This window comes from Schistocerca serialis, chromosome 2 (assembly GCF_023864345.2).
Source record: "Schistocerca serialis cubense isolate TAMUIC-IGC-003099 chromosome 2, iqSchSeri2.2, whole genome shotgun sequence".
Classification (NCBI taxonomy): domain Eukaryota; kingdom Metazoa; phylum Arthropoda; class Insecta; order Orthoptera; family Acrididae; genus Schistocerca; species Schistocerca serialis.
The window spans coordinates 446,126,918-446,199,006 of NC_064639.1; the positions used below are offsets into that span (position 1 = coordinate 446,126,918).

The 72,089-nt window shown below is 42.4% G+C and overlaps 1 protein-coding gene across 1 annotated transcript; it reads right to left on the reverse strand.

Annotated features, from left to right (window-relative positions):
* Window positions 1-4,955: 4,955 nt before the first annotated feature.
* LOC126456061 (venom carboxylesterase-6-like) lies at window positions 4,956-51,492 on the reverse strand. The gene is made up of 9 exons (XM_050091816.1): window positions 51,436-51,492; window positions 51,194-51,331; window positions 29,718-29,849; window positions 27,417-27,567; window positions 25,416-25,601; window positions 22,653-22,852; window positions 15,972-16,137; window positions 5,702-5,883; window positions 4,956-4,964 (listed from the first exon to the last, which is right to left on the reverse strand). The coding sequence occupies exons 1-9, from the start codon at window positions 51,490-51,492 to the stop codon at window positions 4,956-4,958; spliced, it is 1,221 nt and encodes a 406-aa protein (XP_049947773.1).
* Window positions 51,493-72,089: the final 20,597 nt, after the last annotated feature.

Consider the following 72,089-nt stretch of genomic DNA (forward strand, 5'->3'; position numbering starts at 1 on the left):
AGGGAAACGGTTTCATGCCGTCACCTCACTTATTAGTTTGATGATATTCACGTCATACGAACTGTAAGGCTCTGATTCCTTTACCCTAGTTACTATTTCAGATCACGGAACAATAGTTTGCCTCGAGAGCTTCGGAGCAGCAGCTGTTTCCTCAGTTCGTTCTTATTTCTCATGACAACCTTATATAACTAGTTGAATCAGTAGTAGACAATTTCACATGCCAAGAGAATTTCAGTTGCGTTACGTATGCCTGTCGGTGACGAAGCATTTCCAAGCACAGTCAGCGCTAGCAAAGGAACCCATGATCGTTAGGTCACAAAACGCAAATAATGTTTATGAAATTCGAAGCCCTACATATTGTCTACCATGCAGCCGCAATATTGAATGGCAACAGGGGCAAGAACTGCGAGCACAGCATGATGCTACAGAGCATAGTTGAACTATTTAGTCGACGAGAAACCCCCAACAGTGCTACGAGTACAATGCTAGTGGTACTGATACAAAGCAGAACGATGTTAATGATAAACACAGCACACATTGTATTATATCTACAACAACAGTTGCCGAAAATGACATTTCGTCAGAAACGAACACAAGGACTTTCACAGAGTGAGGAAGAAGTTGCAGGTGAAATGTTAGCGTTTCTGAAAGGTGAGTCAGTGGAATGTGTGGAGTATTATACCATCAACTTCATGGGAGATGTACATGAGGAGCACAATAATGACGATACGAGCTTAACAGGTGAGTGATATTGAAACAGGTGTCGAGCCCACAGGGAGCCACAAATCCCGTCTACAGTGAAGCATATTAAAGAACAATCGTTGTCCAAGAGCTGGTACTGAACATAATTACGTACACGGAAGATCATCCGCGGCATAATAAAAAAAATGTAAAAAAAGAGAGAGAAAAGATTTCGAATAACTCCGCAGCAATACGAACTTGTAGTGCATAAGAAAAACTATGCATTTATTTCGAATAGATCCACAGCGACATGACTGTGTACTCCATAAGAAAAACTACGGATATTTGAGGGACAATAACGTTCACGCGTTTAAAGGATGCTCGATACAATGTGCAGTATGTCCATGACTGTCACCCTCTACGTTATGCACACAGATTTCAGTTATTTAAAGGGAAGGAGTGGATGTTGAAGTAACTTCAAATAGTACTACAGAAGACGTGATGATGATGATGTGGTCTTCAGTCCCGAGACTGGTCTGATGCAGCTCTCCATGCTACTCTACCCTGTGCAAGCTTCTTCATCTCCTAGTACCTACTGCAACCTACATCCTTCTGAATCTGCTTGGTGTATTCATCTCTTGGTCTCCCTCTACGGTTTTTAACCCCCCACGCTGCCCTCCAATACTAAATTGGTGATCCCTTGATGCCTCGGAACATGTCCTACCGACCGATCCCTTCTTCTAGTCAAGTTGTGCCACAAACTTCTCTTCTCCCCAATCCTATTCAACACCTCCTCATTAGTTATGTGATCTATCCATCTAATCTTCAGCATTCTTCTGTAGCATCACATTTCGAAAGCTTCTATTCTCTTCTTGTCTAAACTATTTATGGTCCATATTTCACTTCCATACAAATACTTTCAGAAACGACTTCCTGACACTTAAATCTATACTCGATGTTAACAAATTTCTCTTCTTCAGAAACGCTTTCCTTGTCATTGCCAGTCTACCTTTTATATCCTCTCTACTTTGACCAGCATCAGTTATTTTGCTCCCCAAATAGCAAAACTCCTTTACTACTTTAAGTGTCTTCTTTCCTAATCTAATACCCTCAACATCACCCGATTAAATTCGACTACATTAAATTATCCTCGTTTTGCTTTTGTTGATGTTTATCTTATATCCTCCCTTCAAGACACTATCCATTCCGTTCAACTGCTCTTCCAAGACCTTTGCTGTGTCTGACAGAATTACAATGTCATCGGCGAACCTCTAAGTTTTTATTTCTTCTCCATCGATTTTAATACCTACTCCGAATTTTTTTTTTGTTTCCTTCACTGCTTGCTCAATATACAGATTGAATATAATCGGGGAGAGGCTACAACCCTGTCTCACTCCCTTTCCAACCACTGCTTCCCTTTCATACCCCTCAACTTTTATAACTGCCATTTGGTTTCTATACAAATTGTAAGTAGCCTTTCGCTCCCTGTATTTTACCCCTGCCACCTTCAGAATTTGAAAGAAAGTATTCCAGTCAACATTGTCAAAAGCTTTCTCTAAGTCTACAAATGCTAGAAACGTAGGTTTGTCATTCCTTAATCTAGCTTCTAAGATAAGCCGTAGGGTCAGTATTGCCTCACGTGTTCCAATATTTCTACGGAATCCAAACCGATCTTCCCCCAAGGTCGGCTTCTACTAGTTTTTCCATTCGTCTGTAAAGAATTCGCGTTAGTATTTTGCAGCCGTGACTTATAAAACTGATATTTCGGTAATTTTCACATCTGTCAACACCTGCTTTCTTTGGGATTGGAATTATTATATCCTTCTTGAAGTCTGAGGGTATTTCGCCTGTCTCATACATCTTGCTCACCAGATGGTAGAGTTTTGTCAGGACTGGCTCTCCCAAGGCCGTCAGTAGTTATAATGGAATGTTGTCTACTCCCGCGGCCTTGTTTCGACTCAGGTCTTTCAGTGCTCTGTCGAACTCTTCACGCAGTATCGCTGAGGCACGCAAGCCTCCCCACCAACGGCAAGGTCCATGGTTCTGGGGGGGGGGGGGGGGGGGGGGGGGACAGAAGACGTAAGATGACGATATTTCAGACAAGGCGTCAACTTGACGGTGCTCAACAAACGGCGAAATCGTCGCGAAAATTTGTAGATGAGATAAAGAAACTTATCCCATCGTACAGAAAGGAATTTGCTTCAACACCGAGCAATCAGGATTTGAAGAGGAAATTCATATGGAAGGAACCCTGGAAATTGGAGATACCAAAAGAGCTCTATCAAGATCAAATAACATCGACGCCTTAACGCATTAATATACAATTATACTGTTGGTCTGGACGGTAAATCAGCTGGAAAGTTTGAGGTTCTCAACCCCCTACGATTCTTTGTTGTGTGCGTATTCTTGCAAGGGCAGTAGGGAATATTTATGTCGTAGCCATCAATAGTGGGAAAACGAGCGTAAAAGAACTATGGTAGGGGCACTGATTTTGGCCAATAGATGGTCCACATAACTTGATTTTACTTGATTCCTGGTCTACGTACGAAAATCGTACTCCTTTAGTGAAAACTATGTCTCCTGGAAAGTGTGTAACATTGCAAATTCATACCATTTGGAACCACTGGATAGATTCAGCCTGTTGATTTTTGTTTCTTCCGTGCATATAAAACGTATTATCGCCGTGTCTGCAGCTACGCCTTAAAGGACAGCCAGTTTCAAGATGAACTCCATGACAGGGTGTTTCCCTTTCGGTTGCAGACCATCAAGTTCTGTCAGGTCTCATCACCCCGTTACACTAATATGATTATATATGGATTCGTTAAGAGTGAATACGTAGCTGAACATCCTGCACACTTTGTAGCTCCTAAGGGTTCCCTTCGATTTTGATGGTGCGAACCTTTTTGATCACTTCGACGCGTCATTTTTCATTCGGTGTTCATGGTGTAAGTTGACAGCTACTTTTGAACATTTCTGGAATGCTGTACATGGCTGTTTTGTGAAGTGTAATGCAGAGATCCCATAGATGATTGATCTTTGCTCCTCCCGGAACTCATTTTCCGTCGCGCTCCTGATGCACGTGGTGAATTACTAGCAGCCAGTATTTTTTCTGTCATAAATGTTAACACGCCACTTTCAAATTGTGACGTAGCCACAAGCGCTGGAACGAAGATGCGGAACGCAAGACAGAAAAGGCGCTGAGGAAACGTCGGCCAGTAGTGCGCGGAATTGAATCCGCGCCGCGCTAAGAGCGAAACGTGGAAGAAGTGAATATAAACGCGCTCCTGCTAGCGTCGGCCGCTCAGATCGACCCAGTCTGCAACGGGCATTAGTGCTACGCTATCAGATTGTCGTGATCCGCATCAAGTGCCTACTTGGACTTTGTGTATAGCAAGAACTTAACTGTTTTCATGTCGCCTCTAGCTAGCGACATTTGCTGTGGTTAATGTTAAGTATTGTCAATTTGCCTTCTATAAATAAAATTACTAATGTTACTTGTTTGAACTGTTTTATAGCATTCCGAGAACGCAACGTCCTTCACGCACGCTTTAGGCAACGAGTGGGCAAGACCCCACACAAATGACCTTCACTAAAGATTGTTTTGCTACCTCACACTCAAGGGATTCTTTGCGAGAGGGAATCTTTATCAGGGCAGTTTCAAATGGGTTGTAAATGTCCAATACTACTAGCGAAGTCACATCTAGTTTTGCAGAATCAAAAAAGTAATTTCAATATTTGTTTTATGTTTTTTGATTTTATAATTTATTTTACACCATAGCAATCTCAAAATCGCTTAGAAACACGTTGGGGAATACTTTCCGGTACAATAATATTCTATCTTACTATTTTTGTGATTTTCTCTCAGTGGCCATTTAATTACTAGCGGGATCTGTTCCACGCGATCTAACACCCTGGAAGTTGTGGCGCTCATTGCGCTAAGTTCCATACGGAATCTGTCAGCGCAGAAATACTCATTTGCTGCTGAATGGTGGTATAGCGGCACGTCCTTGCCTCTACACCTTCTATGCTTCCGCAGATGGTTTCCTGTCCTCAATTTGTTCCTCAGGACGACCTGTAAAACCGTTTTTCTGTATTCTTGTTTAGTGAGAATGTGGCCGAAATAAAACTTAGTGTGCTATAAATTGAATAGCTTTTGACTACACGATTAGTGTCACATGTAGAGCCAGCTATACAAACACAAGAGTGGTGTAGCGTATATTCATAGGGAATATTCAGGGCTCACTTGGAAGTTAAGTAAAGAACAGGTTACGACTTTATGGTACCTGTTTGTATACGAAAGAGTCTGCATACAAGAGATTTGTGTGGTTCATACTAGGATACAGCTAAAGCGTATGGGACCCATATCAGAGATACCGAGTTTGAACAAAGAAATGCGGCGTGAATCATCAGGTGGTGAAGAAGGCGTGGTAACCGCGCCGAAACCTAGGTCAACATCCTGTTTCTATTTTCAATCAAGGCGGATTCTTTATAATCATTGAATTATTCACTATTGCTGACACGCTGCAATGTTAAAAGTTCTCAGTCATAGGCCCTTGTTTCATAAGCGAGAAAGTGTAGCAGAAGTCTGAAATATTGTAGTTGTCACACTCGGAAAATACGCAGTAAATGACACAGAAATATATTGAGACAAATCTTAGAATCGGATGTTAGGCTTGTGTATACCGATATTATGGTGATCGTGAAGACAAAATTAGAATAATAGTGGTCAATACTGAGGAGTACAGGCAGTTGCTGCCTCCACTCTCGATCCATGACTCAAAAGGGTGTAATGTATGGATCAATAGAACGTCTCCTCGGTCACACACTTGTTACTGATTTTCAGAATATAGATATCGGAAAAGTATTGGTAATGAATGGTCCTGATGTTTCCATGTTTAGTTAAACAAGTAAAAAGGACATTCACGCCACGAATATTTCTGTGAAGAAAGAGGGTACTCTGGAATCGCCAGTACTTGGAAATGGAACCCTGATTCGAGAAACTGACGCTGTCGTTACGTACCAGAGCGGTGGTGTAGTTGTCCTTCAGCGTGATGTCGCTGCCGTTGTAGTACCATTTTTTAATTGATTCAGCACCTTCCTGTTGTTCCTCCTTTGTCGGAAGTCGTAGATCGTTCCCCACTATTTCATCAAAGTTGTCGTAGAGATTCTTTATTGCTGCTTCTGTTGATAATTGTCCTCCAGCTGTCGTCAGAAAATAGTGAACATTTTAGAAAATAATCCAAATAATCCAGATAGTAATGTAAATTACTAAAATTCAAATGACGGATATTATGGGTACCATCAGTACGATAGATTCACTTTTAATAATGAGTTTTAGTTATTTTGTCCTTGTTGAACACTTCATTATTTAAGGGAAAATTAGACATTACCAGTAATCTCTATTATCCACTATTTATGGACCTACAGCCAATGTTCGACTGTGTATCTATTGCATCTCATTGACTTGCATTGTAGTAAGCAGGATAACAATGAGAAGATACAACAGGTTTCAGGTACTCGTAAAGTTTTTGTAGAGTACTCACATTGGTTTATACCATCATCTTCGTCGTGAATTAACATTCAAATATGATAAAGGTACCGAAAATGTTTAATTCCAAATGAGCGTGCTTCATATTTAATATGTCATGGATTGGGCACTGTAGCATATTGACCCTCATCTATTAAATTGAGTTTTATAAAGAAACGTTTCTGATCTCGATGTACTGATATCACTACATCGCCATCAGAAATGTTTCTTCATAATACTCAATATTTTCATTCATCTTCTATATAAAACAAACTAGTTTATTTCAACTACTTAGGACTCACCTTTTTCTTAAAAGTAAGACGTCCATATTTAATAATCTTACTTTGACATACAGTGAGTTATTATCCATTACATATACCAGTCATGTATCACTAATTACCTGCATAGCTGCATTACATGTTTCAGCTATTTCATTCCGCTGTGAAGCGTACGATACTTCGGGTGAAGCGTACGATACTTCGGTTATGTGATGTTTGCGCGCTATCCACGTACTACCACATATTTAGTTAAAGTACCTAATTTAAAACCTGCAGTCCGATATGCGTTAAATATGAAGATCGTTTATTCTTGTACCATTTCGCTGCACTGTATTGCATTTTCATATGGTCACGCTTCACCCAACATATTGCTATCCAACAGCGATCTCTGTGCATGACTTCACAAGGACAGGACCAGAAAACAGTAACACATGGGGAGTCAGCTACAGCGGGAAATTTATACAAAACGTATTTCAGTTCAAAATTAGTCATTTCCATTGCCGCTGCATCTCATTAAATATCCCGCCTCAGACTAAGTGTTACGCTACGGGTCCTTTGTTCAGATTAACGCTTGCTGTATTACAGTACACATGTATCTTCCACACAATAATATTTGCATAGTATAATCTATACATCTACGTATTTCGAGATATTTACCTCTCCAAAATAGTCTATCACACCATGTACCGAGGAAGGCGTCCTATATAGTACTTCGACCAAAATGGCAAATTTATTAGTGTCTTCTGGGCCACAAAACGACTAAAAGAACAGAATCCTGTAGTACGGTATATAGAGTTGCGGCTCGCGCTGAGTTAAATTTCCAAGCCTACCAGAGTCATTATTGACATACGCCCTCGCTTAAGGTTCCCTTTTCACATTAACGTTCTGGACATAAGCCCTGCAAACACGTAACTGCTGTGAATCTCTTTGGTGTAATTCGCGATCGTATAATACGGAACAGTAGCACTCTGTTCTAATTCTGTACTTCGAATGTGCACATTGTATCAGCAATCACCAGTCTTGCTGACGCATCGTACCTGAAATTAACGACATTGGGCTAATAAATGAATGATCTCTGTGAAGTAGTGGAACCTCTTGTTAGGCGACGTAATTGTTCATATGAACGATTCCTTCAACGGTTGTATTCAAATTTCCGAACACTTGAAACGCGTAATTGTCTGTTGTCAAAATGGTAGAAATAGATGAACGTGACGATCGTGCGCTTATAAGATTTTAATTATCAACACTTATATTATCAGTCTATCTACGTCCACGCAGAGTATGATATAATACATCAGACAAAGAATCTCTCGATAAACGATTTCAAACGTGAGCGTATGGATACTGTAAGCTTAACACGTTCCGGATACGTTGTTGATGTTTCTCCTGGAGAAAGTAACGATAACTTCATGTAATTCTTGAAGAATTCCTGGCGTAACTGCTACTCCTTTATGTTTTGGGCTTGTAGTGTGATGACCTCAACATACTGTCACAGCATTTCGGCTAACAACCATGTAGCCATCTTCCAGTGTAAAACTCATCTGAAGACGACTGAACGGTAGTCAGCCAGAATATTGTGGCAAGATGCAAATGTAATTCGGCTGCAACACCGAAAATCACAGAACGATAAAATTCATGATATGCTGGCGGAAGACTATCGCAATAAGTTATGTGAAAGAGTTGTAACGTATCTCATAAGAATATATTTACAGGGTGTTCTGAAACTATTGGTTCTAATTCCAGCACTGCTGTGAGGAATCATCTGAGAGCCACCTTCGGGAATCTATGGCTCGGCCGAGGTGGCCCTGTGGCGTGGCCACTCAGGTCACCTCAGTGTCTGGAATTCTTCCACTGGGTCTTATCAAGCATCTGATGCAAAACCGTTGTGGAAACAGAAGACCTTGTTGCTAGAACTGCCGTCACTGCTAGTGCGATTGCGGACGTGCCAGGAATCATCGAATGGACAAGACAGTCAATGGTCCGACCATATACTGCGTGCATAGAGGCCAATGGTCGCTCATTCGAGCATTTCGTGGGAATGTCTCTTCTGTAATTCGCATGCTAAACTACCTTCTGCGTAAACAGTCCCTAGCATTAGAAACTTCTGCCGGCCGCTGTGGCCGAGCGGTTCTAGGCGCTTCAGTCTGGAACCGCGCTGCTGCTACGGTCGTAGGTTCGAATCCTGCCCCGCGCATGGATGTGTATGATGTCATTAGGTTAGTTAGGTTTAAGTAGTTCTAAGTCTAGGAAACTGATGACCTCAGATGTTAATTCCCATAGTGCTTAGAGCCACTTGAACCATTAGAAACTGCCGTCAGGGACCACATGTACCACGACTAAATGTATTTGTTTTGATGTTCTCTACCTCTGGTATCAGTTTGAACGAATAGTTTCGGAACACCCTGTATAATATCTTGATTCAAGTGTTCTACAATTCCTGCTGCGTTTGTTGACTCCAGATGAAAAACGCTCGAGGAAAGGGACTCCGTAATCGTTGATGGATATGTTTAAACGTAAGCTGAAGAACTTGTGCCACTGATGTCTGACGACAGATCAAACATGTACCAGCCATCTCAGGTCAAGGGCAATTTGCCGTCTAATCAAAGGAATGGCGAACGATGGAACAAACATATTGAGATAAATCGACTTTGCGTTGAGGATTAATTTTTGTAAATATTTTCTTCTGCTCTTCACGCCGAAGATTTCATGGGTGCTGGCAATCTGAGAAAAAGTTAGTCATCTCTAGAACATACCAGATTAACACCGTACAAGTTTCTTCAGGTATGCCTCCTGTACCTGAGGCCATTCATAGAGGGTGAGATCTGACAGAACTACCAGTCTGTGGGAATTTTGATATATCAGGATAGTTCCTATTGAATTGAGATCGGGCCAGGCGAGGTACGATAGGATGCGAGAGTTCGTAAAACCAGGATCTTTTATTTACAGCCTTGTGAAGATTGCTGGCGACATCTTAGAAGATGTGGGCGGCCAAAGCAAGCATCTCATTTAGATGAAAAAGAAGGTGCATCAGCAAGTAATCGGGATCATGCATACGACATCCTAAATAAATGAGCCTGTCATGCTAGGAAAACACTCTCAAAACCTCATAGAACCATCCCTAGCGTCAACTGAACACCCCACATACTGTGGGTTAAACAACATCACTGCACTCGATGTCTCGCATCGTCATACAAAATCGTCATACCACACTACACGTATTTAGTGTTCTAATGTCCAGTGTGTATGTTATTTGGCTCACTGAAAATGTTCAGCTTGGTATTATAAGGGTCGATAAAAAGTTTACGTTCGGCAGACTCAGGGTGCAGAATTGGTATGCCAATCAAGCAAAATAACTGAGTGCACTGAGGAAATCACACCACCGATGCAGCAGGTGGAAGATACTCGTTAGGTAAAACACAATGTCCTGCTCTGCAAGAAGTCCGTAATTGCTTGCTGCACATCCCCGTCCAGCAAGCACAGTCGACCCTTCAAGGCACTTTTTAAGGGACAGAAAGTGTGGTAATCGCATGGCGAAAGCTCAGGACTACAGGGCGGGTGGTCAGTGCCTGGCCCTTGAGTTGGCGTAACTTATTCATTACATGTGCGATAAGGGGACGTGCGTTGTCAAGAAGCAGCAGCACCCCGTGTCGCAATTTTGCCGGACGGTTCGCCATCACTGCAAAACTAGCCGCGCGGGGTAGTCATGCGGTCTTGGGCGCCTTGCCACGGTTCGCTTGGCTGCCCCCGACGGAGGTTAGAGTACCACCTTGGACATGGGTGTGTCTGTTGTCATTAGCGTAAGTTAAAGTTAGATTAAATACTGTGTAAGCCTAGGGACCGATGACCTCAGCAGTTTGGTCTTATAGGAATTACCACAAATTTCCAACATAAACTAACTTAAGCTAAGGAAAACACCAGTGGCGTAGCGTGAGGGGAGACTTTGAGACGGTCTCCCCTGTATTCCTGCTTAAAAAAGATGCAATAGTAATTCATAACAAAATATAAATAACTTTCTACTAAGAGCTCTAAATGTGCGAAGACATCAGTTTTGTAGCTCACGCCGCACCCTGAGTATTCGTGTATTTGCGTGCTTGAGACTGGACTGCTCCCAGTCTCTGCCTCCCTTCCCTTACCTGGCTGTGTGCGCCTGCGCGCTTTAGTGGCATTCTCGGCTCCCCTCCACTTTCCCTCTACCACGAAGGCCGGTGCGCTGCACTTACTAGCAGGTGTAGAGACTAGTCTCTGCCGCTTCTATGCTGCACGGAAGTGAACAGTCGCGCGGTTTGTGTTCATAGTCATTCTTGTGTGACTTTAGCGCATATTTTCGTTGTGTCGCCAACATGAGTGAGCCAGCAACTGAACACCTTATAGAATTTTTATTAAAAATGCCTTTTTCTACATTAACGAACGAAAAAAGTCCGAATTGAAGGACAAACGACCTCTTCCTATACTCAGTGTAGTTTTAAGTGAAGCCAAACAAAAACGCACTTTTCAGATAGCCTGGTACGAAAAATATACTTGGCTGACTGCGAATGCAGTTAATAGCAGATCATATTGTCATATATGTTGTGTCTAGACAAGACAGCCTAGACACAATGAGAGGAAGCCGACAGGCACACTCTAATCCAAAGCAGGGTGCGTGAGGTCTAAAACAGGATACGTAATGAATGCTATAAAGAAAAGCACGTAGCTTCTGGAATACTTAACTTTAATCCATCCTTTTGGTACATCTGGAGATTGTGGCGATACAAGTGAGACTCTTTAGATACATGCAATGTTACTGATGGCGCCTTGCTAGGTCGTAGCCATGGACTTAGCTGAAGGCTACTCCAACTATCTGCTCGGCAAAGGAGCGAGGCTTCGTCATTGTAGTCGCTAGCAACGTCGTCCGTACAACTGGGGCGAGTGCTATTCCGTATCTCGAGACCTGCCTTGTGGTGGCGCTCGGTCTGCGATCCCTGACAGTGGCGACACGCGGGTCCGACATGTACTAATGGACTGCGGCCGATTTAAAGCTACCACCTAGCAAGTGTGGTGTCTGGCGGTCACACCACAATATATGTCTTCTGTTTGGTGGTGAAAAGGAATGGTGCAGTGAGGGCATTTTTACAATAAAGAACTTTGACAGGAAAGCACAGAAGCATCAGATATCAAAACGTCACCTGCAGAACAAAGAATCATTTCAGTTATTGGGCAAAAGCAGAATTGAGCACGCCCTTTCTGAAGCCGCGCGTCTGACGGCAACGAAATAAAATGAACGTTGCATCCAACAGGAGAGTATTGGCTCGTCTTATTCAGGCAATTGTATTTCTTTGTAAACAAGAACTAGCCTTTCGCGGCCATCGAGAAGACTAATCCTCCAGCAACTACGGTAACTATCTGGAATTGTGGGATTTACTAGCTCAAGGAGAGCAGTTAATCCGAGACCATCTGTCATCATCTTCAACCTTTAAAGGAACTTCTCCAGATATACAGAATGATGTAATAGAAATGATAACTTTGGAAGTTAATGAGGAAATAAAATCTGAAATTCAGAACTGCAATATCATTTCGATTCAAGCTGATGAAACATTAGACACGTCATGCAAGAGTCAAACGATGATAATATTCCGGTACTGTATTGCAGACCAAATTGAGGAAAGATTCGTTGGATTTTACGATGTTTCTGGAGATAAAACTGCTGAAGGTTTGTCAAAAATTATTCATGCAGTATTGAAAGAATGGAATGTGGAAGGAAAAGTGGTTAGTCAATCAGATGATGGCGCTTCAGTAATGGAGGGCAGAGAAAGAGGACTACAACATTGGTGAAGCAGTTCTGTCTGCATGCGCTGTTTATTCATTGTTACGCACACCACCTGATTTTGATACTGTTACATGCCTCCAAAATCATATGACAAGTACGCATGTTTGCAAGTGATAGTACTAATTCCATTCGTTTTTCAGCAAATCATCAAAACGAACTGTGTTGCTAACTGAGAAAGGATTTAAGCTACCATACGCGAGCAACACTCGCTGAAACTTTCGTTCCAGGCAGTTTCAACGATATCTAGTCATTTCTCAGAGTTATATGGTGCTTTTAATTACATAACTGATGGATCAGACTCTCAATGGGACCCAGAATCTTTGAGCTGTGCTGCGGGAGTGAAACGACGAATGGATGATGCTACGTTTGTGTACTTGCTTTGCTTCTACCGAGGGTGATTTGTTTATGTCGATCATCCCTTTAATGTTCTTCAGTCAAAATCTGTCAGTATAATTGCTTGCCACGACGAAATATGAACTGTTTTGAGAAACTTATGACAATTAAGAACGGAAACATTCGTTGATGAATGCATTTAATGCAACTTGTGTTTGAATGGCAACTTATCATGTGACAGTCAAAAGACTCCTCTCAGGGCATTAACTTACGAGGTAATAGATTTGCAAAGTGTTCAGATGGAAAGAAGATTTAAAGACTTTATCCCAAATTCAGTTTGTTGAACTTCTGAACGAAAAGTGTTTCCCAAACTATCAAAAAGAATTCCCAAAGTTGAAACAGCTTCAGTTATTAGAACAATATCCTTTTTACGAACAAGAACAACTTGAGCATGAATTGTGTAACATATACGCTGATGAGAAAAAACTCTTATCTCCAAGAATCCTCTTAAAGTACATTGTCAACAATGATTTAAACTCTGTGTATGAAGAATCAACGAAGTTCCTGCTTTTGGTTTGACCCTACCCGCAATTATAGCAAGCAGAGAACGAAGCATGAGTACTCTTAAACGAGTGAAAAATTATTTAAGGAATTCAACGTCCAACACCCGGCTGACGTGTTTGAGCACGTTAGCAATAGAAAAGACACTACCTGGAGAGCTATCCAGTGATCAGATCTTTGTAGACCGAGTTATAGACTTATTCGTGTAAAGAAAAGACAGGCGCATTGCACTTGTGTACAAGAAAATATAAGTGCTTCTTCTCTTGCTGCTGGAGATCTACATATTTGTCATCCTTTCTTGAACAAGTTAGTTATTATTATTATTATTATTATTATTTGTGGCCTAGGTAGTGCTAGTAGTAGTAGTAGTTGTTGTTGTTTTATTTGATGCATTTTGTTTCATTTGTTTAAATTATTGTTTATTGTACTATTTTGTCTCCCTATAATAACTGTAGAGTCTCCCCAACCTTTACAATCACGCTACGCCACTGGAAAACACACACACCCATGCCCGAGGGAGGACTCGAACCTTCGGCGGGGAGAGCCGTGCGAACCGTGGCAAGGCGCCTTAGTGAAGGAGACACCAGTTGAATGAGGTTGGCCTCGCAGATCGGTCGGCGTCTTGTGTCGAATCGCGACCGGCAAGCAACTTAGCACATCATTCCACACCGGTCGCTTACGACTGAGATGCTCCCCCATTCTCATTCTTCTTTCTCCGATAACGTTACCGGTGTTTGTTCCTCGGCAGCAAAGAAAAGAATAACGACAGGATGGTTCTGTTTGGTTGCACATGGTAATAACGTCTGCATCGCCCACGATCCGGATTTACGGAACGCTAATCGGAAAGACAAGAGTGCCACACCAACCCCTTTCCTACAGGTCGGTGCTTATATATCCGCTTCGGAGTCGCGCTACACGCTGCAGCAACGCCCCTAAGCGGAAGCTTTTTGATCGCCCCTTACATGTTGTAAGCTGTAGTTACATTTCTATGTATAACAACAAAAATAATTTCCATTTTATCATATTGCTGCTGTTTCTGTACACAAAATTATATAGCGCCTTGTTACATTGGTATTTTACCTAGCACACATGATATGTGAAATGAGAGTCGATATGGAAGATATAGGCCATCCAGTATTGATTAGAATCCTACAGAGATGTGGATAATTTACGCTCAAGTAATATAGAAGTTACAGACGAGATTCCTCTGGAATTTTTAATCCTTAGGGTAAATGGTAACCAAACGACGTTCAAAATGGTTTGTAGAATCTATGAGTCTGACTTTCGGAGAAACGTCATACAATCCCGACGATAGCAGAGGTTTGTAAGTATGATAACTATCGCTAAATCAGCTTAACATCTCACGCATCCAAGTTGTTGACAAGAATAATTTACAACAAAGTGGAAAAAATGAGAACCTGTTAGATGACGAACAGTTTGGCTTTAGAAAAGCCAAAGGTACCAGAGAGAGAGAGAGGGAGAGAGAGAGAGAGAGAGAGTGTTCTGATTCCGCGCTCGATAATTGAAGCAAGACTAAAGAGAAATCAAAATACCTTCACAGGATTTGTCGACCGATTAAAAGCGTTAGACAATGAAGAGTGGTGAAAGATATTCGAAATTCTCGGGAAAATGTTTTTAAGCTATATGGAAAGACGGGTAATATACAATATGCACAAAAATCAAAAGGAAACAATATGGAAGACCAAGAAGTAAGTGATCGGTTCAAAAACGAAGTAAGACACAGGAGCAGTCGCTCACGCACATTTTTCGATCCATACAGGGAAGAAGCAATGATGTAAATGGAAGAAACGTTCATAAGTAGGATTAAAATCCAGGAAATCAGTGATAACGTTCGCTAATGTTATTGCTACCCTCAGTGAAATTCAGGAGGAATTGCGGAAGTGTTGAATGAAATGAAGTGTCTAAAGGCAATTCGCTATGTATTGAGAGTAAACCGACGAAGGTCTAATGAAGAGTAACAGAAATGAGATTAGCTATGAACTCAACATTAAATTTGAGGACGGTAACGCAAACGAAGCGAAATAATTTTACTACTTTAGAAGTATAATAACGCATTACATACGATGCAAGGTGGACTTAAAATGCGGATTAGCACCGGCAAGGAGGGAATTTCTGCCTAAAAAAATTGTACTAATGTCAAACATCGACCTGAATTTAAGGAAAAAATGCCTACGTTATGTCGGGAGCACAGTATTGTTTGGAAGGGAATAACAGACTGTGGGATCCCTGGGAAAGCAGATAATCGAAGCGTTTGAGATGCGGTGCTATAGAAGGATGTTGAATATTGGGATCAATCATAAGACAAGAAATGAGATTCTTCGCAGAAGAGGAGCTTACGGAAAATATCGACAAGCATAATGGAAATGGTGATAGGTGATGTGCTAAGATATTAAGGAAAAGCTTCCATGGAACTTCAGGGAGATGTGTTGGGTAAGGCTGGAGAGAAAGACAGCGACTGGTTTATATACAACAAATGAGCAAATAAGGAAGGACCTCGGGTGTAAGTGCTTCTCTGAGAGAAAGATGGGAAGCGGAGACGTGGCGGGCTGATGAGACCAGCCAGAAGACTGGTTGAAGAAAGAAGAAAGTCGTGCTTTTGGATCAATGGAACTATCTGTCGTGGTTTGCATTAGTCATTGACGCTTGGTGACTGGTGTAAGGACTTTTATATTTCATAGAGCTCCTGATAATGTAACTGACATACAGGGTTCACTACAGTATTCATGCGTATGTCTAGAAAAGAACGAGAAAATTTTAATTCACTTACGCTGTGTGTGTGCAACACGCTCCAGATCCGTGTCGCCAGCCATGAAAGGTACCAGATTGTAGCGCCCCTCAGACACAAGTTTCCAAGGCTGTTCGGTCAGAAACGCTCCATCGTGTTCCGGCTCGGCACTTGGTACCCACACACATTGGAACAAACTCTTGGTATCCTGTCACAGAAAACTTTCATTTTCAGTTATTTCATGTGCAACAATACACTTTAACGTTATACTTATGTCAGGTATCTGCTGCATTCAAAGATGAGAGGCGTCACGTTATGTAAACTATAATGTGCTGTAATTTCTGTTAATTTCTCTTTATGAATAATATACTTTCAGCTATCTCGGATTCTCTTTATTTATCAATTTTTTTGTTTATTTAGCCGTTGCAAAGATATTTTCAAGCTTTCCTTTGAAATAAATACATTTCATAAAGCAGACATTCATACTACTACATAGAATAGATTGACAATACAGGGATAAAGGGGAAAATACTAGTGCTGGTTCGTAGATGGTGGAGGAATAAATGATTTTATCGTCGTTTGATAATGTAAGTAAGTTGTAAACTGGCTCTGTGGAACAAATGTGTCTACACAGCTATTTCAAGAAACAGTGTTGCACGACTAGTATGTCTATAGGTTTTATGGAGCATTTCGCACTTGAATGCGATGTTGAAGTATGCGATACCACTGGCATCACAATCCGAGATGGCGACCACTTCATCTTGAAAAGTGCAAGTATTAGTGCAGGTTTCCTACAGAGAGTACTGATACTTTTAGCATTGTATATGTGGTAACTGGTTATTTCATTGTAATGCATGTTAAAAAAATTTCACACCATTGACATCTTGGCATTTTTAAGTGCTGTGATTGACCAAAGATTTTTAATGGTTGATAAAATGATTTCCCAACATCGCCATTTTTAAATATCCCACCCCATTAAAATTTTTCGCCATCTTGAAAACGTCACATGTCTGCTATTCTTCTGTGATTGCCCTTTTCATAGACATGCATTTTTCTCTAAGTGCCTACTGTGGTAGTCATTATCTCAGTATCTATAACTTGAGACGTCCGTTATCATTCTTCAGTACTTTAGTGTCTCACTTCCTAGCATGTTTATTTTTCTGATGTTTGTCTTTAACTTCAGCATGATCTTCATCATTGGCAAATTGTCAACTAAGTTTATCTCTGCTTTAGGGTACACCTCACAATCTAGTGCCTGATTTTGGAATCTCGGTCTGATCGTGATGTAATCCAGCTGGTATTTTCCTGTGTTTACAGGCCCTTTCCAGGTATATCTCCTTCTCTTGTGATCTTTGAACAGTGTATTCGCAATTAAAAGTTTAAGTTTCCTGCATAACTCCATCAGTCTTTACCCTCCCTCATTGCTACTACCGAGTTCATATTCTCCAGTAATAGGAGAGTAACCACAGACCGAGCCATCGAATAACCACCCGGTTCAGTAATGGAAGAATAGCGTTTAAAGGTGTAGCAAGTAGCTGATGCTTGGTCAAATCAGGAAAAATAAAAAAGGGTGTAATTTACAGGAAAAATGAAGAGTGATTCCTATCAGGTAGATGTGGTACCACGTACTCGAAAAATGACCATAATTAAATACGCAAAACATTGCTTTTCAATACTGGGATCATTAAAACAATAATTCAGTTGGTTTGATGAGCTAGTTTGTTACTGCGAATGACATTTGGGTTTAACACTTTCAGCTGTAAGAATGTACCGTCAGGTACACGTTTATTTTTCCTGTGTTCATGTGACTACGTTGGGGGATCTTCCAGGTACATCAAATATAATGAAGAGGTACACTACGAGATGTCCTTATACCATCGTGGTACGTGGCAAAGTAACACGAATATATGAAGGAGCAAACTCGACATGAGAGCTCACTGTACATGCTTTACAGTAAAGTGTTCCATTGCTGGAGAAACTACTTCATGAAACACGAAGTTAGATCAGAATTTTCGGTCCTGGTCAAGGCCGAAGTCATTGGAGACGTGGTAAAGCTCGCATTTGGAAAGAAAACTGATCGTCTTATTTACACAGCAATCATCCCGGCATTTCCCTCAGTCATTTTATGAAAACCACGGAGAATCCAAATCTGAACCGACGTCCTGAGTGCTTTACCAAAGTACCACTTCTATCGACGCCTTTAGAAGCCAGAGTTCAGTAGCAGTGTCGGCGGTGGGATGCCTATGGCGTCCTACGTACGTTCAATCGTATTAGGTGTAGCGTCTTACCCTCGTCTCGACAGTCCACACTATTTCGTCAGGCATCATTGTGCATCAGACTCACTCAGAAAAGTGAACATATAATTTTGCAATACGTCATCCTCATAAACTGAACCACTCGTACTAACCCCGTCATTGTTGCTAATCTAGTTTCTGCACTTCTCCATGCCAGTTCATACTGTGAAAGTTCATTTAGCTGTGCCTAATTACTGCAACATTCGTCTACTGTTACCCACTTACTGTAGTCGAGCCTTGGTCTACTGCCACATCCCTCCAGAGCTACTGCAGTGTACATCCGTATTTAAACCTGTTTTCTGTAGTTAGGCCTTAGGCTCTCTCTAAAACCGCCTCCCCCTTCCCAAACTTAATTCCCACCATTATCTACTGTACTGTTAGCTGACAATTCAAAATGTAGTTTATCAACTTATCTCTGTTTTTTGTCGATTTGTGATATAAACATCTTTACTCTCCAATTCAGTTCAGTGACTGAAAATATGGTAACCGACCCACTGATGAAGTCTGCAGCATTCTTATGCAGCGTCACATTTCAAAGTATTCTACTTTCTTCCTGTGAGTACCCTTTATTATGGAAGTATCACTTTCAAGTAATTCTAAGCGACTGAAATTTGATGTTCTGGTGTATGTGGAAAATTAAGTGAGCTGATCGGACAAGATACGTTGCCGTTGTCCACAAAACCGGCTAGGAAAGAAATACAACGAAAACGCTAAGGACAGGGTGGTAGGACATTTTTTAAGGAAGGGGGGATAACTTCAGTTGCAGAGCTGTACTAGAACAGTGCTTCCCAAAGTTTCTGAGATCATTACCCATTGGTGTAATCAGATATTAGCTATTAGCGACCCCAGCCCCCTCGCCCTACCATCATCAACCTTAGCACCTAACTAGACTTCAGAATGAAAAAGAGTTTTCAATCAACACTTCCGTTTTTAAAATGACGAAAGATAAATGGTGTATGATTTTTAGGTTTTTTATTAAAACATGAACTAGCAACTCTTGGTGTAACTATATCTCCCCACTTAAAATCAACCAAGTTGAAACCACTCGGCTGCTGGGCTCTATACTTCTAAACTAACAGAAACTGGAAGACTTCGGGCAACCAGTGCTTCGTGCTTTACCGCTGGAACTAACAGTAAGAATAATGTGTAGGTCCTACGACAGTAGTAGCCGTTACTTAATTACTGCTGTGTTGCACTGTCAGATAGTTCGTTTGTGTGTTTTCGAAGTTGATAATGAAGAAATATCTTGTCCACTAAGGGAACTAGCTGCACTACTGACACATTTAAGCATATGTGACGTACGTGTCTCAGTTTCTCTGTCATAGATGTATGGCACGAAATATGTATGTATTGGGTTGATTAAGCGAGAAAGATGTTGTTCGTACGTTCGTTTCACAAGCTGTGATATCGCCACATTGCCACACGTCGTTACTAGTGTTCGTAAAAAATGTAATTATTGCTATTAAACCAATAATAGTCTTATGAAATAGTAATAATTGCAATTATCTTTTAGATATGATTTAATTCCGTGACCGAGACACAGCTGATCGCTTTTCATTTTATCTCTCAGAAAAATTCATTTTACCGCTTAGGCGGTAACCATCCCCAGATTGGGAACCGCTGTACTAGACAGTGCTGTATGGAAAAAATTTATAGGGATGGACAGAGGTCAGAATAAGTACAACAAAGAAATAAATAACCAAAGTTGTTGCGAGTAGATGTTACTCTGAGATTAAGAGATTTGCAGAAGGGAGGAAATAGTGGTGAACTGCATCAAACCAGTAGTAAAACTAATGACCAAAATAGAAAGCAAGAAAAAACAACCCATATTTCAGAAAACTTCATTTTCTTGCAGTCAATCTTCATTTTACATCCTTTTTCAATGTACCATTGTCAGTTAATTTGCAGCCCAAATAATAAAACTCGTGTACTACTTTTGCTGTACCTCAGTACACACGAAATTATGTAGTACGTGCTCCAAATTTAGTTTCTCCCCAAACGAGAAACCTGGCGGTCCCATATAGCTCCTTTTTCCACGATATTGAAAGAACTGTAAAGCGTACGACAGCAGAACAAAGTGATCACGCCTCTTGATTTACCTTCCAGGCCAAGCTACGGCTCACCTGTAAAATAGAGAGAGTTAACCTGATGGTGTTCGACATACTCTTGTGTACCTTTGTCTAAGCTAACTGCATCTGGTGTGTAGACGAACAATCTGTCGAAGCCGACGACCGACAATTTACGGGAGATGAGTAACCCAAAAGCTTTCCCGTAGCCTCCGGGCTGGAAGGGTGGCGACCTACTTGGATGTCTTAACGGAATGAAGGGAAGATAATGATCCTGCCACCAGATGGTAGCTCTCTGTCGATCTTCCACTGACCGTCGCTGAAGTTAGCTTCTTTCAGTATTCTTGCGGGTAATTACGACTCTGGGCCCAACTCGTGTTCCTGTGCCCAGTATTTACACTGACAATGACCTGACCACCTTAAATGACGTCCACAGGTCTTGCTTTAGCTGTACTGCTTCCCTTTTTCTAGAACTCGGATAACGTGTAGAAAACACACACTGTATGCCACCAGAACCATTACACTCAATATCTCGGTTAATGGAGCGATGTGTCACATTAGTTGAGCCAATGGAGTCTTACTCTGGAGGAAAGTACTATCCTTGCCGATTCTGCCATCCAGAACCAGGTTTTCCTTGCTTAGTCCAGCTCATGTAACGGCACCGTTGAATTTCTTCTATATCCTTCCCCCACGTCGAGCCTGTGGTTGGTCTCTAATTATTTCGTCATCGACGGGACATCAAACCTTAACATCCTTGTTCCCTCCAAAACCCTGCATGCATAGACAGGGGTAGGCCCACTACGTTGTCCTGTACTGGCGAACCATATACATTATCTGATCAGGTCTGCGCCCATCGAACGCTTTGCGACGGCTTGAAATCTACAGAGGATGAACTGCACTCTGTTCTTCCACAAGAGCTGAAATCAGGGAAGTAGCGATGTATCACTCTGGGTTTTGGAGCGAACTGGACGTTCTAGCTCATTCCAAAGGTGTTCCATTGTTTCAGTTCTGGAATCTGGGCAGGCCGGTCCACTTCAAGAATGTTAGTGCCAACAAATAATTGCCTCACCGATGCTACTATATGACGAGGTGCATTGTCATACTGATACACGCAAATACTGTCTACCATGTGTTCCTCTACTGTAATGATGTAAAATGTGTTCATATCCTTCAGCATTAACCGTTTTCTTAGGATCAATAAGGTGACCACACTTTCCAGTGGCGTAGCTACTGACACAAATTCAAGCGTCTCTCAGCAATCATTCCAGAAATGTGCAGCTGATAAGGAGCTTCTCGACAATTGTACTCCATTCCTTTTAACTCTCTATGCACAGTCATAGGGCTGGTTGCGAAGTCATTGCGTTGGACTGCTGGTTGCATTTTGAAGCTCACGAATGATTCTTTCTTCTGATTTTACGGACACCCTCCGCAGTGAGGTATGGTGCCTGTCCATCAGTACGTGAGGTTCACCGCGATGTCGCCAAACACGGATGCGACCATCACGATGCTGTAAACACAACCTGGATTCATCCGAAAAAATGACGTTTTGCCATTCGTGCACCCAGGTTCATCATTCAGTACACCATCGCATGCGCTCCTGTCTGTGATGCAGCGTCAAGGAAAACTGCAGCCTTGGTCTCCGAGCTGATAGTCCATGCTGCTGCAAACGTCGTCGAACTCTTCGTGCAGATGGTTGTTGTCTTGCAAAAGTCCCCATCTGTTAACTCATGGATCGAGATGTGGCTGCACGATCCGTTACAGCCATGCGGATAAGATGCCTGTCATGTCGACTGCTAATGATACGAGGCCGTTGGGATCCAGCACGGCGTTCCATGTTACCCTGCTGAACCCACCGATTCCATATTCTGCTAACAGTCATTGGATATCGACCAACGCGAGCAGCAATGTCGCGATACGATAAACCGCAATCGCGATAGGCTACAATCCGACCTTTATCAAAGTCGGAAACGTGATGGTACGCATTTCTCCTCCTTTCACGAGGCATCACAGCGACGTTTCACCAGGCAACGCCGGTCAACTGCTGTTTGTGTATGACTCAATCGGTTGGACACTTTCATCATGTCACCACGTTGTCGGTGTCGCCACCGGCGCCAACCTTGTGTGAATGCTCTGAGAAGCTAATCAATTGCATATCACAGCATCTTCTTCCTGTAGGTTATATTTCGCGTCTGTAGCACGTCACCGTCGTGGTGTAGCAATTTTAATGGCCAGTAGTGTATTTTGCACTGTTTTTCGTAGATCAGAAAAAATTCCTTAATATATGAACATGGATGTATAATACAACTTAAGGAATATTAAGTATCTCAATGAACCAAAAATAATTACTGGAAGCAAAAACATACCTCTTCCGAAAGAGCAGTCTTTTCGTCCAACACGAGTGTGTATGCGTCCACATCTTTTAGGAACTTGAGTAGGTCGTTAGAAGTTTTCCCTGTGTATCCTAAATGTTGAGCAAACCGTATTGCTCTATCTGTTGCATTCCTAGAAAATGCCCACGGATTTAGTGCTGACCCACTCATTGCTATAGCATTCTTGTAAAGACCTGATGAGAAAAGAAAGTTACCAATTACTTCTTGTAATCACACGGAGTAATAAAGCAGACATTCTTTTATTTTAATAAAATAATTTCCTTTGGGTCTAACAGACTATTATGAATAGACACTGAATTTGTTATGTATATTAATATCAGTTACTATACTTCCTATCCAGTTATGCATTTTTGGGTATTATAGTCCCTACATCAAGTGTATTAAGTTAAATTGAATCAACCAAATATTTTAATTTTACATTTTAGAGGTATAATGACTGATGATTTACAAAAAATGAAAATAGTGTATGCATATGACTTTGACTGATGCAATATCATGCTAAAGGCTGCAAACACAAAATAACGTTTATTATTTTGTCGTTACTCTGAAAAGAATGGATATTATTAAACAGTCTGGTGTATTTCGATCGTTTACTGTTTAAAATGAAGAGTGTATCGCTCCGATAAAGAATTAGTTGTGCCAAAGATTCAGTTTAACACGTAATTACAACAATGTTATGATACATTTGTAAGTCAATAAATATATCGTGCATTTATTCGGTTAATATTCTTTTGACAACAATAGGCCATAGTTCAAAAGACACTGCTCTTTTATTTATCAATATCTTTTATGACAGTTGTATAAATGGATAAGATTCAAAAAATAACGCAGTATGTTTCATTCCATTCTTGATATACTTCAAAATCATTTGGCACGTATAAATTATAAATGAAATAATTCTCTTCCTTTGAATTGTTAATGACACAAAACTAATGCCACAGCTAAACGAACTCACATCAGTGATGGCAATATACGTAACGGTGCACCTGAGACGTTAATCACTGTCACAAAACTCGGATGATGTGCTCTAAATTTTAAGCCCCTACTGGCGTGCCATTTTAAATGTTAATTGCCAGTGTTGAGTTTTAGTGAGAGACAACATGCCTATGATACTGACAGTCTCACGATATCAAAAGATGGCTCTGAGCGCTATGGGACTTAACACCTGAGGTCATCAGTCCCCTAGAACTTAGAACTACTTAAACCTGACTAACCTAAGGACATCACACACATCCATGCCCGAGGCAGGATTGGAACCGGCGACCGTAGCAGTCGCGCGGTTCCGGACTGAAGCGCCTAGAACCGCTCGGCCACCACGGCCTGCCCACGATATCCAGAGAACATTCCGTAACATGTCCTAAGACATTCGGACATACAGTGACAACGCAACACCAAGGAGGAGTTGGTAAGCGTGTTTCTACATCAGAAAGATGAAGTCTGCTAAAATTTCGCGCTACTAACGCTGCTATGAGGATCTAATTGAGGCTTGTTATAAATACACATCGTAAAAGCCGTGAGCGTTACCCACCGTTGAGATTGGAGTCGGTGAGATGATTTTAGTCAAGACTGCCTTCAAGGCGAAAAAGAAGCGGTTATCAGTAGCGCATTGAATCTGAACACTGTCTTGTAATAGGGCTACGAGAAGCTGGATCCTTCTCCTGCGATATTGCAGAAAGACTTAGCAGGAATATATCCACTTCCATGATTGCTGGCAGCGGTGGCCACGATAGAGTTCAGTCGAAAGAAGACCGGCTCCAGACGGCCACGCGGCACTACCAGGAGAGAATACTATCTTGTTGGCTTGACACAACGAACTATTACAAATCGGTTACAGCTCCGAAACCGACGCCCTGTAGCGTGATCTTCACTGACACCAAACCGCCGTCGTTCGCGACTTCGGTCGTGCCAAGCCACAGCTCATTGGAGAGCACGGTGGAGGTCTATTGTGTTTCCTTATGAACACTGGTTCTCTTACGGTACCAGTGGTGGCCGTGCGTTCGTTAGGAGACTAGCTGAGGGTCTGCAAACAACTGGTCTGCGTGCTAGACACACTGGACTTACACCTGGAGTTATGATGGGGTGAGATTTCGTATGACAACAGTAGCAATCCCGTGTTATACCATACACCCTTGCTGCAGAACTGGACGTGAGTCTGGTGATTCCACCCGTCGTGCTGCGACTCACGAACAGATTTCCAAAGGGTGTTTTCCAACTGAATAACTCTCGCCCACATACCGCTGCTGTAGCCCAGCATGCTGTACAAAATGTCGACATGTTGCCTTGGCCTGCTCGGTCGCCACGTCCGTCTCCAGTCGAGCACATGTGAGACATCATCGGACGAAAACTGCAGCGTCATCCCAAACGGTATTAAGTTCCACATTGACCGACCAAGTGCTACATGTATGGATCTCCATCCCACAAAACTGACATCCGTCTGCTATACAACACAATGCAAGCGCGTTTGCATCCCTGCATTCAGTATTCTGGCGGTTACACCGGTTATTAATGTACCAGCATTTCATCTTTGCAATGGCTTATCTCACGCTCACCTGTGGTCCTGAAATGTTAATCACTTAAATATGTCACCTATATCAATGTATTCGATAATTTCAATCCTCCACATTAATTATCGTTTGGTGTCGCGATCTTTTTCCGTCAGTTTATATACGCATTTTAAATAACGGTTTCAAGCCCATAACCTATCAAAATAGCAATGATGGACATCAGTTTACATGCCTTTGCTCATGGGAGACAGGATGTGGTAATGAATAGATGCCCCTCCAGCACTTTGTCCGAAGATGGTTACTCTATCTGGATCTCCACCAAACGCCGCTATGTTCCTCTGTACCCAACGCAGAGCCTCTGTCTGGTCCTTAAGACCCATGTTCCCAGGGACCACCTCATCGCCGGTACTCAGGAAACCTACGGCAAAACACCAATACTTGTAGTGAAAGAATAAGCTGAAACAACTGATGTATTTAATGCCGCAGCTTCAGCTAATGATAAGTTTAAAATAGATTTTTATAGAACTAGAAACAGCAGTAACTTGAGTACTTTTTGGAACAGAGTTCTACATAAGGAAATTAAGAAAAAATTTTAATTTTGGAGGTTCGTTGCAACTGCCCTCTTCGCCAGAATATGACAGTCTGATATGAGGTCATTGGTCACGTTTCGCAGAAGCTTGAATTCTACCTTATTTACAAATCTATACAAATCTATACCAATTAACCTAACACATGAATCCGAAAGATATAATTACTCTTTTGACTACAAATAGCGGTCAAATTTAATATTATGGAAGACACTTGAGACGAACAGATGAAAGCTGTACAGTACGTTAAGCCACATCTTTCATAATTTTAACAATCTCATTACTACAATATTAGCTACAGTACGAAATAAGACTGAAGGTAATCTTGGCAGAGATCAGTGTTGCTTTAAGACCTAAGGTAATACATGCATCAGAATGATAACAGCAAGAAACTAATAGAAGTAAGAAGGTTTATATGGCTTGCCTGAAAGAAAGCTTTTAGTGAAGTATGTTAGCAGCAACTTCCCAACATAATGAAAGAAACAAGTATAAAGTATGAAGACAGAGGAGTTGTTTGAAGTTTTTACAAGGAAGAATGCGCAACTGCGATATGCGTGCGTAACGAACAGGTGAAATCTGAAGGGAGGTAATTCAGGGGTCCTCACAATCACCTGATTAAAGTACACACACACACACATCGCTTTACGTCAAACTACAGAAAAATTTAAGAAAACACTAAACAGACATGTTCCGGAGATAATAATATACTCTTGGCGGAGAGTCTGAAACATGCACATCAGATTCTCACTGAGACAAAAACAGACTAAATAAAAACAAAATTAAGTTATTTGTAGGCAAATATGGAATGCTGATAGTTTGAGAAATCATTCCAAAAGTGTGAAAAAAATACTGTCTTGAGAAGTAAGACAGCAATAGTCGGTTACATGCGGAAAAGGGCATTTAGTTGTTCATCATAAATTTAAGGTATTGACATTTTTGAAAAAAAGAAAATTTCTGATCAAATAAACTTAGGGCATGGTAATACATATGGTGAGGACTTTTATATGAGCTGTAATACTGAGTGGAAGCGCAACGGAACAATTTGAACAGCAGTCAACAACACCAAGTAAGGCTCTGAGCGGCAACTAGGAAATACTGAGAATAGAGTGAGTGGACAGAAGTATAAGAAGTGTTGTTTTGAATGAAGGATCTGGCTTATGTAGTACTTAAACCACTAGTATATTAACGACGATGGGTTGTGTATTAAAAGTGAAGACGGAAGGAAGAATGGCTAGAAACAATAGTAATGGATGACACTGGTTGAAGTAAATGAACAGCTGGTTCAAGAAAGACTACTTAGTGATAGCATGTAAGCAAACATCTACCGCAACACGCTGCACGTAAACAGAACACGATAAAAGGAAATGTGTCCAAACGCACTGGTGTGGCCAACTGCAGCTGTCGAAATCGACTTGCATTGCTTCGCGTAAAATAAGAACAGTAATAGCGATAACATATAAAAAAACGTAAAAGGCTAACGTAGCCGTTAAAAGGAAGCACGTTCAGCTTCGTATAACGACAGGTCCTGTATATTCTCAGAGGTGCAAGACTTATTCTGGAACAAGGCTCATTAGTGTTAATTTAAAAGCAAAAATCGCATGATTTCCTAATATCGTAATATTAAACACGAAGGTTAGATTAGTTACCTAGTAGTCCCAGACGATAATTTATGCTGACAATTACGACGTCGTTGTCCACGAAGTAGTTAGGTATAGTTCCGTGACCATATCCTCCTGTAAAGCATCCACCGTGAATCCGAACCATCACCGGTTTCAGAGTTGCATTTTGTAAGGCATCCTGCACAAACATACAAACTAACTTAATTCCATTGTATCATATAGTATCCAAATAAAATGTCACACATACACTCCTGGAAATTGAAATAAGAACACCGTGAATTCATTGTCCCAGGAAGGGGAAACTTTATTGACACATTCCTGGGGTCAGATACATCACATGATCACACTGACAGAACCACAGGCACATAGACACAGGCAACAGAGCATGCACAATGTCGCCACTAGTACAGTGTATATCCACCTTTCGCAGCAATGCAGGCTGCTATTCTCCCATGGAGACGATCGTAGAGATGCTGGATGTAGTCCTGTGGAACGGCTTGCCATGCCATTTCCACCTGGCACCTCAGTTGGACCAGCGTTCGTGCTGGACGTGCAGACCGCGTGAGACGACGCTTCATCCAGTCCCAAACATGCTCAATGGGGGACAGATCCGGAGATCTTGCTGGCCAGGGTAGTTGACTTACACCTTCTAGAGCACGTTAGGTGGCACGGGATACATGCGGACGTGCATTGTCCTGTTGGAACAGCAAGTTCCCTTGCCGGTCTAGGAATGGTAGAACGATGGGTTCGATGACGGTTTGGATGTACCGTGCACTATTCAGTGTCCCCTCGACGATCACCAGTGGTGTACGGCCAGTGTAGGAGATCGCTCCCCACACCATGATGCCGGGTGTTGGCCCTGTGTGCCTCGGTCGTATGCAGTCCTGATTGTGGCGCTCACCTGCACGGCGCCAAACACGCATACGACCATCATTGGCACCAAGGCAGAAGCGACTCTCATCGCTGAAGACGACACGTCTCCATTCGTCCCTCCATTCACGCCTGTCGCGACACCACTGGAGGCGGGCTGCACGATGTTGGGGCGTGAGCGGAAGACGGCCTAACGGTGTGCGGGACCGTAGCCCAGCTTCATGGAGACGGTTGCGAATGGTCCTCGCCTATACCCCAGGAGCAACAGTGTCCCTAATTTGCTGGGAAGTGGCGGTGCGGTCCCCTACGGCACTGCGTAGGATCCTACGGTCTTGGCGTGCATCCGTGCGTCGCTGCGGTCCGGTCCCAGGTCGACGGGCACGTGCACCTTCCGCCGACCACTGGCGACAACATCGATGTACTGTGGAGACCTCACGCCCCACGTGTTGAGCAATTCGGCGGTACGTCCACCCGGCCTCCCGCATGCCCACTATACGCCCTCGCTCAAAGTCCGTCAACTGCACATACGGTTCACGTCCACGCTGTCGCGGCATGCTACCAGTGTTAAAGACTGCGATGGAGCTCCGTATGCCACGGCAAACTGGCTGACACTGACGGCGGCGGTGCACAAATGCTGCGCAGCTAGCGCCATTCGACGGCCAACACCGCGGTTCCTGGTGTGTCCGCTGTGCCGTGCGTGTGATCATTGCTTGTACAGCCCTCTCGCAGTGTCCGGAGCAAGTATGGTGGGTCTGACACACCGGTGTCAATGTGTTCTTTTTTCCATTTCCAGGAGTGTATGTCCTCATTATTACTTTGCTTATAATTTAGTCTTAAAAACCGAAGAAGCTTACATTTTAAAATTTATCGAGAAGGCCTACATTAGTAATCTGATGGGTGACACCCAACAAGCAAAGAATAGTAGGTCTCTCATAAATGAATGACTTCTCACATAATGAAAGTGTCCATAACCTTTACATGTCGTATGAAAACAACTATACAAACGAATACTTAGTAGAATAAATATCCGTTGACACGCTAGAGGGGTCGAATAGGGAAAGAACCTTGGTCGGAAGGTAAATTTCACTATTTATATTCTACCTCCTGCATTCTACATCCCTCAAAAGAAAAGTCAACAGAAATGTGTTGCCCGGTTATGAAGAATGCCCGATTCTTTGAATAGAAAAGTGTTATGGGAAAAGTTAGTAAAATAAATGTAGCTTAAGTGAGAAATTATTTACTTTTTGCATCTCAAACATTTACCGTATATTTACACTTGACTACTTTATTTTCAGTACGCAGATAAAAGCTCCAATCCACTACACCAACATGATTTACTATAGATTTCTTCGTCGCCACAGGCAGAAAATTATGTATATTTACCACAAGTTACGACGTAGACAGTAGCTTGCAGTTATTGTGCTAAATTACTGTACTTAACTGCGATGTAATACCTACCCCTGGTCCATAGACGTTGAGGTACAGACAGTCTTCGTCACCGGACACCTCGTTATCCCTGTACTGTGGGCACTTGGATCCCACCTGCAAGGCGTCCCGAGCACCAGACCACGCTGCTTTTGGCACCGGCGGCTGGCGAAACAGAAATGTAACTATAAATCTAAAGTACATTGTGAGCTGTCAGCCGGAGAACGCGTGAGAAATTTAAGTAAAACAAAAAGGACATGTGACTGAACCCTGTGAAAACGCAAATATGGCGCACAGAATAGGAACAGTACGAGTAGCAATTCTATTTGTAACTGCAAATTTGCCGAATAATTCGTTTCATCATCTCTATGTCGTCTCGTCTGATTAACGATTTACAAGCAGTGACAATATTATGATTCTGTACAAGTGATTAATGTTACTATGCATCGATGTTATAGCTTCCATGAACTGGAAACAACAGCCATCCAGTTGCAGAATATATGTTTACTATACATTCTCCATTGTTTCGACAGTTTTGAAACTGTGTTCTTGAGAAGCTAGTGTGCATGCAATAACACACTATTTATATTCTGTCTAGGACATGTGTGTATTATCACCACTGAAGATACATGATTTAATAGTAGTATCTCCCTACTGTAGAGTCTGGAGACTTTTAAAAGACCCCACAACATTTAAATACGTTTAAATACGAAACGTGGTATCGGCTCGTACAGAGTGTAGGTAGCCACGGCGCCGGCGCATGTCACTACCTACTACTTTAAAACATGTATTTTAATTATGATGAAGTGGACGACACGCAAATGTATTAGACTGAGTCAATGACCCCCACATTTGATGTAGATAATATGTGATTCTACGTACAATATCTGCTGAAGAAAACCTTTTTTTCGAAACTGTCGAAACCATAGTCAAGGTTTAGTAAATAAATTTCTTGCAACCGGTTGACTGTTATTTACAACCCACTGAAACTCTTGCATGCACAGGTGATCAAGCGCAGGCATGTTTAAATCATCCATGTTACGCTAGCAACTGGCACTGAGAGATGACGCTTTGGTTTCTGGAGCACACACTCGATAAAATACGCTCAGAAATCAAATTACAACGTTTTCGAAAGGAAATTACCACATGTCCGAGGTAAAAATATCTCTAGCGTTTCGCCATCGGCGTGTTCCCCGTAAGTGTTAGACGTTATCGACCTCCAGATTTTTCTTCATTCCGGTCATCCGGTCCTAGATTTCTGTCTTCTATAGATTAGTGGAAGTATTTGTCCCATCTTAGCGCTGGTCATCCTCTCCTTCTTCCCAGCGGCTCGCAGTTTAAAGAGGAAGAGATTAGTGTTTAACCTCCTGGCGAAATCGAGGTCGTTAGAGTCGGCGTACCAGTTGGATCAAAGAAGGATGGAGAAGGAAAGTGGCAGTGGCATTTCGAAGGAACCATCCCGGCATTTGCCTTAAACTATTTGGAAAGATGACGTTATGCGTAAATCAGGATGGCCAAACGTGGGTTTTAATAGTCTAACTCCCGAATGCGAGTCCAGTGTGCTAGCCACTGCGTTACCTCGCTCTGTCGCACCTGTCCTTGGCCAATTGCGATTAGGCATTCTCTACACGTGTCCGTACCCCTGAAGCGCTTTATTCTCAATAGTTTTTGCTATGCAATACATTATTTTCATACGGCTCCATACCATCTCATTTCGTATTCTATCATGCCACTGTAAGTCTATAGATCTCATATAGTCTATCTCCACTGTTTTCATTTTCTCTCTAATTTTCCTTGTTTCAGGTCACATTTCAGCTCCATACAGAACTATTGTCCCCGCAATCTGTGAAATCTGCTTTTCTTAGTGCCCTGCCGAATGTAATTACTCCATATTATCCCATGCAAAGCTTCAGTAGCTCTCAACATAGGATTACAGAACCAACTGTTGCAAATAATTGTTTGCTACATTGACCTACGTTTCGGCACCTCTACGGATGTTTTCATCAGGATGAAATTTTGAGAAACCCTATAAAATAATACATAGAAAATTAAGTATGACAACAAGCATTAATCACGATAACAATTATCATGACAGACAAGGGTTACTTACATGAAATTACAGTGCGAGAAACAATTGTCAGAATTAAGAACAGATGTGCTCAAATAAAAAAATAAAATAAAACACGTATCCTTTGGCACGTGTGCCTAGCTAGGAACATCAGATTGATCGGCCCAATGGCTGACATTGCTGCCACGAAAATAACACAAGTTGCGAGCCTGCTTTCGTAGTTCTCTTCACCACTGGTAATTTGGAATTAATATACTCGTCACATGTGACGCAGTTATCTATTATTGATCGAAAGGTTTGTAGCTGCTGCAGGATTTTATTTCCCCTTCTCCTTTGTTATTTTTCACCAAATCGTAATCCATACATATACTCTGTCTTGTCCGTATTTATTCCAAAACCTCATTTGCTACACTCCTCTTTAAGCTTCATCTGCGTGAATTCCATATCATCTTTATTTCGAGCGAATATTGCCTGGTCACCCTCAAATAAAAGAGTGAATGTTATCATTACCAATCTTTATTCCCATGCCTGAGCATTTCTTGTACCAGCCATTGACTGCTTGCTCCAAATAAATACTTCGAGTAAACTGGTATCCAATCATAATCATTACTTTTGTGTTCATGCACAAACTTTTTATCAACGCAAATCCACTTTTCTGTAACATTAAGCCTTGTCTTTCCTTCACATCCTAGCCGAAGACCACTTCGCAGTCACTGAAAGCCGGTATTTCATTTTCTATTTTCTTATTTAGAATACTATAGGACAGCCTAGCTGTCGCTGGGATAACACTTATTCCTCTATAATTGGCGCAAAACTTCCTGTCACTTTTTTTTTGTATATCGAGGAGAGAAATGGCAAATACTTTCCATTTTCTACCGCTTATACTTTCCCAAAGCTTTTCTATGTATGTGTTACTATCAGACTTCTTCCTTACTTGGGAAGTTCCGTTGCTGTATTTCTTGGTCGCGGCGCTTTATTTACTCATGCTTTAGACAGCGCTGCTTTCAAATCCTCCTCCCATATTTGTGTTGTCTTCTTCCCCTTTGTAGGTTTATACTTTTTTCTTTTATTATATAGGTATAGTTCCATAGGATGAAATTGAGGAGCAAATGTTCGTGCTCATGGAGCGTGTCAGCAAGTGAAATTAGAACGGAAAAGTAATAACAGATAAGGTAAAATATTTGTTAATCCTGAAAGGACAACAAGCTGTAAGTTTATATAAACCCAGTCAGCAATTTAACATAGGAATTAACTTAATTTTTCAAGAAACTCCTTGACACAATAGAACGAGTGACCCAAGAGAAAACTCTTCAGTTTGGATTTGAAAGAATGTGGACCATTACTGAGATTTTTAAATTCTTGTGGTAGTTTACTGAAAATCGATACAGCAGAATACTGCACGCCTTTCGGTACAAAAGTCAAGGAGCTGCTATCCAAATGCAGACTGGATTTCTGCCTAGTATTAACTGAGCGAAAGCTGCTAGTTCTTGAGATCAAGCTGATAGTGTTAACAAGAAACGATATTAAAGAAGATATATGTATTGAGAGTCAAACGTCACAACACCCGGACTAATGGACAGGGGTCTACAAGAGGTTTGTGAATTTACACCACTTATTTCCCGAACTGCCCGTTTCTGAGGCAAAAATACCCTTTGAGAGTGGGAAGAGTTACTCCAAAACGCTACACCATACGTCATAAGCGAATGAAAATCTGCAAAGTAGAATACTGTTCAAATTGTAAAAGTGGCAGCATTAAGCCTTTGAACAAGATTCTGGACATGGGCTTTCCGCGACAGTTTGCTGTCTATCTGAACACGTAGAAATTTCAACCATTTAGTGTCACTACTCATATCCCCCTTGTTTGTAATTGTAACATCAGGTTCTGTTGAATTGTGTGTCAGAAACAGTAAAAACTGAACTTATTGTGATTTAGCGTCGGTTTATTTTCTACAAGGAATGAATTTATAACTTGAACTGCACTGTTGGAAACAGTGCCAGTTTTGCAGAGAACATCCTTTACTATAGAGCTATTGTCATTGGCAAACAGAAACAATTTAGAACCAACTGTAATACTAGAGGAGATATAATTTATATAAATAAGGAACAGGAGTGGCCCCAGCACTTATCCCCTGGGCACCACCAATTTAACCGTGCCACGGTCGGACCCTACACCATCGCCATTCTAAGTACCGTGGGAAATGACAGTTTGCTGTCTGTTCTGGAAGTAAGAGGTGAACTAATTGTGAGTTACTCGCCGTATTGGATTATGGTCCAACATCTGGAGCAATATTTAGTGATAAATAGAATCAAACACCTTAGCTAAATAAAAAATAGATTCCTAGTTTCGAAACCTTTTGTTTATCCCATTCAGTATCTCACAGAGAAAATAAAATATAGCATTATCAGTTGTTAAACCACTGCTAAAACGAAACTGAACATTTGACATCAAATTGTGTGTAATGAAATGATCAGGTATTCTTACATACACAGCATTTCTATAATTATAGCAAACACTGATGGCATAAAAATAGGTCTAAAATTTTCCGCGTAATTGCATTCTCCCATTTTACAAAGCCACTTTACTACTGAGTACTTTAATGTTTCAGAAAATTGACCTTTCTGAAAGGAAAAATTACAAATACGAATAAGTACAGGGCTAACACGTGCAGCACAGTACTTCAGTATTCTGCTAGGTACTCTCTCATATCCATGACAGTCCTTGGGCTTCAATGGTCTAATTACTCAATCCATCTCCCCCTTGTCACTATTATGGAGAAATATTTCAGTTATCAGTCTTGGAAAGTCATTTTCGAAGAGAGTTACATGATCCCTCTGGAGAAACTAGGTATTTATGTAATTGACAAGCTATGATCAGAAAGTGATTGTCGAATTTTGTACATACATCTGACTTATCAGTAACAGAAACATTGTTACTGCGAACTGGTTTTTATCCTCGACCTTATCGTGATGACCTGACATTTCTTATGCGACTACCACGTGGTTTTAATTTTATCCTGTGAATTAGCTATTCTATTTGTGTACCACATACTATTTGCTTTCCAGTTAATTTTTTAAGCACCTTACAGTAGTGACTGAAATACTCTACTCTAGCAGGTTTGTGACTAATTCTAACATTTTTATATAATTTCGATTTGGTTCTACATGACATCCTTAACTCACTAGTCAACCATGCAGGCTGCCTTTTGCTGTTAGTAACCTGTTTTTGACATTCAAATGCAAAGAAACTTTGAAATAGCATCAGAAATGTGTTAAGGAAAGCATTATATTTGTCATCTGTGTTATCAGCACCACAAACATCCTACCGCTCTTGTTCCTTTACGTACCTTAGAAAGCACTCTATTGCCGTTAGATTACCTTTTGTACATAGTTTGTCGTTATATATAACATTTATTTTAGTAAAAGAACTTTAAATGTCATATTTGTACACACTGGTCTGAAAGGGCATTCACCGATTTACTAACAGGATACACATCTAATAACGAAGAATAAATGAAAATATGGTCTGCGGTTGTGCTACTGTTTCCCCGAACCCCGGCTGGAAAAATATATAATCTACATCAGATCATATTAATTTCTCGGATCTTCCATCTTTTACTTGTAAAATCATACACAGAATTAAGATTGATGCCAGACGTACGATTATTTCTTGGTACTTCCTCTAAGAACCCTCTCTAGTTTGAGCAGAAATGCTCGAAGTTGAGGCAACTATAGATAACTATAATTAAAAGTTCAGTTTCAGTAAATTCAACTGCTCGTGCACAAATTTAAATGCCTGTTCAGTGCAGTATTCAAGTTGAATACCGTTTTTTACGCACATGTCCACTCGCCCACTCCGCAAACAACTCCTTGAAAAACAGTCAGCTAATCTGTATCGTGCGAAAGAAAGCCTCTGATGTGAAGCATTATTGAAGTGGTGCTCTGATATACCAATAATATCAGAATCAATATCTATAAGCAGTTCACTAACTTTCTCTAATACCAGTCCAACCACATTCCCTACAACAAAGCAGAATATTATACTATCCATTCTTGAGCTGGAATTTTCTTTTATAATGTTCTTACACTCATTGCAATGTCTCATTTTCTAATAACCTTCCATGTTTCGGTAGAGTTCTTATATCTTAATGTTCCACCTGTGTTCCTGCACAGCCTCTCCAAATCTTCTTTCCCCTCCATCCTGACAATCATTTTAATCTGTTGCGTAATCCTGAGATATAAGTCCCTTGACCTCGACGTCTTGTCACTCAACCATTTCATATATGGGTTTTTCTTTTCTTTAAATATTACTTCCACCTTACTGGAAATCTCTTCTACGCATTTCTCCTCGTTCTTATCCTCTCCAAGGGCTTCTCTTGCTGCTTCTGAAACACTTTCTTTCATAATCATGTTCGTGTATAGTTATGGGAGCTTCTATCCTTTCCACGTTATTTTTTTCTGAAGTCTATTTTGATACGGAATTTTGACGCTATGTTGTCTAAGGGAGTTGGTCTTAAACGTCAGGTCCTTATATTAAGTAAGGACCCTACAGGGTCTTCTAATGTGCATTTATGTGTACCTTTGTACTGAAAGTGGGTTTTTTTCCTACAAAATGTTCTCGCTCTTTAAATAGACTGATTAATTTCCTTTCGTTGTCGTTTACTATAGTTTCTTCAAAATGACCTACAATTCCTCCTTTAGATATTCTCACCCTGCTGTTTAAGTCACCTCTCGCTCATTCATTGCTTCCACTACATTCTTGAAATGATTAAACAAGTATTCCTTCTCCTCACTCAACGCACTTTCATTTACTGCATATACTGCAATGATAGTTGTCTCCTGATTATATGCATTGATCTCCACTTTTATATTCCTCTAACTCATTTGTTCTATATTGAACATATATCTCACCCACTTGTTGTGTATTAGTGTCGATATTCGTGCTCTGGGATGTTGGGATTTTGGTGCCCCAATATAATTATAGTAATAGGTCTCAAGAACATCTCCTCTGGAGCCCTTCTTCTAAATTTCGGTTAGAAATATTATATCCAGTTCTGATTTCAGTTAAGACTTTTGTCTGTTTTGATCGCGGACCTTTACGGTTCCAAGTAGCAATAGAAATTGTCCTTTTGCTTAGCCAAAGTGGTCGCCTGTTGATTGTTTGTCTGAGGCCTGTATTGGGGAATGTTGGTAAGCACAACTCTTTCCACAGAATGGGTACAGGTTTACGGCTCCAAACCCCTTCTACGAGGACATGCTTGTCTTTTTTCAGGCTTAACTCCCTCTATATTGACTTTTCTCCCAGATTTTGAAGTTTGGTAGTTTTAGCGCGCCCCAAGTAATTGTTTTCTCTGTATCACCCGGATGTGGAAGGCGTTTCCCTATCCACCATCAGAGTAAGTGCCCAGTGGGGGACTAGCAACAAGACATGGAAGTAAAAACATTAGAAACCCAATCATGCACTATCTGTGTTGTGTTGTTTGACATCCATGTCAGCCAAGTTTCTCCAATTTTACAAGCGACGTGAGATATCGTCGGTGTATTACTTGTCCCAAGGATTCAGAGCCATCAAATAATGCCTGGGCTACATTAAGCTGCATATACAAGAATTCTTCATCCACAGATCACCAACCAAATGCTGGGTGATTTAGAATTCCTATTACACAGCTATAGGTATTGTTAAGGGGACTCAGGCCTGGAAACGCGCCGTCTGGAGGATAAACGACTTCGAAAGAAGGTTAAAAGATATTCTGCAGGACTCAGTCACCTCTCAACGTGAACTACAACGTGTGCTTGAAGTGGCGACCATCAGTTTCGTTACACAAAGTGTATCTCCGAACAGTGTTCGCATACGCAGGGTCCAAAAGCCCTGGAGTATGTTGAATGATCTCGCTGCAGCCATTTCAAGGACAATGCGATCGTCCTTTGAGACCACAGGAGACTCGTAAACAATACTCGTCCTGTAGCCCCGCAGAAAAAAGTCCAGTGTTGTTAAATCTGGCGACTGGGGTGGCCAACGACTTGGAATACAGTGATCTATTCGCCTGTTCTAGAATGTTTGGTGAAGTCGCTAACGGATTTCGTTTGAAAAGCGGGTTGGTGCGCCATCGTGTTGGAATCCCATGTCAGAAAAAACATGGAGTGGCACATCTTCCATATGATACACCAATAGGTATTTCAGGAAGGTCAAGTAAGTCTGGCCCTTCACACACGGTGGTAGAATACACGGGCCAATCAGACGACCATGGAATACACATTAGCACCAGAAGGGTGTTGAGATCCATGGGGAAGACAGTTTTCCTCATCCTAAATGTGCCTGTCACGAGGATTGAGCAGACCTTGGTTCGTGAAATATGTTTCATCCATGGAAAGAATGATCCAAGGAAAGCCTGGAAGGTCAACATAATGGTTTAGGAGCAGTGTGCCGTAATCGGGGGTGGCGCAAACACAGCTAGACACTATGACTGCACGCTCTGAAAGTGGTATAGGTGAAGCTGCTGTCCGCGAGAACTCGCCAGACGCTGCTCTGAGATACATTCACGGAACGTGGATGTTGCGGGTACACGTCAGCGGGTTCTGGTTGACCAGTTGGAGGACTTCCTCCTCCACGACCCCAATCGGCCCAGTTAGTCTGGGAGGTGCCAGTTCCCCGAAGCCGTTGTCCCATTGTTGCTACAATGACATGTGATGGACAGGCACGACCCTGAGACCGTTCGCGATACAAGCGTTGGGCTAATCGACCACTTCTTCCACTTCCCTCGTAGGTGAGCAACACGTCAGTGTACTCGGGAAACGTGTGTATTCTGCCATTCTATAAAGCACCGTCTTTCTCGAACACTCACTGGTAACTAATGTATGTACATGCGATTCAGAGTTTTGAGTTGTTCTTTGATGGCACGTGGCATGACGTCACACAAGACATCACATGACACGAGTCACTAACACCCGTCAATGTGTATTGCTTTCCATCATTCAAAGTCGTATATCTTCCGAACGGCGCATTTCCTGGACATGAGTTTATTACCAGATACTGCTGTCCTGAATCCCGTCCATAACACCTAAGATTGTATAATAGGAATACTTCAATTCTGAATAAACCTGTATATTCGATTTCCCGATCCTTACGTCCACCACTTACTTTACTGACGAATCCATGGTAACTCAAACGTACTTCGCCATATAATTCAGTATTAGTGTTCCTAATTTTTTATTATATAATAGGTTTTGGTCGATCTGTCAACTAGCTTGGCAGATGGTGGGACAATGTGTGGCCTAGGAACGTATCAAGACACTCATGTTCTGTCTGAAAAACTTTGGAGATGGGCCTACGTAAAACTTAACTTTATAGGGCTATAGGTTCGCGGTTGCAGTTACAATTGGTGCCACGTGCGTGTTTTACCTACGCTATTTACTTATTGGAAATTACGTGCCTCAACGAAAGTATCTGAACACCCCTATGTAATGCGGAAGTGACCACTAGATGTCTCGAGTGGCTAACGCTGCAATATGAAAGGAGGTGGCCAATGGGTAACAGCAGAACGGGTACCGATAGGTCAGGAGAACTTAGTAATTTCGAGCGTGTGGTGGCCACTGAATTCCACCTGAGGAACAAGTCCATCAGGACATTCGAACACATAGAAAGCAGCTCAAGTCGACTGTTGGCGATGTGACTGTGAAGTGGTATAGCAAAGGAACAATCACAGATAAATCGAGAAGAGGTAGAAATCTTGTCCTGATGGACAGGGGCCGTCGATCATTGTGGAGGGAAATTGAAAAATCACATGAAAACAGCAGAAGGGCTGTAAAATGATACCAGCAGTCTAGTAAGCCAGTGGGACACCGGTTCCCGTCAGATCACCGAAGTTAAGAACTGTCGGGCTGGGCTTCACTTGGATGGGTGACCATCCAGTCTGCCGAGCGCTGTTGGCAAGCGGGGCGAACTCAGCCCTTGTGAGGCAAACTGAGCAGTTACTTCATTGAGAAGTAGAGGCCACGGTCTCGTAAACTGACACACAGCCGGTAGAGCGGTGTGCTGACCACATGCCCCTTCACATCCGCATCCAGTGACGCCTGTGGCCTGAGGATGAGATGGCGGCCGGTCGGTACTCTTGGGCCTTTCAAGGCCTATTTGACGGAGTTAGTTAGCACAACGACAGTTGTAGGGAACTAAAACGAATGCGGTAAAATGGTCGAGCAGCTCCTCATAAGTCACAAATATCTTGATCAGTGGTGTGTGACGCATGAGGTAGTGTGAAGAGTGACGCTTCCGGACAATGGAATGCAGGAAACGTTTTTTTGGAGCGGTGAATCACTCTGTATCCTGCAGTAATCAGTTGGTAGGGTTTGAGTTTGATGAATACCTGTAGAAGAAACGTATTATCATATGTGGTCGAAACAGTGAAGTATGGAGGAGGTGGTGTTACTGTATGGGCGTGTTTCCGCGGTTGGAGTGTGGTCTGTTTACTCCGCTTAAGGGGTAGAACGTCAAACGGAGCGACTTGCAGCAGGAGAGGCACCACAGGACATTTTAATTTCTACTGTCAATACTTTTACAAATTTCATAAGACTTTGTTGGCATGGCCAGGAAGGATTCAGGTTTCACACTCGTAGCAATGGAAGTTCAAAAAACACCAAAATACTTTCTCACATGAGGAATTGCATCATTTTTTCACTTACTGTTAGCTGTGTTCGTTGAGTCTTCGATTAATTTTGCATAGAGTACAAACCATACTTACAGGTGAATGAAACTCTAGAATTTACTTAATTTATGAAAAAATGAATGAGCTGTTACATTTTAAACTTCATGTTTAGAAAAAAAAACAAATTTTATAGTTAATTATCTCAATTATTACCACAGTTTTTAATAGATTTGTAAAATACTAGAGTTTCATACAAGTGTAGATATGGTTCGTATGATGTACAAAATTTATCCAAGAACCTCTATTACTTATGAAGAAAAATGTATCTATAGCAAAAAATGAAACCAGTAGTAAATGAAAAATGATGAAATTTCATACGTGAAAAAATTATTTTGTTGCCTTTTTGAACTTCCATTGCTATGAGTGTGAATCCTGAATCCTTCCTGGTCATGCCGACAATGTTTCATCAATTTATTTGTAAATGTATAGACAGTAGAAATTAAAATGTCCTGTGGTGCCTCTCCTGCTCCAAGTCGGCCCGCCTGACGTCCTACCCCCCCCCCCCCCCGCCCCCCCCCCACCTCTCTGAGAAGATGCTAAATGCGGAAGAATATGAACAATTTTACTGTTCAGTTCGGAAACAATGAGTGTATCAGCAGGAAAATGTACCCTGTCATAACGCAGTATCTGTGAGGCAGTGTTTGTGGGCAACATCATTCCTGTAACGCGTAATGAATCTGACTACAGTGAGATGAGCTACAACCTCAGCTTCGTTCCACATTCCAGTGCGCATCATCACTACCTTTTCTGGTTTCAGATCTTAAGGAGGAATGGACAGTCATTCCTCCACAGACCTTTACACCTCATTGAAAGTGTCCCCAGCTGAGCTAAAGCCGTTATACAGGGTGAAAAGTATTTAAACCGACAAACTCTGGGAGGCTGTAGGGGACATCAAAACAAATAAAACAAATATTTTTCCCTAATGTCATTTTTTCCTATGAGGATTATTTAAACCGGTGGATGTCGTATTACGCTCTTCAGTTGTTAGAGGCCGTATTACGATATTCAGTTGTTAGAGGGCGTATTACGCTCTTCAGCTGTAGGCAACTGCTGTCCACCAGTGTAGTAGTACATTCTCTTTGCTTACTAATGAAGCGATACACCTGGAGTGAGTACACTGATATGGTTGGTGCGTACGTCATCCTAATCGCCGTATCCCGCATCATACGACCTTTGCTGCTGTGTACCAACGTCTGCATGAGACCGGATCATTTATTACCGGCACATTTCCGTCGTCGTGTGCGTCGATTCCTGGACCGACGGTTCCCAGAAACGTGGATTGGCAGAGGTGGTCCTGTACCATGGCCTGCTCGATCCCCAGCTATGTCCCCTCTGGACTTTTTTATGTGGGGAGAGATGCACAACCTTGTTTACGCAACTCCTGTTGCATCAGAAGGGGATCTGGTTGGCTGGATAGTAGCAGCAGCAGCAGCAGGAACAATTCAGGATACTTTCAGGATACTCCTTGGGTTTTTGCCCGTGTCAGACCGAACATGATCCGACGATGTAACCTTTGTTTACGTGTCAATGGAGGCATATTTTGAAAATCTACTGTAATTGAAATTGGGTTGTGTTAATGTGTTGTCTCTTGGTCGTAAAAAAATGGAAAAGTGTTTGTTGGTTTAATTGATTTGCCGGCAGAGAAATCTTCCTCTAGCGTTTTAAATACATTAGGGAAAAAATATTTGTTTTGATGTCCCCTACAACCTCCCAGAGTTTATCGGTTTAAATACTTTTCACCCTGTAAATGCAAAAGGTGGACACACCTCATATTAAGCCGGTCGCTGGTGACCGGGTGGTTCTAGGCACTTCAGTCTGGAACCGCGCGACCGCTACGGTCGCAGGTTCGAATCCTGCTTCGGGCATGGATGTGTGTGATGTCCTTAGGTTAGTTAGGTTTAAGTAGTTCTAAGTTCTAGGGGACTGATGACCTTAGAAGTTAAGTCTCATAGTGCTCAGAGCCATTTTGAACCTCATATTAATGTCTATTAATAGGAATCCGGATGCCTTTGGTCAGATAGTACATAAAAATGACTATCAGTATCTGTTGATGCAATTAATAAATGTAAGGGAAAGTTTATACTTTCTCTGTATGTCCACCTTTTTAGAGATGATTGCTGAACTCGGCTGTTCGATAAGGATGTCAAATTAAACACCCTTCAGCCGTCAAGTTTTCAACCTTACTTTATTTGGCAACCAGTTCCAGCGTTTTACTACGCCATCTTCAGGCCCTTGACCGAGATTCTACCTAGGTTGTGATCAAAACAGGGCCCATCATCGTCAGATGATGGTTGAAATTATCGCTATAGCAAAAATCTACTAGTGCCAGTATTGCTGGCCCCAGTTTTAATCACAACCCAGGTAGATTCTTCCTACACGTCGGTCAGGGGCTTGAAGTTTGAGCAGTAAAATACTGAAACCACTTGCCAAAAAAATAAAATTGGAAACTAGATGACTGAGAGCTGTTTAATTTGACATTCTGTTTATATTTTCTGTCGCTTCACCCAAATTAAAACGCGCTAAGTCTCTATCAAGCGCTTGAATCATATAAACAAATGATAATCATGAACACGTAACACGTGCAAGCAGCGAGACTGCATTCAGTCTATGTCGGTAACCTGTGCGAGCTCCCTAGGCATCCGCGAGTTTCATTTAAAGCTGTTATGTGGTTTGACATTTGAGAATTTTTGTTAGCATGGGATTCTATGAAACAGAAATGAAGTTTGAGTATAAATTTGCTATTAATATTAAAGTTCGGATTTAACAACTGTTACGTATATGAATAGAAACAATTTTCCGAATATTGTCGGATATCTTGGAAGTCCTTGCACTTCTCCTGAGCGAAACACTTAGAGACCTGAAATGTTCTCCATGTCGTACGTTCCGCCGTCGTTCTGCTGCCCATAATTCTAAATCCTTAGTAGTTCAACCTCTGCAAAACAGCCAAGGGCCCTGCGGTTTCACGTCCATTACCATGCTCCTCGATCTGCTCACTTGCTTGGCCTTACATAAAGACCGGCTCGTTCCACTGTTTCCGGACGTGGCCCTTGAATAACCACAACTTAATATAAAATGCCTCGAAGCTAAAGTTTTTAAGCTTCTGTGCTCATACATACTTCAGAGCCAGTCAGTGCCCATTATCAATGGTTCGAGTCTTTTATCCCGCAAATAATAATATTGTAAATACGGCTGAAAAAGTTAATCTCACTTTATGACATTTTTCAACGACACAGAAGAAACCTCCTGACTGTAATAACCACTTGGGATGTACAGTATCAGTTTTGTAGCAGATGTCTTTCGCTTTCCATTGGTGAACGCCAGACAAAGTTACCATGCAAAATTTTATGGATATTGCGTAAATGAGACACATTTTTAAAATTTAATTAAACCCTACGTACTAAAATCTGAGCATGTTAAGTCATAACTCAAATTGTGTTCATTGGGTCCAGTGCGTACTGTTGTTTGTATCCGTCTCTGTTCATTATACAAAAGTTGGACGAAAATATTGAAACACTGCAAGAAATGAATGCTTGAACATCAAGGCAGGTGCTGTCCAAATCTGCATGCTGCGGCGATGTACCTGACTCAGATCGGCACCTGCGTGGTATCCTAAAAACGTTGCATGTGTGACTACTAGTGGTTAGAAAAATGTTCGTTGTAGCTGTGAAGGCATTATGAATTCGAAAGCGGACTCTGTGGTGCTCGTGCGTTGGGTGGTTCTGCAACCAAGGAAGCAAAAGTGTTTGGTGTTTCCAGTAGCACCAAATTTAAGATTTATGCAGCAATCAGGAAAAGTGCAAAAACATCGAAGTCACAACTGAGACGGAAATGTGTCGAAATATTGTGACAGACGATGATTCAAGAGGACTGTGAGAAAAAGTAACGGACGATAGCAGCAAAAGTCACTGCTGAGCTGAATGTCAGCCGAGCGAAGCCTGTAACCACCAGAACAACACGAAGGGCGCTCCATACGCAAAGAATTGCACGGCGTGCTGTAATTACAAAATCGCTTATCAGTGATGCCAATGGCTTTAATAGGAAAAGGTGGTGCCAAAGCCATAAAACCTGGGCTATGGAGCAAAGGAAGAATGTCATTTGGTCTGATGAATCTTGCTTCACACTCTTCCTCAGATTCTAGGCGAGTTTACAGCCCAAGAGTGAAACAGGGCGGTGTTCGGTGATGATGATGTCACCCATATCGGTGTATGGGCCCCATGGTTACTCTACTGCGCCGCATTATTGTCAACGAATTTGTGACCATTTTTAATTATCAGGTCCATCACGAAGTACAATGTTTGTTAAACAAAGGTCATTCTGTGTTCGAAGACGGTAGTGCCCATATTCACATAGCTCGCATTGTCCAGGACGGATATTACTGAGTCTTAGCAGTGTACTTTGGATAGAACGATGCGTGATCATTATCCACGTCCGTCATTGTTAAATGCGGGGATAATTGTGTACCATTCCCTTGAGAATCGTGCAGGACTTCCATTTATCCATTTCGAGACGACAATTAGCAGTTTCAATCCCAGTTTGCTTCCTAATTTCAGCCGGAACTCGCGCGGGGCGGCGTTCCGGCACCTCCCAGGGAAATTTTTTGAACTCATTGGAACAAGTTGGCACCGGAGATTTAAAATGAGTTCCTAAGCCGTGATCGGTGCATATCGGTAACCTTTGTGTCCAGTGTCTCGTTTCTCCTGACTTTTCGGGGAGTCTGAATTATACGTGACCCCGATGGGCGAGGAATTTCTTCATTGTTGTTCATCGCTAAATGCGTTATTAATTAGTACTGCACACACTTTCCGCTAGCAGATATAATGCAACCGTCTGAATGTTACGGCTGGCAGTATTGAAAATGTGACGTCATAGTATCCAGTCACTACAGTCACTGGTACTGCCATGCGACTTTATTTTTCGCCCAGAGATTTCAGAAGAGCAGACGTGTGGATGAAGTCCTTCACAAACGTCCACAAAAAATTAAATTAATAAAAGAAATCATACGCTGCTTAGTGCGGATTTGCCGTTGAGGCAGCTCATCGATGAGGAATGCTTTTGCGTAGAGGTGTCAGTGAGATGTGGCTCCGTGAAGTTCAAAAATAAAAATTTTACGTGTTCTCGGATTTGTGGAGAAAGCCACATCTAAAACATAGCCATAGAATTTACTCATATAACCGATCGAGCAAGCCAACGAGTTAGAAGCCATCAGCAAGATTGCTAGTGCCAACTTTACGAATCGTCAAATAAACTGGTGCCAAGAGAAGCTTTCAGTTTCGAAGCATAACTTATAATTCACCCCACGTTTCAATTTTCATTCGTTTGGAATGCATATCTTTGAAATGTTAGTAGAAAGGCGCAGAAAATGAGAGCAATCTGACTGAATTCAGTATTTTCGGAGCCTCAATTTGGTCGCCTCTGTGGTCAAAATGCTTCGCGCCAATGTCCTCATAAAAACAAAAAATCTCAGTGCCTCATTACTTGAAGGGATGTGACACTAGATAGCGATCCGTCCATAGGATACGAATTTTTCCTCGTTGACCCTCTTGCTGCAGTCCAAAATGATTTCGCTATGTGCAAGCACCGGATATCACCCTCTCCCTTCCTTCCGTCGTGTAATAAACCATAACCCCACGAGTACGAGGGGCGTTCGATAAGCAATGCAACTCTTTTTTTTCTGAAAGCAGCTTCGTTTTATTCTGAACTCCAGTACACCATGTCATTCCCTACTCTTTTGGCTACGGAAACCTAGTTTTCCACAAAATCTCCGTTCTATGCGACGGCCTTACTTATCTTAACTGGAAGGACTTGTATGCCCGGATGCCACCACTTTACTGGTCGACATGGGAGCCAACGTCTTGCTGTGTCGATAACCTCCACACCAGCACGTACTGCTTCCCGCGGAGTAGATCGTTCATTGGACCAAAGAGATTTTCCTTCGTTGCTCTTTATGGTCTTCTGTCAGGCGGCGAGGAAACAGACGGACACATACCTTTGAGTACCCTAACTGGTGGGCGAGTATATCGGCACTATCAGCGGAGACGTCCAGTTATGGAACGAGGAGTTTGAGTGTGAGCGTAATTTCGTCCACTGCCAGGTCTTAGACATTCTGCAAGTGCCTATCGATATCTGCGATGCTCTGGTTTTCCGCCAAAACAAAACCCAATGATAGCTCTCTGTTTGGAACGCACCTCCGCTAGTGCTCCATACTGAAGGGTACGTATAGCGCCGCCACGTATCATTACTTCATGAAACTACAGGGGCTGAATCTGGAATATTCGACAACAAATTCCGCATTTGTCCACCGAAACTGGTCGAGGAAAAAATGTTGCATTCACTGAACGCCTCTCGTAGATCTCTGCGCAATAGACATACTCATGACTATCTTTCAGACGGTAACGACTTACGACATCTTCTCTTAAACCAACACGTTTTTTTAGATACGTAGATCATATTTTTATCATTTGGCCATATGGAATGGAATCTCTTCATCGACTTTTAGATCATTTTAACTGCCTTCATCTACGAATCAAATTTACGATGGAAATTGAAAAACATGGCAAATTACCTTTTTTGTATGTCTTAGTACATAAGAAAGAAAATGGGACTTTGGGACACAGTGCATACCGAAAATCTACGCATACGGACCACTACCTCCATGCCACAAGTTGTCATCCACAACATCAATGCTTGGGAGTTTTACGCACACTGGTCAAGAGGGCTTATGCGATTTCGGATTCCGATAACTTGAGGTTGTTTTCCGGCAGAATGGGTATTCTGATCACCAAATTACTCGTGCTTTTCAATTTGGACCCCCACGAGAACCAATCAGTTGCTTTTTCACCCTTCGTGGGAAGTATTTCTTCGAAAATTTCAAGAACCCTCAGGAAATATGATATTAAAAGCGTCCTTATGCCTTTGGCCAAAACTAGATCCCTTCTTGGATCGGTTAAAGATGATTTGCGACTGAGGAAGCCTGGGGTATACAAGATTCCCTGTCACTGCGGAAAGGCCTAATTGGACACACTGTTCGTACAGTTCAAGATCGATGTGTGGAACATCAACGTTATACACGTCTGCTCCAGCCGGAAAAATCAGCCGTTGCTGAACACTGTCTTAACGAAGGGCACAATATGTCGTATAATGAGACGCAAATTATTGCCTCGGCTTCCCGTTACTGGGATTGCGTATTGAAACAATCAATTGAAATACGTTTGTCTGATGATATTATTAATAGAGATAAAGGCTTTCCTTTAAGTAAGACTTGGAATCCTTTTTTATCACAGATAAAACAACAACGGTCTGGTTTCCGACCGGCTGCATTTTAATTTTGCGATTCCTCGCTTTTGACAGTTTTTACCGCTGACGCTGCTGCAATTCTTCGCCTCACAGAGGGCAGCTCTTCCGTTGCTCGTGCACGCGCAACGGCCAGTACCCGCAGTATAAAGGCGCCGCCGAATCTGAGGTTTCTTTTCGCCTTCCGTCGCCTTACCGGAACTAAACCCTCCCCCTACTATCATCTTCTCCATGATGATCACCCCTTCCCTGACACCCTTAGTAACGCCAATCACTTTGCCTCCTACCTCTCCGATGTCCTTTCCATCCCCGATGATCCTCAGTTCGATTACTCCCTCTTCCCGGATGTCCGCGATCGAACTGACACCTCTGTCCCTTCCCTCTCACCTGGTTTCCAGTACTTGGACAACATGGCACACACGGAACTCAATGCCCCTATCACTACACAGGATCTCATTGCTACACTCCGCACAAAACGCAACACCGCTCCTGGTCACGATCGTGTCACCTACCGTCACATTCGTGAAGCTCCTGCCTCTTTCCTCTCCACTCTGGCCAGGCTCTACAATGTAGCCCTGTCCACTGGTTACTATTCCGACCCGTGAAAAACCTCCCGTATCCTGATGTTCCTTAAACCTGTCAAACCGCCGTCCGCCGTCTCCTCCTACCGTCCAATCAGCCTTACCTCGGTCTTCAGCAAGGTCCTGGAATCTATCCTCACCCGACGCATCCACCAGCATCTCCGCCAGCACCGCCTCCTTCCCGTTACCCAGTGTGGCTTTCGGCCGTCCTTCTCATCCGATGACCTTCTCCTTCACCTCACTCATCTCCTTTCCGACCAGCTTAATTCCCGTCGCTCCACCATCTTCCTCTCCCTGGACCTCGAACGTGCTTATGAGCGCGTATGGCATTCTGGTCTCCTCTTCAAGCACCAAACCTTCGCCCTTCCCATTAACTACATCCACCTGATCGGCTCCTTTCCCACCGTCCTTCCTACGTCACCATCCATAACACAGATTCCTACACCGTTTTCCCCTCCGCCGGTGTGCCCCAAGGCTCCGTCCTCTACCCCCTTCTGTACCTTTTGTACACGGCGGACATGCCGCCACCGTCACCCCCCGTCCATCTTCTCCAGTTTGCCGATGACACCGCCTTCCTTGCCCTTGCCCCACCCTGCAGCGCTCCCAACACCTTCTCCAATCCCATCTTGACCGGTTCACTGCTTGGTGCAACCAGTGGTTGCTCAAGGTCAATCCCTCCAAAACCCAGGCGATCATTGTAGGCAAAACCACCCCTTCCTTCCGCATCCTTGATTTCTATCTCACCATCTATGGCCATCCTATCGCCCTCACTCCCACCCTTAAGTACCTTGGCGTCACCCTCGACCGTCGCCTCTCCTGGACTCCCCATCTCCGGACAATCCAAGCCAAGGCACGCTCCCGAATCCGTCTCCTCAAGCTCCTTTCCAGCCATACGTGGGGTCTGGACCCCTCCACCATCCTCCACACCTATAAATCCCTCATCCGCCCTATCCTTTGTTATGCCCATTCGGCCTGGATCTCCGCCCCCCCCCCCCTACCTTTTATACATCCCTTCAAATCCTTTAACGCTATGCTCTCCGCCTCGCCTATCGCATCCATCTCCCCTCCCCCCATGCAGAACCTGTACGATCTCATTCCGTTCCCCCACCTCCTCCTTTTCCATGAAAGGATATGGATCCTGTACACCTCCCGCAAACTCGGTCCACCTCACCCACTTGCCTCGCCCATCCTCTCCCGCCCCCGCCTGCTGCCGCGCCTATATTCCCACGTCCCACCCGGTCTCCATCTCTCCACCCTCCTTACCCTCTCCCAAGGTGGCTTCCGCCAGCTCCCCCTCCCTGATGACGTCCTCCTCCCCTCCATCTATCCCTCCTATCAACTTTGATCCTGCCCCCCACTTCCTGTGTCCTTTCCTTTAGGCACCCTCCCTCCCTTCTCTCTCCTTTTCCCCCCATCCCCCTTCCTCCATCCCTCTTCCACCAGGCTTCCCCTCCCCCTTCCTCCCTTCCCCCTATCTCCTCTGCCCATGGCATCTCTGCTCTCCCCTCTCTCTCTCCCCCCCCCCTCCTTCTCTCTTGGCAGGTCCATGGACTCGCACATGCTACGTGGACTTTCGCGCGCCGGAGATCATCGCCATCAGTGACTCATGTGTGCCATCGTGATTAGTGTTCAGTGTTCACTGTCGCACTCCATCGTTCACCTGTGCCATCGCCATCTTCAGTGTTTGTGTGTCGTATCAACAGTTTGCAGTATGGATTATCGTCGACTGTGAATGGCTCCGTGTTTGTCTTTATGTGTCTACTGTTTTATTGCCCACCGTTCTGTAACTTATGTGTATTCTTACTGTTTTTTCTCATTGTGTATTCTATGGCTGAAGAGCAGCATAGAGTGCTGCTGACAGCCTGCCTGTTGTACAGGATTTAAAATAACAATAAAGTAAAAAAAAAAAAATTGAGGTCTCTTCAGTTCCGGCATGATTGTGCACTCAATCTCTCCTGAAGATGGCGGCCAGATGGTCCGCCGAAATACCGTGTTGTCGTCATGACGATGGAACCTGGCTGCAAACCCGTGAAAATCATCAACGATACGTTATAACACATGACGTACGAGGCCGGTGGATGCAAGTGGAAAGCATCTCGTCTAGTAGCTTTCCGAGAATAGCAATGTAGCATTCTCGTGTAGCTCTATGTATTCCCTCTGTTTTTCTCGTTCCTCCTTTCCCAGTCTTTGAGCACCTTCCTCGCTAGCTCCCTTCCCCTTCCCCACACCCACCTTCCCTATCTCCTGTCCCTTGGTGTGCCACCAGCTCACCCCCTCCCCCCCCCCCCCCCCGCTTCCGACCCTTCTTGTCACCTTCTCCCACCGAACCCCAACCTCTCCTACCACTTTCTCTCCCCTCTGGCCTTCCTTCCCTTGGCAGGTTCTTCCAGTTTTAATCCAGTTTACTCTCCGTCGTCTTTTAGTGCTCGTCATGTGTGTTACTTCAGTGCAGTGTGTTTTAAGTGTCGTACCCTCTTGTAGCTTTTTAATACTGTAGACGCAGTTTTTTTATCGTTTTCCCTCTGCCGCCAGTGTTTCTGGACTACGTCTTCGTCGAGTGTGATTTTATTTATATGTGGACTTTATGCAAATGTCACTCATTAAACTTCTCCATTTTTGTGTATATTAACCCCATTTTTTCTCTTTATCACGTGTTAAATTCAGCTTTTATCCCCTTATCTGTCTTTAATATTCTCCTGTATTTCTTTACAGCCTCTTGGCTGAAGAGCAGCGAATTGTGCCCCTGCCAGCCCACACCTATCCGCATGGGGCAAGGTATGAAATTACAGTACAGGGAAAAAAAATCTATACACTCAGTTTGATTCTTGTCTTCCGCAGCTATTTGTATGGCAACAAGAAGAAAAATTAACTTGCCTGGAAACGGAGATCTCCAATTGGTGGTTCTGCATACGGAATACCTTCAAACTTGTACATGGCTACGTTTGTGTACGTCTCTGTCATCAGACCCCTCAGTGTACCTTCCTGCGTTTCCACTGTCACATACTCTTGGCCCTGTAAGAAAGATGAAAGAAGACAAGGAATGTGGTGCAAGTAGATGTTAAGACGACGATCAGCTTAAAGATATTTGTGAATAGAAAACTCTTGTCTTAATTTACCATTGCCTCCATTTCATTCATTCTGAATTCATTAATCTTATCTTGAAACTCTTCCATTGGTCCGTGTTTGCATTAAAACAACAATATGAGATTCTGGGTCCGCCTTGATGTAGAACACTTTTTGTTATTCAATGATTTACTCTGAAACTGGTTTTAGGGAGAATATCGCCATCATTAGTGTGTTTTTTTAATTCTGAAACTTCTGAATAGCATACCTATAAACGTTTTCGTGTGTATTAGATTGTTGCGTAGTTTGTCTTGTACTTACGTTCGTTTGACGGCTTGCAGCTGCTTTTAGACACAGAAGAACATAGCTTTCGCACCTTGTTCGTAATCCAAAACATTACGCCTCCCTACTGTTCGTGTGTGTCACGAGAAATTTTCATAATCTTCTCGCAATATGCTATACATTCCTCGCGACACACACGAACACAAAGGTGGTGTAATGTTTAGGGTTGTAAAGGAGGTGCGAAAGTTATGCTTTCCTGTGTTTAAGAGCACCTGCAAGCCGTCCAACGAACTTGAGTACGTGACGAACTACGAAACAACCTAGTACACACGAAAACCGTATCCACAACAATACCGCAATTCCAAATATATAACGTTGACATACGTAAGTTCACGTTTTCGTATTTGTTTATCAACAACCACTCATTCAGTTGCAGATGACATGATACATATCGAGAAAACGCCAAAAAAGGAAAAAGAAAGAAAATATGAGGAAACAGCGGCAGTGATCGTAAAAACCATGCTGTGTCATAAAGTAAATAAGATACAAAAAGATACTCTGAAAGCATACACAGGAATCAATATATGATACCAACAGTACACATGTGATAATTTTTTACTGCGTATGTAAGTATCCTTTTATTTGCATGTTTCAGAATTAAGGAACCCACTGATGATGACGATATTCTCACTGAAACTACGAGAGTGATCCCAAAAGTACAGTCTCCTATTATTTTTATAAGTACATAGACTTTTTTATTTCTACAGTGGTTTACATCAGTTAACAGCTTGAACATTCAGCCTTCTCGACATAATCACAATTTCTGTCGATCCATTTTTGTAGACACTGTGGCAGTTTTTGTATGCCCATGTCATACCAGCTCGCCACCATGTTGTTCAGAAAGTTATGAACCTCTTCTTTCACCTCGTCGTCGGATCTGAATCGCTGTGAACACAGTTAACGCTGACGGGTACTAAGAGACTCTGAAAAATCTCAAACGGGCAATTCAGAACTGGAGAAGAGGAATGTTGAGCAAGGGCGTACACATTCTCCATGGCAACGCTCGCCCACACATTGCTCCGAAAACCGTTGCCTTCCTGCAACAGTTTCAGTGGAACATAATCACCCACCCTATAGTCCTGACTTAGCGCGCAGTGACTATCACCTGTTCCCTAGGTTAAAAGAACATTTGGCCGGAAAGCGATTCAGCTCCGACGACGAGGTGAAAGAAGAGGTTCATAACTTTCTGAAAAGCATGACGGCGAGCTGGTATGACGTGGGAGTACAAAAACTGGCACAGCGTCTGGAAAAATGCATTGACAGAAATGATAATTTCGTCTAAAAATAGCTAAATGTTCTGGCAGTAAACTGATGTAAACTATTGCATAAATAAACAGGTCTGTGTACTTATAAACAAATAGGTGATCATAGTTTTGGGATTATTCTCGTAGTTTGGGAATAAATATATATATATAAATACATAACAAAGTGTGTTTTGCATCAAGGCTTATCCTAAATTACAAATTGTCTTTATAATTTTCTTTGTTGTGAAGCCGATGCCTGGCATAAGACAATACTCTCGCTTGCATCCCTTGTGTTTGAGGTGTTTCTCTCGCATCAACGCAGGAGAGTATTTCTGGCGCTTGGAGGGAAATAATCGGGGAAAGTGGTACTATAAAGAAGTTCATTATGTATCAGTGTCCTCATTTTTGTTGTTGCTTCAGCTCACTTTATCAGAGATGCTCTAAAAATATTAACCTTTTCGCATACGAAATGTTATTGCGGTACGACGCTCCCAATGCAGCACATGAAATTGTACATCATAAAAACAGACGTATAGCATGTTATAGGACTTACTAATATGCAGACGGGCACCAAAGAGAGTTGGAGTACTGTAAGCAGACGAACAACTGCGTTGAGCCTCATAGTGACGAAGAGTAGCCTACCTCTCTGTCTACGAAAACTGGTGGACACAGAGAGAAATATAAGCACCAGGCTGTTCTTTCCCACAGTACAGGGAATTTTGTAAGCGGTCGATGAACACAGCTGATAAATTATCGCTTTATATTATCGTATCATTGATATTCCTTGGAAAACTACCCTGCAATCAGCTGTGTATATCTAACAACAGGTTAGCAGCTCTGGTGAGGCGATAAAGGGAGACTGAACAGAAAATTCTCTAGAGATTAACGCAGATTAAACGTTTTAGTTCTTTATTCTAATAAAAGTTGGCAATTTCACTGTTTCAGGATGTTATTCAGGATACCATAGACAAGCTGTAGTGAATCTGGTCCCCAGAGAAGTGTTGGTTGGTTGGTTTAAGAGGAAGGAACCTAATAGCGATGTCATAGCTCCCGTCGGATTAGGGAAGAGTGGGGAAGAAAGTTGGCCGTGCCCTTTCAAAGCAATCATCCTGAGATTTGCCTGACACACGAAGACCCTAAGTCAGGATAGCCGGACGCGGGTTTGAACAGTCGTCCACCGGATGCGAGTCATGTGTGCTAACGACTGCATCACCTCGCTTGGTCAGGGGAGTTTGGAGTTTGATAGGACTGCTATTATTTTCTATATGCATTAAACGATCTGACGAACAGGGTGGGCAGCAATCTGCGGTTGTTTCCTGATGGTGCTGCGATATACCGGAAGATGTAGATGACTAACTGTAGGATGGTAAAAGACGGCTTATAAAAAATTTATTGTTGGTGTAATTATGGCAGATGTTTCTAAATGTAGAAATGTAAATATCTGGACGTAATGTTTCAAAGCGATATGAAACGGAACGAGCATGTGACGATTGTGGTAGGGAAGGCGAATGGACGACTTTTGGTTATTGGAAGAAGTTTAGGAAAGTGTGGTTCATCTGTAAATCGGACCGCATATAGAATGGCAATGCTCTCGAGTGCTGCTAGTGCGTTTGAGGTCCACTCCAGGTCGGATTAAAGTAAGAGGCGGACTGCTGGAATTGGTACCGGTAGATTCGAACAACAGAAAGTCTAGCGGGGATGCTTCGCAAAATCAAATGGGGATCCCTAGAGGGAAAGCGAAGTTCTTTTCGATGAACACTAATGAGAAAATTTAGGGCATCGAGATCTGAAGCCGACTGCAGAACGGTCCTACTGCCGGTAACATACATCTCGCGTAGATAAGAGAGATTACGACTCATACGGACGAACATAGTCATTCTTCCCCAGCTCTTTCTGCGAGAGGAACACGAAAGAAACCAATAATAGCAGTAACAATAGTTATTATTATATGATTTAAGTTGCTGTACCTCTTCTTTACAAATTTTATAATGTAAAATTGGTTCCCTACATCGTGTATTACCATTGATGTGGAACCGGTGGGCGTTGAGAAAATTTTACTGCCAACAGGGATACAATAGTGAGCGCTAGGTAAAAATGGTGACTACCTCTGCGATAAACAACGTTCGGGACATTCATTCTAACTGATATAAACTGCGTCCTGATATCCTAATAAAGACAGTGACGACAGTCCTGAAAACAAATATACAGATCTAACAACAATAAAAGTGACTTATTCATCCTTTCCGACCTTTTTAGACACGCTACAGAGATTGTCAGTTATTCCATTGAAATATGGCTCTGTACTAGATGGGTGTATCAAAACATGTGTTAAAGGACGGCAGAACGGAGCTAAAATTCCCCGAGTAAAATTATGTGGTTATGTAATTCAGTTGTTCGATCAGGTATGTAGAGTATCTCCTCTCTAGAATATTTTCAGTCCGCAGTGGAGTGTGCACTGATATGAAACTTCCTGTCAGATTAAATTTGTGAGCCAGACAGTGACTCGAACTCCGGACTTTTGCCTTTCGCAGGCAAGTGCTCTACCAACTGAGCTACCCAAGCATGACTCACGGCGCCTCCCCACAGGTTCAATGCTGCCAGTACCTCGTCTCCTACCTTCCAAAGTTCTGCAAGTTTCGCAGAGGAGCCTCTGAGAAGTTTGGAAGGTAGGAGACGAGGAGTTGGCAGCATTGAACCTATGGGGTGGCGCTGTGAGTCTTGCTTGGGTGGCTCAGTCGGCAGAAAGCCCTTGCCCGCAAAAGGCAAAGGTCCCAAGTTCGAGTCTGGGTCCGACACACAGTTTTAATCTGTCAGGAAGTCACCTCTCTGCTTGCGTCTTGCCACAATTTTACAATCCAGGGAGGAAGATCTCACTGGGAACAATCATTGAGTGCGCTTTCCTCATTTTTACTAAATTTGACATCCAGCACACTACCTGTATCCACACGTCCTCGACAAGGATGATCGCTGGACTGAGTGAAAGCGGGTTAAATTACAAACTCCTGCATGTGCGTAAATCCTGGGGCACTTCATTGGTGTAAAATTTCGTCTCTCCTGGCTCCGTATTGAAGATGGTTCTGGGCACCACTTAAGGATTCGTGTTGTGGAGTGGTCAATTCCCACTTCACGTTTTTCGCTCTCGGTGCTTTGAGGCAAGTCAGATTGTATTTCCGACAGAAATGACGGGTCGCTGAGGCGTAGAGTCGCGGTAGATTCGCTGTGCTATCAGTAGTATGCCATTCCGTTTCTCTTCACGCTTAAAGCGTGATTTTAGGCATGTCGCTGCTGAGGCTTTTCAGTTAAGAAAGTTCTGTAACTTATAAAGTAATTTGTGAGGAGCGCGATGACTTTCTCGTGGATGCTAATTTTGCTAACATCTCACTAAAATGAGATGGGGCAGAACTTGTTCTTCACCTTATGTGATTTACTTCACTCATCTAGTTTCTGATAATGTTCATGTTTCGTTTGTTGGGGTGCAGGAGACCCTTTTGATAACTCAACTCTGAATCGAAAACTGTGAATATTAATTTCGGTAATTTTGTGAATGTCTGAGACTTTACGTGTGAGCGTGTGTGCGCCCATGTTTTGCTCCTGAGCCATCGTACTCCCTGCTGAATAACTACGAGGAATACAGTTTGTCCTTTACAGAACCACAGTGCTGGATTTTTCATACGTGTTCTATGTTAAAGTTCACGAGTGAGCTCCGTTTTGTGAGTACATACGTTGTGTTCACCAATTTAATTCGTTAAACTTATACCCAATGTGCAGATCAGCACGTAGTCCTGTAGTCGGTAATCTCGCGCAATCAGCAAGATAAAGTTACTAGTAGAGAATTAATAAAGTTCAATACTTGATCGGTCGATCTGATAAACGTTGCGCGTTTCTCTTTGTCGTATAAACTAGGGATAAATTTCGCTTAATGTTTCACGGACTTTTGACGAGTTAACACGCAGGCGTAGTCAGAGAATGTTTAGGTACTGTATTTGTTCATCACAACGTGACAATGAAAAGTCCGTGTTACAGGTCGAAATTTCGACCCTCCAAAGAACTGCTGTTCTATTTTTTTTTAGACCGACAAGACTTTTGTCTGGTGATGCCTGGAAGGATCTTTCAAACACCACAGATCTTCAGAGAGGCGTTATGTGCTAGGATTAGAAAATTAATGTAACTTCTGTGTCACAAAGATTACAGCGGTGTAGTCTCAGTGTCGTAAGATTAACGTATTTCTCTAATTTTTAGTGTTTTTTTTTTTTGTAGAGGTAGTAATTTTAACAGTTCTTAATACCTTGACATGATATGTCATGGGATACGTCCTAACATCATGTCGGACCTCCTTTTTCCCGGCGTACTTGAGCAAGTTCTTTGAACCAATCACGACTAAATGTGGCGCGGTGACAGGACACGTTGTCGTCCATAAGAATTCCATTGTTTGGGTATACGAAGTCCATGGATCGCTCCAATTGGTCTCGAAGTAGCCGAACATAGCCATTCCCAGTCAATGATCGGTTAAGTTGGGCCAGTCGACCCAGTCCATTCCATGTAACACAGCCCACACCATTATGGAGCCACGACCAGCTTGCACAGTGCCTTGTCGATAACGTGGGTCCATGGCTCCTTGGAGTCGGCGTCACACACGAACCCTACTATGAACTCTTACCAACTGAAAAGGGACTCATCTGACCAGGCCATGGTTTCCGGGTGTTTAGGGACCAGACGATGTGGTTACTAACCCAGGAGAGACGCTGCGGACAAAGTCGTGCTGTTAGCTGATGACGACGATGCCTAATGGCTGAGGGCCTCAAAGAGCAAAGTCACAAGCGCCCTTCGTGCTGCTACCAAAGACACTTGCAAACACCACTGCTCTCTCTTGTTAAATGAAGGCTATCGGCTACTGCATTATCTGTTGTGAGCTAATGCCTGAAGTGTGGTATCCTCGGCACACTTTTGACAATTCGGATTTCTGAATAATGATTTCCCTATTTTTTTCCGAAATGGAAAGCCCAGTGAGTGTAGCTTCAACTATCATTCCGCATTGAAAGTCTGCTAATTCCGGTCGTGCGGTCAGTCACCTCGGAAACCTTGTTACATGAATTACCTGAGTAGAAATAACATATCCGCCAATACACTGCCCTTTTGTACCATGTGTATGCAATACTACAGTCACCTGTACATGTGCATACTGCTATCCCATGACTATTGTGATCTCAGTGTACGTGTATATGTGTATCTGAAATAGTGAGTGTTCTCGATCAGTTACCCTTGGGTATTTTCGGTTAGTACTCTAGGTTGAGCAATAGGCGTAGACGTATGACGTCCCTGACGTTTTTTGAAATACATTGCGAAGAGAATTTTAGCGCACCGAGTAATGACCGTGAAAGCGAAGCGAAGGAGGTCTCAAAAATGGGGATTTCCTACAAATGAACGGTGGGCACTCAAGCGATAGGAAAACCCAAGCACTATCTCCGGACTTACCAGATGCACAGGCTTCAAGGGCAGGGCCGGACTCCACGAAAGCAGATGGTAGCATTAATGTGGGCCAGGGGCATCCTGCACTGCCTATATAGAGTTTGTACGTGGCTGCTGAGCATGTAAGCACGAAAATAATTCAAAAAGTAGTCACACAGTCTTTGTCTGTATTTCATTTTGTGGCCTTCCATGATCTTACGCTATAGCAATTTCAGACGCTAGACGCTAAGTTAGGAGTGAAGATTCAAGCAGAAAAGACGGAAATTGATGTAGAAACTGAAGAAAATCAGCAAAGAAGTGGACAGGTTTGCACAGAATAAGAAGCGAATAAACAAAAGCGTGAAGACGGGAGGAAAGTAGAAGTTTCATTCTACAATCAGGTGACTGTTAATGCTGAACACAGCTCATATGCCACATTGTCAACCCTGTTTATGATTTACTTGAGGAAACAGCTGTTCAGGAGTAGGCTATTGTGTACCTGCTGCCTACATGGTGAACGTTAAAGCAGAGCTGAAAGAGGAATGTGAGTTAGAATTACCTGCGGTAAATAGGAATGATTTGTATGGTAACGCAATTGACGACTAACAGAGTAAACCAGATGTGATACTTGCGGGTACATTAGTCAGAATGAGGTATTAGTAGATGAGCCAGAGTATAAAGTTTCAAAGAGAAGTCGCCGCGCGACTGCTGTGGCTCCATGTTTTAAGAATATGTTTGTTTCTGTGGATAGTGTGTCGACGAGGTGTTCCGGTTTGAGCAGATTTTCGAAACAGATACTTTCCTGTTTGGTCAAATTTGCCATGTGATACGATTTTTCATTCATCCTCTGTTCGATAGATCGTTCATGTGTTAAGATTTCCATGCGTAATGTTTGAATAGATTTTGCATTTAAGATTTCATGTGAATTAATGACGCGGCTGTCAAATGGTTGGACAGCTCCCCATACATGTGAACAAGTTTGTAATAAGAGATTTAGCGTATATACCGTGCAAGAGATTTCCTGCATACTAATGAGTTAGAAAACGAGTATTTATGTAATTTCTTATATGTGCGACAGAATGTAATAATGGAGTTGGAACTCCTGAAGACGAATACTGACTGACATCTCTGTGAAAGAGTCAAATATTTTATCTACACGCTCTACACAAATTTCTTCTTCAGGTGTATTGTCTATCTTAGTGAGCGTGTAGTGATGAGTCACCACAACTGCTTCCACGTATGCTTGCGATGAATATTTGGACGTGCTGGTTCTGGATGTTTTATGATGCAGTGAGATGGTAGAGAATGACGAGTTTTTCTGTTGGTTCTGAGTCTATAACTGTCTCAAGTGATATTTCTTAGTAGTGGAGTAGTGAGGTTTGCTCCAAGGGTCGTATAGGCGCGCCCTGATATATTCACATTCCCGAATTTTTTCTTGTGGTTGCATAATTACATGTGAAGTCATGGTTCTACCCCTGTATTTTTAGATTTCGATCTTGATTTAGACGCATATCGAGGTGTAGACGCATGTCGAGGTGTAGACGCATGTCGAGGTGTAGACGCATGTCGAGGTGTAGACGTTCCTCGAGAGATCGATATATCGATTTTTTCGAGCATCCTACACTTTCCATGGTAACCAATTTCCTAAGAAGTCGACCCTTTTCGAGACATCGATTTTTGTCGAGTGGACCACGCTTCCCGAGGAAAATCAATTTTCTGCGAAGTGTACTCTTTTCGAAATATCGATATTTTTCAAGTGGCCGACACATTCTGTGGTAACCAATTTCTCGGATAGTCGACTCCATCCGAGCTAACGATAGTTTTCGACATAACGATATTCATCAAGTTAACGGTAATATACATGTCGGTAATATTCGACATGTCGATTTTTTCGAGTGTCCGACACTTTCCGTGGTAACCATTTTTCAATGTGCTGTTATTTTTCGACCTATCGATATTTTAAGAGGTATCGGTTCCTGAAGAGGGGGCAGCAGCCTTTTCAGTAGTTGCAGGGACAACAGTCTGGATTATTGACTGATCTGGCCCTGTAACACTAACCAAAACGGCCTTGCTATTGTGGTACTGCGAACGGCTGAAAGCAAGGGGAAACTACAGCCGTAATTTTTCCCGAGGGCATGCAGCTTTACTGTATGATTAAATGATGATGGCGTCCTCTTGGGTAAAATATTCTGGAGGTAAAATAGTCCCCCATTCGGATCTCCAGGCGGGGACTACTCAAGAGGACGTCGTTATCAAGAGAAAGGAAACTGGCGTTCTATGGAACAGAGCGTGGAATGTCAGATCCCTTAATTGGGCAGGTAGGTTAGGAAATTTAAAAAGGGAAATGGATAGGTTAATGTTAGATGTAGTGGGAATTAGTGAAGTTCGGTGGCAGGAGGAACAAGACTTTTGGTCAGGTGAATACAGGTTATAAATACAAAATCAAATAGGGGTAATGCAGGAGTAGGATTAATAATGAACAAAAAAAATAGGAGTGGAGGTAAGCTACTAAAACAGTATAGTGAACTCATTATAGTGGTCAAGATAGACACGATGCCCACGTCTACTACAGTAGTAAAAGTTTATATGCCAACTAGCTCTGCAGATGATGAAGAAATTGATGACATGTATGATGAGATAAAAGAAATTATTCAGGTAGTGAAGGGAGACGAAAATATAATAGTCATGGGTCACTGGAATTCGACAGTAGGAAAAGGAAGAGAAGGAAACGTAGTAGGTGAATATGGATTGGGCCTAACAAATGAAAGAGAAAGCCGCCTGGTAGAATTTTGCACACAGCATAACTTAATCATAGCTAACACTTGGTTCAAGAATCATGAAAGAAGATTGTATACATGGAAGAATCCTGGAGATACTAGAAGGTATCAGATAGATTATTTAATGGTAAGACAGAGATTTAGGAACTAGATTTTAAATTGTAAGACATTTCCAGGGGCAGATGTGGACACTGACCACAGTCTATGGGTTTTGAACTGTAGATTAAAACTTAAGAAACTGCAAAAAGGTAGGAATTTAAGGAGATGGGACCTGGATAAACTGACTAAACCAGAGGTTGTACAGAGTTTCAGGGAGAGCATAAGGGAACAATTGATAGGAATGGGGGAAAGAAATACAGTAGAAGAAGAATGGGTAGCTTTGAGGAATGAAATAGCGAAGGCAGCAGAGGATCAAGTAGGTAAAAAGACGAAGGCTAGTAGAAATCCTTGGGTAACAGAAGAGATACTGAATTTAATTGATGAAAGGGGAAAATACAAAAATGCAGTAAATGAAGCAGGCAAAAAGGAAAACAAACGACTCAAAAATGAGATCGACAGGAAGTGCAAAATGGCTAAGCAGGGATGGCTACAGGACAAATGTAAGGATGTAGAGGATTATCTCACGAGGGGTAAGATAGATACTGCCTACAGGAAAATTAAAGAGACCTTTGGAGAAAAGAGAACCACTTGCATGACTATCAAGAGCTCAGATGGAAATCCATTTCTAAGCAAAGAATGGAAAGCAGAGAGGTGGAAGGAGTATATAGAGAGTCTATACAAGGGCGATGTTCTTGAGGACAATATTATGGAAATGGAAGAGGAGGTAGATGAAGATGAAATGAGAGATACGATACTGCGTAAAGAGTTTGACAGAGCACTGAAAGACCTGAGCCGAAACAAGGCCCTGGGAGTAGACAACATTCCATTGGAACTACTGACGGCCTTGGGAGAGCCAGTCCTGAGAAAATTCTACCATCTGGTGACCAAGATGTATGAGACAGGTGAAATACTCTCAGACTTCAAGAAGAATATAATAATTCCAATCCCAAAGAAAGCATGTTCTGACAGATGTGAAAATTACCGAACTATCAGTTTAATAAGTCACAGCTGCAAAGTACTAACGCGAATTCTTTACAGATGAATGGAAAAACTGGTAGAAGCGGACCTCGGGGAAGATCAGTTTGGATTCCGTAGAAATGTTGGAACACGTGAGGCAATACTAACCTTACGACTTATCTTAGAAGAAAGATTAAGGAAAGGCAATCCTACATTTCTAGCATTTGTAGACTTAGAGAAAGCTTTCGACAATGTTGACTGGAATACTCTTTCAAATTCTAAAGATGGCAGGGGTAAAATACAGGGAGCGAAAGGCTATTTACAATTTGTACAGAAACCAGATGGCAGTTATAAGAGTCGAGGGGCATGAAAGGGTAACAGCGGTATGGAAGAGAGTGAGACAGGGTTGTAGCCTGTCCCCGATGATATTCAATCTGTATATTGAGCAAGCAGTAAAGGAAACAAAAGAAAAATTCGGAGAAGAAATAAAAACGTTGAGGTTTGCCGATGACATTGTAATTCTGTCAGAGACAGCAAAGTACTTGGAAGAGTAGTTGAACGGAATGGGCAGTGTCTGGAAAGGAGGATATAAGATGAACATCAACAAAAGCAAAACGAGAATAATGGAATACAGTCGAATTAAGTCGGGTGATGCTGAGGGAATTTGATTATGAAATGAGACACTTAAAGTGGTAAAGGAGTTTTGCTATTTGGGGATGAAAATAACTGATGATGGTCGAGGTAGAGAGGATATAAAATGTAGACTGGCAATGGCAAGGAAAGCGTTTCTGAAGAAGAGAAATTTAACATCGAGTATAGATTTAAGTGTCAGGAAGTCGTTTCTGAAAGTATTTGTATGGAGTGTAGCCATGTATGGAAGTGAAATATGGACCTTAAATAGTTTAGACAAGAAGAGAATAGCAGCTTTCGAAATGTGATGCTACAGAAGAATGCTGGAGATTAGATGGGTAGATCACAAACTAATGAGGAGGTACTGAACAGAATTGGGGAGAAGAGGAGTTTGTGGCACAAGTTGACAAGAAGACGGGACCAGTTGGTAGGACATATTCTGAGGCATAAAGGGATCACAAATTTAGCATTGGAGGGCAGCGTGGAGGGTAGAAATCGTAAAGGGAGACCAAGAGATGAATACACTAAGCAGATTCAGAAGGACATAGGTTGCAGTAAGTACTGGGAGATGATGAAGCTTGCACAGGATAGAGTAGCATGGAGAGCTGCATCAAACCAGTCTCAGGACTGAAGACAACAACAACAACAACAACGTTTAAAAGGACAAAATATGTCACCTTTTGTGACTTTAGAAAAAGTTTGTAGTTTTAAACAATTACATAAAAAACACATTTTCCATCTGTAGTGAATTCAGCCTACAATACATATGACATTACGTGACAGTCAATAACTTAAACAAATATTCCTGTAACTCGAATTTAGTAGTACATTTAGGCATCAACATTTTAAATAAAATAGGCAAGTACCTTTATTTGAATTATTTCACTTTCTGTGACTTTATCAGATAAATTTTCTCTAAATAAATCATAATCTGGTGCTCATATAAATAATTACATAAAGACACTGTTATATTACTTCACAGGTTGTGAATTCAGAGTGTTTGAAATATGAAAGTACATTCTGACAAACTGTGTCACTTTCTGTGATTCAGTATGTTCGGTAATGTGGTCATCAGTTACGAGTCGTATTGTCAGTCGACTATATATTATGTTTGAGTTGTGTAGTTTTGCAGGGTTTACTTGTTTTGCAGGGTTTGCTAGTTTTGCAGGGTTTGCTAGTTTTGCAGGGTTTGCTAGTTATCAATCTTTCTCAGTACTACAATATTTTTCGAGTGGCACTTAGATTACAAGGGGTAGATGTTTTTGGAGAGGTCGGTATTTATCGTGCAGTTGACATTAGTTCCAGCAGGTAAATGTTAGTTTATTCGAGAGGAAGTCTAGCAATGTGTTGTTCTGGCATTACGTAAGTACGAAAACAAATGACAAAAACTGGAGGTTTTGTTAAGTTTTTAGTACAAATTATTGCTTCTCGCGTTTTCTCGTGTAATGTGGTTGCTACACCTAGTCTCGTGCAAAATCTTAAGGTCCTAGGTCAACTACAAGGCACTTCAAGCAGTCAGTAATTGAAGTTTCTATAACTAAAAGATGACCTGTTATAAGGATTACTTGTCGATTGCATTAACTTAGAATGTTCTATTTTCTACAGAGTGAAGAAACTAAAACCTCAGTACGTTACATAAATTTCCAGCCAATAAATGTAAACTTTCCCAAGAGAAAGGTGGACAATTTGATATTTTTATTACATCGATACTTTTTGAGAGGTCGGTACCTTCCCGAGGGGTCGGTACGTTCCCGGGGGATCGGTACGTTCCCGAGGGGTCGGTACGTTCCCGAGGGGTCGGTACCTTCCCGAGGGGTCGGTACCTTCCCGAGGGGTCGGTACGTTCCCGAGGGGTCGGTACGTTCCCGAGGGGTCGGTACCTTCCCGATGGGTCGGTACGTTCCCGAGGGGTCGGTACCTTCCCGAAGGGTCGGTACATTCCCGAGGGGTCAGTACCTTCCCGAGGGGTCGGTACCTTTCCGAGGGGCCGGTACCTTTCCGAGGGGCCGATACCTTCCAAAACGATGAATTCTCTGCCTCTCTATTTTAAGGAAATTAAAAAAATACTCTCCAATTCTTTGTTGCTTCATTTACGGTGTTATGGACGAAGTTTTCCATCACCCACAGTAAAACATTTCGTTTTGTATCTCTTTTATGATTTTCCAACTTTGGTTACCTGTATACGTCGTGGGTCTGTTCTGAGCGTTAGAACAAGTTTAACTTTTGTCCACAGGCGTATCTGCTCGAATTTAAGGCACATAAATCAGACTGTCTTTTTCTACATACAGTTTAATCGAATTAGTGTTTGTTTGGTATGTTTGTCCATATTGCTGGCCGGTTCCTTGGGATCCTACTTGATCCTCTGCTGCCTTCACTATTTCATCTCGTAAAGATACCCATTCGTCTTCTACTGTATTCATTTTCCCTGTTCTAGTCAATTGTTTCCTAATGCTCCTTCTGAAATTCCCAACCACCTCTGGTTCTTTCAGCTCATCTAGGTCCCATCTCCTTAATTTTCTATCTTTTCCATTTTCTTCAGTTTTAATCTACAGCTCATATTCAATAAATTGTGGTCAGAATAAACATCTGCAACTGGAAATGTCTTACGATTTAACATCTGGTCTCTAAATCTCTGTCTAACCATTATGTAACCTTCCAGTGTCCCCAGGTCTCTTTCACGTATACAACATATTTTATGATTCTTACCAAATGCTAGCCACGATGAAATTAAGCTCTGTGCAAAATTGTTCCAGGCGACTTCCTCTTTCATTCCGTTCCCACAATAATCACCTGTTTTTCATACTCTTCCTTCTCCTACTATCGAATTGAAGTCCTCGATCAAAATTAAATTACCGTCTCCTTTAACTATCTGAAGAATTTCTTTTATGTCATCATACATTACTTCAATTTCGTCGTCATCTGCGAAGTTGGCATATAAACTTGTACTGCTGTGGTACGTGTGGGCTTATTGTCTGTCTTGGCTACGATAATCCTTACTCTGCTATTTATAGTACCTTACCTACATTGCTGTTTTATTATTCATTATGAAAGCTACTATTGCATTAGCCATATTTGACTTTATATTTATAATCCTATATTTACCTGTACCTCCTGCACCGAAATTCACTAATTCCCACAGTATCCAACTTCAATATAAACATTTCCCTTTTTGTTTCTCCTGATGGCGACATCATCCTGAGTAGTCTCCGCCCGGAGATCCAAGTGGGAAATTATTTGATCTGCGGAACATATCACCCAAGAGGACGTCATCATCATTTAACCAAATAGTAGAGATGCATGCCCTCGGGAAGAAAGCCACCCCACCGACGGCGAGGTCCGTGGTTCATGTCGGAAGGGGGGGATTGATAAAATATTTAGTAAAATACTGACACTCAATAATCAGTTTATCAGACACACATTCAATAATCAATTTATGTGTACCAACTCTCAGAAATAATAGCCATATGAATGGTAAACCTCCTTTAAAATGAAATACAGAAAGGCTGTTGTATTTATGACGGAAGTAGGTTATGCCAAAAGTCCATGTACGGGCCATACACGTTAGTTCCGCTACTGAGATGAGCTCCTATCACCAGATAGTTTTTGAACGATTCGTCATACTCTTGCCATTTCTCCGTCAGAAGAGAGTCCAGTTCTGGAGTTGGATTGCTAAAACAAGAAAAATTATATCAGTATGCAAAGTATTTATTAATTTGCAAAGCTGCCAAGGATGAGTCACACACAGGCTGCAACCAATTCTGAATTTTTTTGTTAGAAATGTCGTATGACTAGGGCCTCCCGTCGGGTAGACCGTTGGCTGGGTGCAACTCTATCAGACGCCACTTCGACGACTTGCTTGTCGATGGGAATGAAATGACGATGATTAGGACAACACAACACTCAGTCCTTGAGCGGAGAAAATCTCCGACCCAGCCAGGAAACTAAGCCGGGCCCTTAGGATTGACATTCTGTCGCGCTGACCACTCAGCTACCGGGGGCGGACAATTCCTTTGTTGAAGAAGACATAATCTTGTATTGGGACTGAGTTTACTTTTGAAACTTAGCGTTCTCCACGTGGACTATAGATGATGGAAACCATTTACTTACACTGAATCAACAAACTTGGTTTCGTATTTATGCTCTTTTATTTCTTAAAGCAAGGGGAGGCATTCCGCATTCCATTGCGCCACAGATCATACTCCGTGACACTTTTATGTAGTTACTGATCAAGGTTTATCTCCATTTATTGTGCTGGCCGTTGTGGCCGAGGGGTTCTAGGCCCTTCAGTCTGGAACCGCGCGACCTCTACGGTCGCAGGTTCGAATCCTGCCTCGGGCATGGATGTGTGTGATGTCCTTAGGCTAGTTAGGTTTAAGTAGTTCTTGGGGACTGATGATATCAGGTGTTAAGTCCCATAGTGCTCAGAGCCATTTGAACTATCCATTTATTGTCAAAGACAGTTAGCGCGATTACTGAGAAAGACAGGGGAAGAAAGGAGGTCAGAATACGCATTAAGGTATGTCTCTGAAACGTTATACTGCTGGTCACCTGCTGTTGTTCAGTGAATCCAACTGTATTTTGAAGTAGTAACTGAGGTTCAGACTTCGTAGGCTTTGCCAGCATAATAGGCCTTGAGAGTCCTCAGATTTGCTGCCGGATCCTAAAATCAACATGATACAATATTTCGGCGATAAAACTGTCCGGCATCTTCAGGAGAACGCACCTGCTGCTGGGTTCCGCTGAAAACTGATGCCAAGGCTTCTCTTTTAGCATATTTCATCCCCCTCACCCCATATGGGCGGGAAGTGGTCTGTCAGAGGTATAATATTGAGTTCTTCAGCCAAGGGAATTAAAAAAATATGTATGATGAAAATTAGAAACAAATTTTGGGGTGATTTTCTATTTTAAATGGATGGATGGAAAGTTAAAAAAACGAAAATATATACGTTTTAAAAACATGTCACAGGATGGTGAAATTCTTCTGATGAGGAAACGCTGAACCATTTGGACATTCACTTAAAAACTGAGGCACTTGCATAGGGTGAGAAGTATTGTCAGAGGGGAGAGTACGTTCCATGGAGTTGAGGGGTTTGAGTAGAAAGATAGGGGTCTGTTAGGAAGGAGAGCAAAGGACATGAGAGGTATGAGTTGAGGTGGATAGTGGGAAATACAGTCTGTGGGAAAGACATAGAGCTAGAACTTGTTTTATGTGGGTAGGACAGTGGTTAAGAAGGGAAAGGAACGGGGATGAACGAAGAGGAAAAAGGAGAGAAGAATCCTGATGTAGAGTGGGATAGGTGCAGAAGAGATAAAGTCGGCTGGACGGATAAATATCAGGGCGGATCTCATTGCTTGTGAGACACCGTTGGTTGCAGTTGCGTTGGGATTGATATGGAGGGTGTGTAGGTGCAGGGATGGAGGGATGTGTTAGTGAAGGGGACAATGGCGTTGCGGGAATCCAGTTAGCGGTAGTATAGGAGATGCGGGGGTGTTCGATGTGGGTGACAAGGGGATGGAAATTTGATGAGATGGCAGAGAATCCATATGGTGGGAGGTAAACGGATGCGGAAGGCGAGGCGGAGTGCATGGCGTTCGAAAATTTGGACCGAATTACAGAAATTTTGTGGGATGGAGACGCATGCAACATTTTCATGGTAGGAGTCGAGCAGGATCAGCGTTTAGTAGGTGTGGAGAATAGTGGAGGGGTGTAATCCCAAAATTCGTCCTCTTAGTACTTTTAGAAGTTCTAGTCTAGTATGGGCTTTCTATTGGATGGTTAGTAGGTGAGATTTCCACGTTAGTTGGCGGCCGATGGTTAGTGCAAGATATTTTAGTGTGTTGGTTAACTGGATAGGACGGTTGTAAGTAGTATGGCAGAAGTCATGGAAGCGGAAGTTACGGGTGGTTCGTCCCTTAGTTTTAGCCTGTGTCTGGGGATATCAAAGCTGCAGATCGTCGTTATGTATAGGGCTGCGTACCGTAGACGGCGTAAGCACCGCCCATTACATTTGCTGCCTTCCAAGACTGGGCTGGTGGCACCACCCTTAGTATAACACAGCGGTAACGATATATCACACTCAAAGACCATTTCCAAACATTCTGGCTTGCCGCAAGGAAGAAAGTTCTGTTTTGATGCGAGATAGTACATGTCTCCACGTCCCACTACTGTTAGAGTCGCATTATGAAGCTCAACTGTTATCGACACTGTGTTACAAAGTTCTTCTTCCAGTTCACCCAGTGATGAACCTCTAATTCCTACAATTACCACTACAAACTAAGTGAATGTCATTGATAAAAAATCGTGTTTCGTCTTTTTCCAGCAACGCACAAAGTCTTCATATGTCTGCCAAAAATACAGGGTTATTGATAATTACATGCAGGAACTCAGGCGACGAGGCACAAAAATTACGAGACATACTGGAAATAGACAGCTGTCAGTGGGTTCAATTTTTTCCTTTTTTAAATTTTATTTTATCCCCATCGCCCCACATAGGGTTGAGAGACGTGTGTAGAAAAGGTACGGATCTATTACGTAGGGAAACAATGGAGGTGAAGGCAGGTGTTGGGCAGGGGGCATAGTGGGAAGAAAGAGGGTGGAAAGACAGAGGGTGAGGAGGAGTTTGGCATGTTGAAGGGTAGTGGTAGCAAGATAAACGGGTTGGGGACGGACACAGAGGGAAAGGAAGAGAGGAGGCGTGATATGGTGTGGGTTATGTGGGTAGGGTTAAAGTCAGTAGTATGGATAAATATAGGAGCGAATCTTATAGTATGGGAGAGGGAGTTGGTTGAAGTTTCGTTATGACAGAATATGGAGAGTTGTAAGTAGGCTGTTTAGGTTTTTATGTTGGCAACGCCACGTAGCGCTCTATATGAAAAGCACTAACTGTGCTGTGTGAAAGTTTGTGGCTGGTTGGCATTGTTGAAATATTCGCTATTGTGGTGTTGGGCGGTTGGCTGTGAACAGCGCGTAGCGTTGCGCATAGAGATGGGTCTAACTCGTTCATTCCCGTGAACTACTTCATTCATTTCACTCTTTGCCGTGAAGCGTTCCAATGAAGTAGTTCATTCATGAAGTACGGAAGCCTGGCGAAGTTGCCCAGTTCGCCGCGGCTACGCTCGCTTCGCCTCGCTCGTACAATAAAGCTTCATAATTTTACCAACAGATGGCCGAACTATGCAGTAACGTGCACGCAACGTTTTACACTCTTACAGAGTCCGAGCTAACTTAAATAGAGCATGGTCGAAGGGGACAAAGGAAAGATAAACAGAGAAGCCTGTCACATATAAAGAAGGTATTACATTTAATTTTGCTCGACATTTTCTCATGAAGCGCCCAAAAAAGTCTTTATCTGCAAAGTGAAACATTATTTTTTGTATTCATGGACTGAAAACTAGGGCTACCAACGAAATGCAGTCCAATTTTATGTTCCTTTTAAAATTTAATCCAAAATAGAATGAGTATGTTTACCACTGTCACAAAGTCTATATATCTACCTTAAGTAATGATTCACAAGTTTTCCTGTAGATTTTATTTTTGTTGAGAATAATAACTCTCCAGATTCAAAACGTGAACTGTCACCTGTAGTCATTAGCACGATTTCAGGTAAAATCCCTCTTTGAGTATTATTAACAAACCTTTTATTTTCATGTTGGCTGTGCGTGCTCACACAGTCAGCCTCTTCATTTGTATCTGTAATACTCATTTGTCCGCAAGCGCTGCCAACGGTAGGCTACCGGTAGACGCGAAGTATAACTGAACTGCACAAATAGTCACGGGTAATGATGTCAGCACTGCAGGAAGCAGCTGACGTTGCCTTCCCCTGGCCCTCACATCCACAACCCATCGCAAACGTATCGTTTCCCACAAACGCCGCGCGATTTGTCGACAGCTAGTAGAGGGGAGAATGAGTGACGTAGCGTCGATGTAATGGGACGAGGGAGAGGGGAAGAGAGTGAGTGAACTAGAAAAAAGTGTGGAGTGTGTTATCTGTGAAGAGTTTGAAGTACCAGTTCATTGAAATTCAGTGGTTAGTTCACACTTCACTGGAGTGAAGCGTTCATTTGAAGGACTCATTCGCGAGCTCCCCATCACTAGTTGCGCAGTTAGAGGTGAGCCGCCAGCAGCGATGGGTGTGGGGAGAGAGATGGCAGAATTTTGAGAGCGGACGATCTGGACTTGTGTCCATCAGAAAGAGTAAATTTGTAATATTGGATTTCTCTGCCTCGTGATGGCTGGGTGTTGTGTGCTGTCCTTAGGTTAGTTAGGTTTAAGTAGTTCTAAGTTCTAGGGGACTTATGACCACAGCAGTTGAGTCCCATAGTGCTCGGAGCCATTTTTGTAATATTGGATATCATGAACTGACATATATACGAACACTTTTGAACGTTATTAAGGAAAACACATTATTTGTTCTGTATCAAAAACTTTCATTTGCTAACTATGCCTATCAGTAGTTAGTGCCTTCAGTAGTTAGAATCTTTTATTTAGCTGCCACGCAATCAATTTAGATGCCGTGTTTCTTGACTTCCTCAAGGCGTTCGATACAATTCCCCACAGTCGTTTAATGAACAAAGTAAGAGCATATGGACTATCAGACCAATTATGTGATTGGATTGAAGAGTTCCTAGATAACAGAACGCAGCATGTCATTCTCAATGGAGAGAAGTCTTCCGAAGTAAGAGTGATTTCAGGTGTGTCGCAGGGGAGTGTCGTAGGACCGTTGCTATTCACAATATACATAAACGACCTTGTGGATGACATCGGAAGTTCACTGAGGCTTTTTGCGGATGATGCTGTGGTATATCGAGAGGTTGTAACAATGGAAAATTGTATTGAAATGCAGGAGGATCTGCAGCGAATTGACGCATGGTGCAGGGAATGGCAATTGAATCTCAATGTAGACAAGTGCAATGTGCTACGAATACATAGAAAGAAAGATCCCTTATGATTTAGCTACAATGTAGGTCAGCAACTGGAAGCTGTTAATTCCATAAATTATCTGGGAGTACGCATCAGGAGTGATTTAATATGGAATGATCATATAAAGTTGATCGTCGGTAAAGCAGATGCCAGACTGAGATTCATTGGAAGAATCCTAAGGAAATGCAATCCGAAAACAAAGGAAGTGGGTTACTGTATGCTTGTTCGCCCACTGCTTGAATACTGCTCAGCAGTGTAGGATCCGTACCAGATAGGGTTGATAGAAGAGAGAG

Coding starts and splice junctions, on each gene's coding strand:
- LOC126456061 (XM_050091816.1), bottom strand. CDS start 51,492: ATGGAAGAGTTTCAAGATAAGATTAATGAATTCAGAATGAATGAAATG. Junction 27,568..29,717: donor TCAACGTCTATGGACCAGGG/GTAGGTATTACA, acceptor ATGTTTGTGCAG/GATGCCTTACAAAATGCAAC. Junction 16,138..22,652: donor AGACTGCTCTTTCGGAAGAG/GTATGTTTTTGC, acceptor TTTCTGTGACAG/GATACCAAGAGTTTGTTCCA.